The sequence below is a fragment of the Syngnathoides biaculeatus genome, chromosome 18, assembly GCF_019802595.1.
Source record: "Syngnathoides biaculeatus isolate LvHL_M chromosome 18, ASM1980259v1, whole genome shotgun sequence".
Classification (NCBI taxonomy): Eukaryota; Metazoa; Chordata; class Actinopteri; order Syngnathiformes; family Syngnathidae; genus Syngnathoides; species Syngnathoides biaculeatus.
The window spans coordinates 6140841-6212929 of NC_084657.1; the positions used below are offsets into that span (position 1 = coordinate 6140841).

Sequence of the window (72089 nt, forward strand, 5' to 3'; positions counted from 1 at the left end):
GTCAAAAACACCAAAGAGCAGTCACTACACACGACATGGGAAAAATGAAAACACAATAATAAAATTACAAAAGTGTTTCGCACTTGTAGACATTATATATATATATATATATATATATATATATATTATATATATATATATATATATATATAGTGCACAGTTTTAGTTGTAATCCTTGTTTAAAAAAATGGAAATACATTTAAAAACATGGCGTTCTTGGTTTAGTCATAGTGTAAACATTTATTGTACATAAAAATAAATAAATTACCTGTTCACATCTCTAAATCTCCACAGTGAATGTAATAACACAGGTTGGCCTGCATTCCTTCTTCCCTCATTGTCATAGCGTGTAAAAGAACATAGTCTCTGCAAGTTCCCCTGCTTCCACTGAAATATGTAATTGTTCCTTGTCTTATACTCTACCTCCTCGGTTTCTTCCTCCTCTACCACCTCTTCCTCTTATTCTGCCTCTCTCTCTCAAAATGTCTCTATCACTGGTGACATTTTGAAACTATGAATGAGCCTGACATGGCAGCCTTATCTGTAACATGACCGTCACCAAAAAAAAAAAAAAAAAAAAAGCTGTGGCATATTCTAACTGTTGATGCCCATTTAAAGTATGGAATAGTCATATGTTGCCCTACCTACACCCCCCCCCCAAAAAAAAAAAAAAAAAAGATCACACATCTTCAGAACCATCTGACTCATCTATATTTGCATGACAAGAACATGTCCAGACGTTTCTGCCGAGGGGCATGGTCCTCAGGAATGTATGATTCCTTTTTCACTTTCAAAATTAAATATGCAACCCCTCCAGAGGTAGTTATTATTCTTATTCTTTGTTTTTTTTTTTTTTTGTTTTTTTTTGGGGGGGGGACAGGCTACACCCTAAAGACAACTTCGAGAACATCCTTTGGAACGTCTACTGTAAACACCTACGCTCCTAACTTGCAGGAATGTAAACTGATTCATCCTTATTGAGAGATAGGAACAGGCTGTGTAAGCATCCGACAGGTACGGTGAGACATGCACAACATCCATCCATTTTCTTAACCGCTTATCCTCACGAGGTTCGCGGGGAGTGCTGGAGCCTATCCCAGCTGTCAATGGGTAGAAGGCAGGGTACACCCTGAACTGGTTGCCAGCCCATTGCAGGGCACATCGAGACAAACAGTCACACTCACAATTAACATTGCGTGTTTTGGGGATGTGTGAGGAAACCGGAGCACCCGGAGAAAACCCATGCAGGCACGAGGAGAACATGCAAACTCCACACAGGCGGGTCCGGGATTGAACCCGGGACCTCAGAACTGTGAGGCCAACACTTTACCAGCTGATGCACCGTGCCGCCACACGAACACCAATGTGAGGGTATAAAGAAGATCCAAAGAGGAGAGTAAGGAATCCGTCTATCCATTTTCCATGCCGCTTATCCTCACAAAGGTCGCAAGAGTGCTGGAGCCTATCCCAGGTAACACTCGGAAATGCTTGCCAGCCAGTCGCAAGGCACGTGGAAAGAAACAACCATTCTCACCCACGGGAAATTTAGAGTCTTCGATTAACCTACCATACATATTTTTTGTGATGTGGGAGGAAACCAGAGTACCCAGAGAAAACCCACACAGACCTGGGGAGAACATGCAAACTCCGCACACACACACACACACAGGCGGGGTCAGAATTTTAATGCTGGTCCTCAGAACTGTGATCCAGATGTGATAACCAGTTGTCCACCACGCCGCCAGAGTAAGGAATAAACACAAACAAGTGCCTCAAAGCAATTTTTTTGTTGGTAAAGTTTGAGAGAGGACGAGGAAGATAGTCAGCAAATCCTTACATGCCATTTGACCGCCACAGAGCAATTGAGAAAACAAGGTTTACATGATGATTTCAGCCTTTTTCTATCTCACTGCAGTTTGAATGTGTGAAGTGTCACTCGAAAAGATATCACGTGAGGTAAACAACTTCCGAACAAAAACGGGCAGAAAATCACATTTCACCAGGTTAAGCTGATTCAAGAATACACGTGGTGGTAATTCAGACATAGACTTCACGTGATGATCAGACACATTGCCAGACCTCAGCCTTAAGGGAGCACGTCTTATGTGTATTATTATTACAATATAGACATGTCTGTAATAATCCTATAGCCTACTTTATTGCCCCAAAACTGACACGGGTTAATCATCTCGTTAAACCTGACCAACTGGAGCTATGATCAGCAGCAAGGCACCAGTCCTCCTAATTTAAAGCAATGCTATCAATAGAGACAGTACTGTTTGAGTGTAACACAGAAGCATCTCCATAAACTGAAAAAAAGTACTACTGTGGGTGCAGTTGAAGAGCTCAACAAAATGCATGCCCCTCCCCTCCACTTTTGAACCTCCTTTGAGAAGTATTTCAATATAGTGTGAGGCGCTGAAACTCCTCATCAACGCATCAGATTGAAATTTGCGTTGGGGTGACATCCTTTTGAAAAGCAAGCTGAGTCACATGCATGGGTCTTGCGTGTCGGCTGGATACTGCCACCATTGTGATCTGAGGAAAAAGCTGTTTTCACACATTGCCAAGGAATCTTCTGAAGTTAGGACAAGGGTGCAGGCTGTGGCAACATTTGAATGTGCTGAGTATGTTAGCTATTGTACATGTTCCAACATTGGGGAGCTCTCGGGAGCAGCCGTTTTCCTCACCATGAACTTACTTGGTAATATATACTGTACGATATTGTATGCATACAACCGGTTGAAACTTTTTTTTCTTCAGTACAGAGTAGTGTTTTTACTTTTTATGTACAATTCTCAAGTACAGTTTTTAAAGAGAAGTTGAGTTGTATTTAACTTTTAAGTATAGCACGCTTGCATTTAATGTTTTGTTCCTTCATTTATTTTTGGTTTAAAGAAACTATTCAATGCCAATTTATCTTTAACTTTTATGTGTAATACATTTTAAGTGAATCATTATTTCAATCATTTTATTTTCCTGTATTTTACAGTTCATATTCAAACTGTGATACTGTTAGTTCCTTCCAACTAGAAACACTTTGTATATTTTTAAGTATAAAACCGCTCTTATTTTCATAAAAAAAAAAACGTATGCCTACTATGTTACTGTATTTTGATGATTATCATTATGGTGTTGCTTGGGGAACCAAGTATCTTACAAATGATTTCAGAACCACCGGTCCATAGAAAAAATGGCTGGATTGATACTGTTGTTTTTAGTTGAGTTCAGTCTGATTTTAAAAGGTCCCATGTCACTGATTTTTCTTTTATAATCTCGATGCCCATTTTTTTCAAGATGTTCTACCTGGTCCAAAAGGCCTAGCAGTTGAGATGGGTGTTTTCCTTATTAATGTTTGATATCTAACTAAGCTTTCCTCCTAATGGGTCACTGTTCTTCTCAATTTGAATGTGGGAAAATGCTCAACTGTGATTGGGAGTACACTCAAGCTATGTCTATCATCAATGGACATTGATCGAGTCAAGCCAGGCCAATTTCTGCTGTATTTATTTTATTGTTAAACATGCATCTTTTGGGATACATGTACTGTACATTGTTTTCTCTCTCTCTCTCTCTCTCTCTCTCTCTCTCACACACACACACACACACACACACACACAATTAATCAATAGGTGTGGCCAGTAAACAGCTTTTTCATTCAGTCATTTTATTGTCTACGGCAAAAAATGATTTTGTAAGGCCTCGTGCATGCTTTTTTTTTTTTTTTTTACTTAAATTACGGTAATGGGTATTTGTGGACTCCCACTGAACATGAGTTTGAATTATGATCTGTTGCTTCTGAATACAGCCACATGCCATTTATCAAAAGGGAGTACATCCATGCGCAACCAGTTTTTGTTTTGTTTATTTTACTTGAACTTCATTTAACCAGGTAAAAGACCAGTAAAAACAGAACACCTCTTTTGCAATGGTTTCTATGCCAGGAAGGCGGCAAGTTAAAAGTCAAATCCAAATCGAAAGCATTTGACTTGATTTCATTTTCATGACTCCATATTCAAAATTCATCATTTCACCTCTATTGTACTATTGCACACAATAAACAAACCCCAGTAGAGGTGAACCTTAAAACAGGTGACTGGCTCATTCTGACCCAAGTTACGCATAAAAGAGCGGAAAAAAAATACATTTTGATTGCCTTTAAAGTATAAAAGTAAGAAAAGTTAAACACAAGTACACAAATAAAACTAATCAAAAATAGTGACACATTTAGGTGTGGCGTTTGTAGCTTTACTACAGTAGAAAACTGACTGCTGCCAGTTTTCGGAGGGCGTTTCTCTTGGCGCGAATGATGTAGGTCAAAGCAGTGGCGGGTGGCTTGTCCTCCGATGAACCCGTGGCGTGGGGCCACATCAGAGCCCTGCAGGGGGCGCGCAAGTCCACCACCCCACGCTGCCGATATCCCGAACGGAGCTCTCCCGACACATGTCGGAGATGATGATTGTCAGAAAGCTCACCTCTTTTACCTCTCCGGTGGTACAGTACTTGGCAAACTTCTTAAGACCGGTAGCCATTTCCTCCCAACAGCTGGATGTTTGCCTTCGTTACACGAACACTCGCGATGTTTCTTCACGCGCGTAACCTTAGCTGACCTCTTTGTCTTTTTTAAGACGGCCTCCTGTGTATATATATATATCGACGGCACGCTTTTTACACGTGAATAATACACGGTAATTATTGAACACGACCCACCGCGTGCTTCATTATTCTGCTGTGGACTACAGACACGCGTGTGCGCACACACGCACACCTGTCACTGTCTAGACAGCGAGGGAGGGGGGACATTAAGGCGGGGTGTGGGGGTCCGGAGGGTTGGTCCCACATGACCCATTTGCTTCATTCGGTGCCAGCCAAAATCTATCTCAAGGCGTTGCAAGAAGAGAAAAAAAAAATCAACAACAACACGAGGGGGGGAAAAAAAAGCAATCGCTCCACCGAATCTGATTGGTCGGGCGAACCGGCACCGTTTGTTCCCCCCTGCTCCCAAACTCGAGGTCAGCTCGGGACGTTAAAAAATAAATAAATGAGAAAATAGAAATGCGTAGAAAGTGGAAGACACGGCAGACAATCTAGCTTGTTTGGTGCCCGCCGCTCGATTGGCAGGGGCGTCCACCAATCGGGAGGCGAGTCGCAGCTGCTCGCAGTGAGTGGCAGCCGCGACGTCCAATGAGAAGTTCGGATGCTTGATGGACACATGACCGGCTCCTCCGCCGTCCTTGTGATCCAGATGAGGGAGGCGGAGGCGGAAAAGAGAGAGAGAGAGAGAGAGAGAGAGAGAGAGAGAGCGATGTGAGAGTTCATTCACATTTGTGGACGCGGTTGATTCTATCAGTCAGTGTGTTCCCTTTTCCTCCCCCAGCACGAATACACGTGTGACTGTTTCAAAGCGAGCTTTACCTTAGCGTGTCGACAGCTCGCCATATCACCTTCCTGCCTGGTATTTGTAAATAGTGGGGCTCCTCGGCGAGTAGGAGGCACCTTACTACTACTACTACTAATACTATAACAACTCCCACTGCTTGCACATAATGGAGCCTCTCTCGCTCCCTTCCGTGGGGGGCTCAATAAGTGACGAGCAACCCAAGACGGTGCACTGTTCTTCCCCCAATGGTCGATTTAAGTGAAAAGGCGTGCCGCACCCCCCCCCCCCCACCCTCTCCAGCACCAGCACCCCCACCCCTCTCAAAGTAGCCGATGTATAGTTAAAAAATGGGAGGGCACATTTGAAGCGAGCTGCTTCTATGAAGGTAGGCTGCAGCGTGTGTTTATTGATGAGATGAAAAGAAGATGGAAGTGAGAAATGAAACAAAGTAAAAGGGACACGTTAGACATCTTGTAGCTCAGACGTCGTCGTGGGGGGAGATCCATGCCACTTTTGGGAAGGGGCAGCGAGCTTCGAAGTGGAGGTAAGGCATGGATTTTTAGGAAGTAAGTAAGTCTGTAAGGGGGTTGGACGGGGATTTTTCTGTATGTGTGACGGGCTCCTTGTGGAGTTTTTATTTTATTTTATTTGGGGGGGGGGTCGCTTGCTTACAGTCGTTTTTTTTCCGTCATACTGCGAACTTAATTGTGTAGATTCAATAACGGACGGACGGCGAAAACGAAACGTTCTCCGTGCTCGGCGCTCGGTCCACGCTGCCACCGGGCTTCGGTGTCCATTTATATTCGCCGATGAAAAAAAAAATCAAGCTGGACATGACGCAAGTTTCCCTATCTGTCACTATTTCAACCTGCCCACCTACCCTAACGCAACCCTAATTTACTTTTTTTCAACACGCGAGAACAATGGTGCGTTCAAGTGCCCGTCAGCGATGCTCACATTTTACAGTCCGGAACAAGTGTGCGCGTTTTGGCTTTTAGGTCACTTTATATTGGCTTTCTCGATCGTAGCACGCAAGCTCATACTTCTTCTCCGTGCGATATCACTTTGTGGAACTTAGCTTCGATCGCAACAGAGCACATGTCCGGCCCACTTTAAAATTTTTTTTTTTTTTTTACATGAATTATTATCAATATAGCTTGTGGAGGTGGCGATCCACGGAGACGAGCTCATCGGAGTAGAGCAGCAAGGCGGGTTAATACTCCAACAATACAGTTAAGCTTCGAATCGGTTGTGTTTGTCACAAGTTCAATTGTGCACCTTTTGATTATCCGCCAGCGATATGTGAAAACGTTTTTTTGGCCGAGGCTGGCCTAGATTTGGAGCCGTGCATGCTCTGGTGTGATTAAAGTTGCAAGAGGAGCTTTTCAGTGCGCCTTTAGGGCGTTTTGTTGAGGGAGGGAGTCAAACTAAGCCAGTTCCCCCCCACCCCCACCCCCGAGGTTGATGTATATGACGTAAATGTAGTTAGATGTCTTCAAATTATCTGATGGGCATAAGTTGGAGGAACATTTCACTTACTATGGCTTCATACTTTCGTGAACGTTCGAGCGCCTTAATGTTAGTATGCATGTGTGTGTGTGAGGACGAGGCAGAGCGTGCGAGTGTGTGAGTTGCTAACAGATGTTGTCCCCCAGCGCTTGTCTTGGTCACATTCATAAGAGAATGATACAGCATGTTCTTGTGCCTCCAACGCACCACAACATACAGGCTGCAGCACCACTTGGGCACGTTGTAAGTCAATGTCAGAGGTTGATCCTGGTGTTGTTGCCCCAAACCAAGCAAGACCACCAAGGATTAGTTTGTGCTCAAACACTCCTTTTGGGTTTCTCGTTTGGTGCAGTTTTTTATTTGGATTTTCTTGTACAATATATCAACATGGCAGGAATCAGTCAGTCCACTTATGGAATGAATGGGTCATTTGTGTCTTGACATATTTATGTGTGTCTGTGTCTGTGTGTGTGTGTGTGTGTGTGTGGGGGGGGGGGTTAGACTATTGCTGCCTGATGGGGCACATGTGATGTGAGATCATTCCAAATGTTATTGCATTGATCGAATGACTGGTATGTGGGGGAGTGCAGTAAAAAGTGCACGTGGGATTGAGTCCTTTTATCTGCAAAGACTAAACTCAACACCTGTATTTTTGGACATTTTATTGTTTGATGAATTGAAGAGTACTTGTGTTATGTGAATGCGTGTGTGCGTGTGTGTGTGTGTGTGTGCGCGTGTGCGTCTGCATGCATGCGTGCTCTCACCACAGCTTGATGTCCAAAAGTGATTTCATCAGCCCAGAGGAGGCGAGATAAGGCCTCAGTGTGACTTGTTTCATCTCTGTGGAATCACAATTTATTGTATGCATATATTCCACATGTACATTAATATGCAGAGTGTTTTTGCATCACAGCGCGTCTGCTTTTTGTGTCACAGCTTAAAATCCCACCCATGACTAATGAATATTTAAGAGCATGTCTGCAGACCAAGGAAGCTCATTATTATATGAAGGAGAAACTCTAGCGCTAGGTGAGCGTGTGTATGCGCGCGTGTATGTGAAGAGGGTGCTTATCCACACCCAGCAATCAATCCCAATTTTCTTTTGCTGTCACCATTCTTCTCTGGTCCTCTGTTGCTTGTCACCAATTCACATCATCAAATGTATTTTTCACAAACACATGCACAGACACACCAAAAATTATATATACATGCTTAGATGGCCTCAATCATGAAGCGCGTTTAATACTATATATTTAAGATAATAGACTTATCTGATTTAATTTAGTATAGTCCACTGTGAGATTTCACCAAAAAAATTGTTTTTACTGTATGTGCACACACTAGTTGGTCAGTCTACGAACTGATGTTAATTTGCTGTCCCCCAAGAGTAAACCATGCAGTGTTACCTTTCGGTAATATATATATATATATATATATATATATATATATTTATATCCCTTTTTTTTTCAAGTTGAAAAAAATACATAATAAATTTGGCTGCAAATTTTGTTGTGGCTTGAATTTCAATTGCAAAATATTGAGTAATGAACGTTATAATAATATTTGACATTGAAAAATAACGAGCTAGAATTTTTCTTGGCTCTCCTGTAGTCTAATAGCCATCTTGGCAAAGCAGTTTAAATCTCATGTTGGACCAAACAATACACACTAAAAGTCATTTCTTGTCTTTATTAGAATTTTTATCATCACTTTTATCCTTATACTTATATATACTACACTTATATCATAGAATATGCTTTCTCCCAAAGGAAAAGTAATATTTGGTTTATTAATACAAATATACTGTAGTGGTAATAGTCATGCACATAAATCTTGTAAATTAAAATTAATAGATAATTTTTGAAAGAAGAAAAAAAATATATCTATTAATAAACAACTAATTTGGGGTGAATTATGTTCTCTCTCTCACACACACACACACTATATATATATATATATATATATATATATATATATATATATATATATATATATATATATATATATATATATATATATATTTAGCTTTTTTGTAAACAGGTGCCATGTATGGATGCATTTGTGTATGTGCTACATGCATTTATGTTAAGGTTAACACACAGAAGTTGTTTGACTGGAAGGCTATTTTTGTTGCATAAATATAATTATTATTATCTGTGACTTTTCAGATTCCTGTATTGAAATATGGTGAAGCATATTATTTTTTAAGTATTGTCATTATAGATGGCAATCCTGAAGGGAAAAAAAAGTTCTTGTTTTTTTATGGTTGAATGTTAATACCTAATAATAATAATAATAACGCTGGCATGGCAGCTCATATTATTAGGATAAACACATTTGTACATAGATTGAAAAAAGAAGTGACTGCAAAATGGTAATTTTCTTAAATATTGGGCCAAATGCGAATGTTTGCAAACAAGAAATAATTTGGCGGATTGCTGGCGTCGCACAGAACATTATTTTAGCCACTACAAAAACAACTTGTCCCATACTAGTAACACAACAGGAAAATGTGCTGCTGTTGCATGTAATTAATGAGAGTTGTCTCCAGCGCACGCTCTCGCTGCTTTCATGCAACTGAAAAATGCTGTTACATGAATTTTGGTGATTTTCCTCGCAGCAGCAAGACAAGAAAAAAACCTAATCTGCCTGGTTTTGGGTGGGAGAGGGTGAGTGGTGATCTTTTGTAATGTGGTGAATTTTCTTTTTCAATCAAGGTCAGACATGGAATGACTAAATATCGCCAACCACTTTTATGCATTCACGGGCTTTCAATGTAACTTTCATAATCACCTTTTTTAAAAATTTGGCAGCCACAGATGCTTCAATGTTTAAGGGACTATGTTTTAGTCTCTTCAAATTGACTGAATTGGATAACAAAATTCAAAACCCATCTCAATCCTTTGACTTCCAGAGCAAAAATGTCAAGACAGAAAAGTTGAAGGCATATTTTTCAGTTTCGCAGAAGACTTTTTAGCTTTGGAATCTCTGCTCCCTGCCAGTATCACAGGAATGCATAATGAAAGCACACATTGAGGCCCAATTTATGAACGTTGTTGTCAGCAGGCTTTTGTTCCGATGCAATACTGTCTAAATGTCAGTCCTACGAAACACAATGTAATTTCCGTCGTTCGGGGTGATAATAAATACAGCATTTCTTAGATTGCATTGTTTGATATTCTCTACTCTGTACTGTGACTACAAAGCAAACATTCCAGCATAGGACGGGATGTCGACGTGTTGTGTCCTACTGCACATGGATACTGTACAGAGAGTGTACAGTTACACCACCACAATACGCTCAGAATCTATAAGGGTTATCTGTGACCTGATTGTGAATGACAAAGACAGAACAGTAGAGACAGTACAGAGGAAAAAAAACATTTAAAACAATCCTTTTTTTTTTTTAGTCTCTAGTACAGCAATGTCATGTTCAATGAAAAACCTTTTACATTGGCGTCTTTCAATCATTAAAGCTTTCATGTCAAATAGTTTCAGTTGTTCACAAGGTTTGGAGTTCTTTGTAAAATCGTGCACAGCAGATGATTTTAAAATTTACAAGATTGTATTGATGCGTGGGACTATGTGTTTCCATTACCTTGACTCAACCGCCATGATTGTCTTTACATTTGCAACTCTTTCAAAGCCTCTTCTGTTTGCTCTAAAATAAGAACATGTCATGTCATGGTTTAGCATCCACGAGACAAACACATGTGAGAAATCCATTTAACTATTGCAATGTGTCCTGTGAACTTTAAAAAAAACAAAAAAAAAGTTTGTGTGTGAAAGACACAAGCGTTTCAACTTATTTTGCATTCTGTTGCTTTGAACACACAAGCAGGTCCTGGCATTCAAATCATGTGAAAAATGTATCCTGGATTCTAATAGTGACAATGTGAGTGTGCCAAGAGGCATGTGTGTCCTCAGTTCACCCTGTTACCCATATGCTTTGCTACAAGTCATGGTGAGCTGGGCCTCGCTGCATAGGAAAAGAATCTAAGCAGAGGTTGAGCATTTTGGCATGTTGTTGGGAACTTTTCAAACTAATATACTGTCATCACTTTTATATTTTCTGCTTCCATCTTGGCTCAGAAAAGACCTTTTTCAGCTTTGAGCCAGCAAACGGGAGCCGCAGCAGCCAAAGTGTTAAGGTTGCACACAGCCTGTCTCTCCAGGTTTGTCTGGATGCGCTGTGGAACAACTAAACTAAATCCACAATACTGTTTACATTGCGACTTTATCTTAAAATGAAGCCATTTTGGAAGTGTTTACATTGAATTCGTAGCATTTTTCTTCCCATCACCCTCCTACCAATGCAGCCAAAAGAATACACATGGTCTGTTAAAAGAAGCTCTTTGGCAGACACTTTTCTTTTTGAGTTCTCATTTTTATTGGGAATCTAATACAATCTCTCTCCAAATATCACTCTTGGATACTGTCTACCATGTTTATTGCCCGAAAGTCAACCTTGATAAAGACACAGGAATATCTAGATCTCCCCCCCCCCCCCCCTGCTGGAGACTCGTTATTAATTTGGCTGGTTTTAACGGTAAACTGCAAACCGAAACGTTTTCCTCTTCCTCGTGTTGGTTGCCAATGCTTTAGGCTCATGATAAAAGAACAGGTATGCAGTACCTGTTTCTCAACTACCAAATGGTGAAAACTATTTTAGTTTGCAGCAGAGTGAATGAGACGGTTTCGCAATGTTTGACGTTTAGGATAAATATATTTTGAAATTTTTAAAAAACTAATCATAATTGCAGTTTCAGGTTTGTGTGCCACGTGTTTTTTTGTTCTCTAAAAGTACACAATGCAATCTTTTTTTCACTAATTCATCTGGTTAAGGTCTGATTGAAATTGTTCAGAAAAGAGATAAAACTCTCTTTTTATGGAAAGTCCTCACATTCTGTCCAGTGGACATAAAAAGTCTACACACCTATGTATAAATAAAAAAAATTTTTTTGCGTTGTAAAACAGTCATGAATGCGACCTATAACCTCCATGTCACAATTGAAATGTTTTTGAAGGGTAAATGTGAAGACACAGAAGTGAAATAATGTGGTTGCACAAGAGTGCACACCCTTCTATCACTGGGACATGGCATAGCAAAATGAACAATTTGCATTCAAACTCATTTGCTGTCATTTGATCATCATCAACAGGGTTCTGTTTCGACGGCCAAAAGTTCAACTTTGCTTTCATTGGACCACATCACATTTTCCCACAAATGTGTTATACTTTTATCCCTTTTAGCAACAGTTTCGATCAGATTTTTACCAGACGATTTGTGCGGACAACCTCAAAATTGCCTTGTTGCAAGAAAAATAACTAACACATATGTTTTGAGTGCACTTTGAAGAGAAAATAAAGACCTTGTACTTCCTCCACCTTGAAAAATAAATCGAGATTTGGAGGTCACGGGTCACTTTAATGGTGGAAAAAGTTTAGAAAGGATTTCTCGTTCTCTTTTTTTATCACAAAAAACTGGTATTTGAAAAGGGGTACGTAGATTTTGGATATACTTTGCACATGAGTATTTTTGAAAGCACTTTTCTTCTCTGCTCTGGCTTCAATAAGACCGACATCCACACACAGATTTTTACAAAATGTCTCTTACATGAAGATATGTTTGCCAGCTGTCAAATGCTATTAAAAAGCAACGGCAATTGCCGTGTCCATGCATTCTGACGCCTTAAGATAGTAAGACATTTGTTTTCACGTATACATACAGTGTGTATGTATTGTAGGACAATTGTGTAACACTGTGTGTTGATTAATTGTTTCTTGGTTTAATATGAGTGCTGCAAATCAGATTGTAATCTGAAAGCACTTCAAGGGTTTGGACATAGTGGTAGGTTTTCTAGGAATTTACTAAGAGCAATCCTATTTTCTTTATGGCCAAAATAATTACCTCACTTTTGTTGTTGTTTCATAGAAGGGAATTTTGGTTCATTCAGATATTTGTTCATTAACGAAAAATGATAAAGTCAATAGGCGGTCACCCAGGGCATCCAGGTTTATCAAAACACTCAACTGCTCCATGAATCAGTTGGCCAACATTCATGTGATATGCTGTTCATTCACTCATATTAAGTTTGATAGGCATGACGTAGGCTGTAATTGCTTGTCCTGGGAGCACTAATAACAACACAGGTTATACTAACATATCAACTCAAAGGTGTTTAGACATTAAAAAGAATCCCACCCTACCACTCAATGCCTTGCTCATTTCCCAGATCCTGTCCTGTCGTCCCCTCTTCTGTCCTCTCTTGTTCTCTTGGTTAGTTATTGCATGTTCTCAACGGATGCCCCCCCTCCCCTCCCTCCCCTCACACACACACACACACACACACACACACACACAACACACACACACACACCACACACACACACACACACACAAATAACATGATTTGACTATTAGAATGTTACTTGTGCTCAAATAATTACATTGTATGACTATAGTTCTGTGCATGTTCGCACCCCTATTGCGCTTGTCCACTCAGTCCTTATGTCTGTCTCCTCACTGAATTTTCTGTGTTGCTGCATTTTCAATAAACATCAGAATAATGAAATAAAAAAAATGTGCAGAAGGAGTAGTTCAAACTCCCGTGTTGCACAGCAAAACTGTTCCAGCACAAAGGCATACAGATCAACCACTCTACAAGGCCATGCAGGTGAACAGGACAGGATAATAGAAATAAATAAATACATAAAAAAAAAAGATCTAAACCCTCCTCTGCCCTGTTGTTTTTGCCTCACAAAATTAGAGGTCGAATTTGTTCTTATACTCATTTGGTCTGTGCTTTAGAGCTGCAGCAACGATTATAAATTCAACAAGAACAATATGCATGTGTCATTCATGACTGGAGTGCAATTGTTTTTCTTAGCCAAAACTATTAAGAGCTCCAAAATTTCTAACCATTTCAAAAGCAAAACCAAGGAAATTTATTTGTATAGCCAATTTCATCCAGAAGGTAACTCAATTCACTTTTCTTGATTAAAAGCATTCAAATACATGAATAAAAACATTTGAAAAAGTACAATTAAAAACAGTTTTTGGTGCAAGAAATATCAGTGATAGCGGAAGTACTCTAAAATGCATGAGAAAAAAAAGAGTTTTTAATCTGGACTTGAAAACATTCACACTTGGGGCTGACATCACCTCTGTTGGCAACGTATTCCATTTTTTTTGCAGCATAATATAATAGCGAAATCCTAAAATATAATAGCTCAATGCTGCTTCAGCATGTTTGCTTTGGCCTCTGCCCTCAATTATTAGACCTGAGTCAGTCGATCACAGATCCCTACTTGGTTTGTATTACATTAACATTACTTTCATCTAAAATGGACCTATACCATTTAGTGATTTATAGACCAGTAACAGAACTTTAAAATCTATTGTGCTCTTTTGGGGGAGCCCAGTCAGAAGACCATTACAATAGTCAAGTCCATTTGAGATAAAAGCATGGATGGGCTTCTCCTCGTCTGCTTGACGCATACAAGCCTTCACTCTAGATATGTTCTTCAGACGGTAAAAGACAGTTTTTGTGATTGACTTGATAAGACTGTTGAAATTCAGGTCAAACTATCAGAAAACCAAGGTTTCAGACTTGGTCTTTGGTTTTTAAAGATACTGAGTCCAGATATTTACGAACAGCAAAACTTTTTTTCTTTATCGCGACAAACAATTATCTCAATTTTGTTGTATTTTAGTTGACAGAAATGTTGCCTTATTAGTTGTTTATCTGCTTTACACAGTGACACAACACCTCAATTGACCTATAGTCATCTGGAGACACTGCTACATATAACTCTGTCATCTGCATAGCTATGATAGTCAAAACTAAAGTTCTGGAAATTTGACCCATGGCAGCATATACAGGCTGAACCGGAGGGGTCCAAGAGCTAATCCTTGAGGGACCCCATAGACCATTGCAATTTGTTGAGATTGAGCACTTCCAATGGTTACAAAGTAGCTCCATTCTTCCAGGTAGGACCTGAACCTTATAAGAACCATTCCATTTAGTCCTACCCACATTTCCAAACTGTTTAGCAGTATATTGTGATCTATAATATCAAAAGCCACACTGAGAGCCAACAAGACCAAAATTTACACCATTCCTGAGTCATTATTGAATCTTATATAATTTAGCACTTTGAAGAGCAGATTCTGTACTGTGAACCATACAAACCAAGATACAGGATGTTTATATTCAGTGGAACTGGGGGGCTGGGAATCCAGCCCCTATTTTTTCCTTTCATATCCTGAATTTTCCTTCACAACTAGAGACAATATTTTTCCAAGGAGGCGTTCTGTAACCTGAATTTTTCGTTACGAGAGACATTCGTAAGTAGAGGCAACACTGTATTTGGAAAAAGAATTCTTAGAAAATAATTAAGTATTAGTAGATGTTTGTACTTTTTTAATTCACATTTACAATACTGTTTAATGAAAAATATTTAGCTAGATTGGTATTAGTACCTTTATTGTAGACATTTCATTATTACCATTGCCATCAGCTGTTGCTGGGATGTGAGAAATTACATTGTACTCCCTTAGAGAGAGATGTGTGGCATCCATTATGACTTGACTTTATGTTACCAAGTATTGTTTCCCCGTCATGTAACGTGCTTAGCATCTGATCAAGTTGCTCTGATATCAACACTATTTCTTTATTTTTGGATGTGAGGATTGTTAGATGTTCATTTCTTGCCTCTGTTATTGGCATTTTTTTCTCAAAAAACGAATGTCACCATTCACAAACATTTTTATTGGAAAATTTGCCATTTTCTTACCTCTATCAAGGGTTAAGTCTGGTGTATTGTAGCAAGAATTTAAAACAAACCAGGGTAAACAGTCTGGCAGGTCATTTGACTAACATTGTAGGCTCCAAACACTCCCATTGAAGTGGCAGTAACTAGTCATTAAAGAGTTGTTTTTAGTTTTAGTTTTGGACAAATGAAAAATCACATGTAAAAGTTACCCGAAAACCCGCCTCAGTCCCTCTGGGGTATCGGTAACCATTGAGACGGCTTTGCCGCGGCACTGGCATGATCATTGGCGGCATGTTACCAGAACCAGCTGAGATGATTGGCTTGTATTATGGGGGGCGAGAAACTGCCCTTCAAAGAAAAAAATTCAGCCACATCCAAAGCGACCACACTGACCAGCCATTCATGTGCATTAAGCCAGGCTGGTGATTACCATCGGCCGAGCTGAAGGGTGATCATGTGCTATGAGGCGTATCTGTAGTGACTCAGATCGGAGACAACAACCCCGATGCCAGTAAACAGTAAATGACAGTAAATCTGTGAAGTGTAGCGCCGGGGAAGGCGCAGTGTTCTGTGGTGTTGGTAGTATCCTAATCCATTATATCTCTTAGCAACAAACAACGTTAGTCAAGTAAGACGTTGAAAATGCCTGCAAACAAAGTGGGCTTTTATTTTTATTGCATTTGGGTTTGTACAGCTAAACTGGCTTTTCTGGTTAGAAACAGTAAACACCTAAGTATGTACATAGCTTCATCAGATAGATTTTGAGCTTGTTCTTTTGGAAGGCCTTACAGCTGGAGGCTTGTATTACAGTAAACAGACAGTCACACTCCCTTTTTTAAAATTAGTCAAATCTAAGCGATTAAAAAAAAAAAGGTGACACTGAAAAAACTTGAATGTTTTGGCAGCAGAACATCTTGTGTGACAGTATAATGTGTGGTTATGTGCACTGCAATTTATAAGCAATACAACTAGTAAAACCACCTCAACATTCTGTTCCTGGAGTCATTCCTGACTGAGCATTAATAAATATTTGTTTATGACAAAGTTGCACATAGAAAGAAAAGCATCTGTGGAACTTCACCAGCAGTGTATATACCAGTATACTGGTGGAATATGGTCTTATAGACTTTATGTAATGATGTAATTACTGTAAGGGTGTGCATTTGGCAGAGCTCCGGGGCTATAATAAATCTTGCCATAGCAGAGATCAGAATGTAATGCTGTTTTGGTAGTACTGTTTGAAGCCACAACAACTACAATAACATACGTATGGTATGGTCAGATGATTATCACACAGCGTCTGAGATTTTGTCAATCATATCTGCACACGTGTATCTTTTTAAAGATATATTTTTTATATATGTACAGATCAGGCAACTGTGCTTTAAGCTTCACAGTCTATTAAAACATTTTGATGATACACTATTATGGTATATCTACACAAACTCATGAACCAAACTTTAAGGTGCAAAAACGGAATACAATGTGGTCGTCTGCAACCTTTTGTTTTTGTTTTTTTTTTTTTTTTCAAATTTTCAGTACGAATAAGAAGGAACGTGGGTAAATCCATCCATCCATTTTATGAGACCCTTATCCACACAAGGGTCGGGGGGAGTGCTGGAGCCTATCCCAACTAACTTCAGGAAGGAGGCAGGGTACACCCTGAACTAGTTGCCAGCCAATCGCAGGGCACATTGAGACAAACAGCCGCACTCACAATCACACCTAGGGGCAATTGAGAGTGTCCAATTAACGTTGCATGTTTTTGGGATGTGGGAGGAAACCAAAGTGCCCACAGAAACCCATGCAGGCTCGGGCGGGTAGAACATCCAAACTCCACACAACCCCGGTCCTCAGAAATGTGAGGCCAACGCTCTAACCAGTGGCACCACCGTGCCGCCACAAAGGTACCATGAATGTGTTTATTAGATTATAAAACCAGTGTAGATGAAACAGGAGTGGGGCAGATATCGCCAAAGTGTTAAGCAAATATGTCACGCAATTCTTTGAAACACCTCTGATGATTGTGCCTTTTGTACTTATTACCAAATGGTTTTATCTCTAACTTTCTTCCGATCGATTGACCATATTTTCCACGGTTTATCTGCTGATCTCGCTGCTGAATCGTATTTTTTCATTCAGTTCCAGTATTCTTTTCTGATAACTTATTGTTCACTGTTTTCTTACTGATTATATATACAGTTGCGAAATGCTTTTTTCCCCCTTCTTCTTGTGAAATTTGGGACTGAGATTGCTTCACAGGTCTGCCTTGCAACACTATAGTATGGATAATGTTTCCTGATGTGGCAAATTTGGAATGCTGTAGATTTTTGGGTGTCAAAAACTATACCCTTGCAAAAGCAATGCATTGTGGCATGGAGCAGTATATGATTGAAGTCATATTACATAAGCCGAATTGTTCAGTTGGCCCACATAGCACTTGGTGAGAGTATAGAAGTCATCACGTGGTGGTGCCTTTCTGTGTGTCAGCATGACACTTTTAGATGGGTCATATGTCAAGTGGGCTGATGAGCTATGTATTATATGCATATATTTACTACACAAAGACACGCCAAACTATAAATACACTTCCAAGTGCTTGAATTCATGGTTAAGTATCAACGCTTAAGTCTGCAGCCATTTAACTAATCAATGGTGCTCTGTGACATACAATATTCACCGTTGGATTGTCCCCATTTCATTTGTCAGACAAATATTTTTCGTTGTCGGTTTTTCTAAAGAGCGAGTCGAACTGGCCAGCGTCTACAAGAGGGGCTTGATCGCGGCCCCTTGAAGCACAGGCCGACTGACAAAAAGTGCAGGGTCAAGCTGAACAGCTTAAAGCACCCTTGTACGTACTGTATGCCAAATGTGCAAGCCGCTCACCTCGTGCAAAAACACACGGTCGAAATCCAGTTGATATCATCTGATTTAACAGGCTAATAATTTCTGCAGTATACAGTATTTCCACTATCTAACGTTTGTATGATACTCCTCTACGTGCACAATCTTTAAAAAATCCAATGCAAACTTGCTATTAAAAATTTTGCCATCACAAAGCTATAGATATAGACACAAAGATAAATAATATTCATTGCTTCATTAAACAATAAGTTATAGTATGTTTATATGCAGGTTGTGCAGTTTTTGAACTGCACTGCATTATGTGAAGAGGCATATATTGTACATCCCACCAAACTACAACCGCAATAATAAATACAGTTTATAACTTTTTATTTTAAGTATAGATTATTAACATTTTAAAAGCTGAATTTCTGAAACAGGTCCTCCATTTCATGCGGTCGTGCTGGTCTATCTAATTTTGTGGCCAACAAATATTTGGTCATAATGAGCACCAAGGATCCAATGCCAAAAAAAAAAAAAATAATAATAAAACCCAAAGCATTTGATGTCTATGCAAGGATGAAGAATGTTGCTTTTGTGTGCTTGAATGCACAGATGGATGGAACATATAGGTCACGGAGCTGGAGGTGTTTAAACCATTCACGAACACGCACATGCCGCTACATATGTCCATACACGTGCACACACACACGCACACAACACGATAACCTAAGTGCTCAAATACATTCACAACTATAGCTGCAGTTTTGTTTTGTTTTTCCTCCCAGGACCATATTGACAAAAAAAACTTGAACCTAATTATTGTTCTCCACTTGTGGCATCTTCCTTTTAATTGTCACAAATATTGTCTTGTTTAATGTTGCCATAACGGTGCTTTTAACAAATCTGTTCTCCTTTCTATGCATATTTATAGAACAAATTAGTTTAAGAGCCACAGTAAGAAAAAAGATATGTATTACAAGAACAAAGTAGTATTGTTACTAGAATAAAGTCAAATTGCATCTTTTGCTGTTGTTTGATCAAACATTGCCTAAAGTGATTTGTTTACAACAAATAGTGCACATTACACAATTACGATTTATTAGGTGTCGCTTTCTTAATCTTTATATTAAACAACTTTTTTTCTCACAGTTCTGATGTCCTTTTGCTATCACTTTGGCGTTAATTTATAAAAATAATACTTCATTATAACAACCAGTCTTTTTTTTTTTATTTCGTTACTAACAACTCCAGACAGCTGTGGAGCAGCAGCTGCTGCTGATTGCTGCCTCCAAATGATAATAACTCTTGAAATGAACATTACCTGTGTTTTTTTTTTGGGGGGGGGGGGCGTGGTGAAGGGTGAAGGACTTTAGGAGATGATCATGTGAGTTGTCAGATGGTTCTTTTGGGTCAAATGCTCTTTAACAAAAGCGCAGCTCATCGGCAATTTCTGCAACATTTAATGAGGGCATGCAGCGTGAGATGTTGCCATGGAATACAATACACTGGGTACACTCACACATGAATGTCTGTGCTAACTTTACCCGACAGAAAGAGGAAAAAAAAAGAAGGAAAGAAAGAAGGTGATTTGGTGTAGATTTTGCTCCCATCTGTAACTGGACAAAGGATCCGCTATGGTTAACGGGTGGTGGTGGGTGTGTTTTTGACAGAAAGTTGAGCAAGCTGTCCTGTCAAAAAAAATATTTAGACTGTCCTGCACTTGTGTTTATTGTATGTTGTTCTCTGCAGGGATTTATTTCATTTCACCACATTTGAATGTTTTTTTTTTTCTTCCCCCTTATTGTTGGACCGAATGTCCTAACACATTCATCTTATGTGCTATTATTCAGTCCGAACTTGTATTTAGTGTTGTGTGTGTCTTACCTCGTATTAGGTCCATTTAGTTTACCACATTTGATCTGAAAAATGTTGTAGCATTACTTGGTCTCTTTCTTGTTACTTTACAATGTGACTCAGTGACTTAAGTAGGCAAGATTTTGCAACACGAATGCTATTTTGTGTTTTTTTATTTTTTTATTTTTTTTTACACAGTTGCATTTTTTTAAGGGTGGGTTTCAGTTGGAAGAAGCCAGCTCTAGGTTCTGAAAAAGCGCCTCTTGAGCGAGTTGTAAAAGCAACCATGCCTTCCAATGTAATTCAAACATTCCATAATGATCACAAGACATGATGACTCACTTGAAAAACATTGAATCGGTGAGGTTGTGTTACGCCTCGCAAATTCCGACTTCAAGAGACCAAAAATGTTTTTCACAGCAAGCTCACCGATGCTATACAGCACCTCACCTGTTAATTTTGGCGCAACATTATGGACGAATACCTAATGAATTCTTTAATACTTTAATGGGAGTCTCAGCAAGAAAAGAGAAGAAACAAAGCCTCCACTATTGAGGTCATTTTCACCTGTCTGATCAACGCTGTTTTATTGTTCTCGCTGTGTTTAATTAAAGCTGACATATCGACGCACACAAGGCATACAGATTTTAAAATAAATAACTGCAATGTCAAATGGTGTTCATCCGTCAGTTGGGGCTTCAAACAAAACCGTGAATAATTCCTTAAGACTGCATGCTGTAGATATACTGTATTGCCCGCACGTGCACGGGCCACAATTCTCTGTGGCCTTTTGTCTCCAGATGTAAATTTGGCAAATGTAGCAAAGGCCTTGAATGCACGCTGTAAGTACAATTAGCATATTCAAGATCTATATTATTCACATGGCTGATACTGCTCCTTTCATACGCGTGCCTCTTGTGTCTGTTCTCAACCCCCATCCCCCAGTCTCGCCATTTCACCCCCGCCCCCCCTCCACCACTGCCTTATTAACTGATGTCCAATTTGATGCAGCATTTTTCATGAGCCTGTCACGTAATACAGGCAACTGATTAACCTGGAGTCTGGCTGCTTGGTGGAGTTACAGCCCAATTTTTTGGAGCCCCCACCCCTCTGCCCCACTATCATACCCCTCCCCTCTACCCCTGAGCCCTCCTCTGTCTTTGTTGTGGCGGTTGCAGCAGAGCATGCATTGCATTGGCGGTCTGAAGCATTGTGTCTGATTTCCAGCAGACAAACTGACCTCTGGGGATTTATTGACAGCAAACTCTACAGAGGCAGACACAGAGCTCGGAGCATGGAGGCAGGCGGCGAGGGGCGGGGTGGGGCGGTAGTAGAGGAGAGGAGTGGTGGGTGATTGTTTCAGACAGGGAGACAGACAGATGGAGGGGGAAGGCGGTGAGAGGGATGATGAAACAGGAAACAGGTAGCGATCCAGAGAAAGAGATCAGCACGAGGGGTTGGGGAGTGGGTGCACAAATTTGGTCGGATTTTTGGAAATTTTGTTTTTTGGTGGAGCGTGCGAATGTGGGAAGAAAATGGCTGCCACCTACGAGGATCTAATTAATTTTGAAGGATCATCAGGCCCTTTAGTGTGTGGCAGGGTACAGGAGGTAGAGGAGGGGGCGCGAGGCAGACCCCTAGGCTGATTAGAATTCACTGCAGGTAGGCGCTGGCTGCTGCTCACCCACTGTGTCACGGCTAAAATGGAATCACTGTTGTGAGTGGCAGTCTGGGCAAGTGGAGCCTGCCTCCCTTGGCCTGCTCCCCTTTGTTGGCACCATACACTTGAGTCTACCCCTAAGGCAGGTGGATTTCCATGTCTGCATGGACGGAGGCAGCCAGAAAGGGAGATATATGTGCAATATGTTTGCTTTGCCTAACTGTAGCGCCCCTAGCAACAGGCTAACCTGACAGATAATATTTGCCATGGTGATGGCAAATAGAATTCGGCTCATCCATGCGTGTTATTCAGTTCTAAATTTGACTAAGTCAAATCGGAATTGCAGGTTGACTGGTTGTCTAAAAGCACAGGTTTCGCATATCCAAGCTCCACCCCAGAGTTATCGATAACGATATGGTCAAGAAGAAACACTTAGTCCAAGTATGGTTTTTAAATGTACACTTAGCCTTAGCTGGCTCATTTCTTCAATAATTCTATTCCGCTTTCTTACCATGTAAACTTTCTGACACTGACCTCCTCAGTTTGACATTGTTGCTCCTCCGTTCGCAGTCAGGGAATAGACGGCATGCCCTTTGGACACTCTATAATGTAACCTCTCCGACAGGACATGTCTATTTTGGATCGCCTTGTCCGCATCTTTCGGCGTTAGGCTGCGGAGTGAGGCTCCTCAGGGTTTTGTGCTTGGCCCAGTTCTGTTCAACATTTGCATGCAGCCACTGGGAATTCTCTTCAGGGTCATCCGTTTCCATTTAATGCAGATGATACCCAAATTACCCATTTTGGCTGACAAACTGCCCCAAGGACATTCATGTATTGTTGGCCTGAATTCCTTACGATTCAACTTAAAAAAAAAAAAAGACTGATATTTAAGGCTGACTTCCTTTTCTATTATATCATCTGCCATACGAATACTTACCACTTAAAATTCAAAGCCATTTCTTTCAAACGTCACCCCCCCAAAAAAAAATCCCATTTAACATGATGACTATTTTTTCCAAGTCCTTTCCCTCTGCCCTTCACAAAAGCATTGTATTGTCAGTACAATTAACTCAAAACGAAGCAGCCAGGATTGTAATGGGTACTTGAAAACTAGAGCAAATGACACCTTTGCTTCCGCCATGCACCGAATGCTTATTCATTTTACAATTACTTTAAATTTCTATTTATTATTTCAAAATCCATCTAATGTGCTGCCCCAACTTATGTTGCTGGTCTTTTTTTATCCATGTACCATTGGTGTGTGTGTGTCCTAGTGTTGCTCACCCCTTTCTATTTAAAAGGCCCTTATTTGACATCAAACTAAAGAAAACAACAACAAAATCTGAATAACAAAGATTTTTTTACTCTTTCAGGTTTTTATTCGCAGTTTTTGACACAAATCATAAAGATATCTGACATGCTCAAGACCGGCTCAATTGGAGGGGAAGGGAATAAGTTCGCTATACGTTCAATCTGCAGGTTTGAACTGACAAAAGCATTTAAATGCCGCTTTTACAGCCATTTACCAGAAGACTGGAAATATGTGATGCCAGAGTTCAGTGTGAGAAATTTGATTAAGAGACCAAAAGGAAATTTCACACTGCTCAAATGATTTTCCCCTGGTGTTGAGTGACCTCAAATGACACCATATCCCTTCAGTTTTTTTTTTTTTAAACATGGCTACTTTAGTTTCAGTTTTTGCAGGCTTCCCTCTATATAGGGTGTAAAAGTGGCTGTTTTAAAGCTTGCCTTACTATCACCAAAAGCAGCTCGTCACATGCCTAATGAAGTTGAATGGTGGGTTTGTGTTTTGCAATGAATGTCTTGTGTGTTTAATATTGGGATTTATTTTTTTTATTATAACAACTTCTAAGAACTGCGGGACGTCTTTGTCTTGTTTGAGCTGTTGGAGACGAGGAAATAGCGCGCACGCACACACTCTCTCTCTCTCTCTCTCACACACATACACACACACACACATAGTGAGTGCATTAATTAATGTGGAATCAAGATCGTTTTTTTTTAAGGGTGTGGTTTTGTTGCCCAGTGACTCAGATAACTGCTGAGAGACGAGCTTTCTCCAATATAATTTTCACCCTTGTTGCGGTATTGCACACAGGACCGTCCATTTTTGTTTTTTGTTTTAATCTGGCAGTGAGAACTCTTCACACATCTGTTGCAGCATGTTGGAGGTAGACATTCGTGTTGCTTCGGGTCCATCAAGGGAGTGGCAATATCGATGTGATCTAAAGATTTGTCTTTGTCTTTTGTCCTTCTTCTCTCCCCTGCAACCACTTTGGCAGAGCAACACATGATTTGGGAAGAGAGGACTGACAGCCTTGCCTAGTGCCCGGCCTCTGTTCAGCCATCTCCACCAGCAAACTGAAGCTTGACCCGGACTTCATCACCAGCCGCACGTCATCTAACTGTGAGTTCCTTTTCTACTTTTTATATTCAACCGTAAAATTGTTGGTATTATGAACATTTCCATCTTGAATTCTAATTAGTTCTAGATTTTAGAATACCTGTATTAGGGTTATTCTATTATGATTGCATGCGTCACACTTACTGTTAATTTAACGTCTCTCATTCCCCGATGCGCAAGTGCATGTTTTAGGCATTGCTCTAAAGCTATTTTCCTTGGCTCGCTGCGCTTATGCTTTGTTTTTCAGTCGAATGTTTCACAAGAAAAACGTTTAATAATTATTTTACCCTTTGTTCGCACTTAAGCTAACTCGCTTTAAATAAATATTTGCAGTCTTATAAGTGCCGGCAATGTTCATGTCTTAGATGATGAATATCTTGCAAAAAAAAAAAAAGAGACAAGGTTTTTTTTAAATATCCTCCATACTCACTCATCTTAACGAATTAACTATATATTCCATATGAAGTAGTCTAAATGAATACATTTTGACTTAATTCAGTCATTTCTTTTTTTTATTTTATCACAAAATGTAAAAAAAAAAAAAAAAAACGCATAAAGATAGGCGCATAATCTAGAGCGGCACATCCAGGGTGTTCTTGTCTTGAGTTTGGCAGCACCGTGAAAGTGAGCACATGACCAACAATGGAGTCCTCTTGTCCTCCTATCCCTGTGCGCCACCCACTGGCGGTTAAAGGAAGTTCTCAAAACACAATCTTCATTCCACTGTGGAATGGAGATTAAATTCAGATTAAGACAGATTTATTATTATTGCTATTATTAAAATTAGTATTTTGATCATTATAAACGTGCTCTGTTTAATATGAGTTTAACTATATTCAAAATGTGTATCTCTTATTAATCAGCACTGACAGAGGGGCATTAGTCCAAACTTGTGGTTATAGTTTTCAGTAGGACAGTATATATGTATTTGTGTCTAGCAAACAGTCAATAAATCTACCCTATTTATATGATGGAGCAAATAGAAACAACCATGCCTCACAATGTATTGGTCATATTTTGACAAGTAAGTTTCTTTCGGCTTGTCCCATTATGGGTCGCCACAGCGTTTCGTCTCAGATGAACGCTGAAATTTGTTTGGCACAGTTTTTACGCCGGATCCCCTTTCTGACTGAATATACACAATTGCCGTGGAATTTAATTATACTATTTTAAAAACTCGAAAGCAATGTACTGTACGCAGATTTTTGCTTGATTTGACAAAAATCTTGATATCGTCTTTGCGTGATTGTAAAATATTTTATGTAATTTAGGGCATGCAATGCATGAACACTTGAAATGTTTTCATATTTTGAAGTCATACAAATAGCAGGTTGAAAAAATGTTTGAATGGTTCTCGCCTGTGTGTTACAACAAAAATTAAATTTCATTCTTTTTCTTTTTGGTCATTTTTTCAAACATATACTTGAGAATGGCATTGAACAGCGTTTCTTATATGTTTACAGTGCAAGTGCAGTGAAATTAACATGGCTAAATAATGCATCTAAATCTCTCTAAATGAGGTGTGTTGCTGGCTCGTTTTTAGGTCACATCAGTTGCAAGGGGATGACCGAGCGCATTCATAACATCAATCTCCACAACTTCAGCAATTCTGTACTTGAGACCCTCAATGAGCAGCGCAACCGTGGGCACTTTTGTGATGTGACTGTTCGGATCCATGGAAGTATGCTGCGAGCTCACCGCTGCGTGCTGGCCGCTGGAAGCCCCTTCTTTCAGGACAAGCTGCTTCTGGGCTACAGCGACATTGAGATCCCCTCTGTGGTCTCAGTGCAATCCATCCAAAAGTTGATTGACTTTATGTACAGTGGGATTCTGCGGGTGTCTCAGTCGGAGGCCCTGCAGATCCTAACTGCTGCCAGCATCTTGCAGATCAAGACCGTCATCGATGAGTGCACTCGCATCGTGTCCCAGAATGTGGGCCTGGCAGGTCCGGGAGGCTTCCCCGTTATACCAGGAGACTCCGGTCAGGACACCCCCCGCGGCACGCCGGAGTCTGGCACATCCGGGCCGAGCAGCGACGCCGAGTCCGGGTGTATGCAAACGTCGACCCAGCAGAACGTGGATCGTGCGTACACATCGCTGTACCCCTACTCTGGCCTCTCCAATGGCACCCGGGAGCGCTCCCTTTACATCAACCCCATGGCGACCAACTACGATCCAAGTGCCGGTGCTCAGAAAGACCAGCAGTCTCAGAATCCCCCCTGGATGAACCGTATCCAGGAAAGATCCCAGCAGGTAGACCGCTTCATCTCCACAGCCGAGTCCACGCACTGCCGCAAGCAGCCCCGACCGGTACGACTCCAAACGGGTGGGATGCACATCAAGCAGGAGGCCGAAGACGAGTTCAGCTGCTTTGACAATGTCGGGGACTGCCACGTGGAGAATGACCACACTGAGGCTGTGGTGAATGAGTCCAAGGTGGAAAGTTTTGACTCGGGTGTCAGCTCCTCCATCAGTACTGAGCCAGACGCCATGGAGCAGCAGGCTTTCCTGAGCTTTAACCGGGACGGCGCCGGCGAGGGCCAGCAAGGGGAAGGTGGTCCGGTGCGGATCGAAGTAAACGACTCGTCCCCGGAGCAAGGGCAGGAGCCTGACGAGGGTGACCAGAGCCACGGCACTAGTGACAGTGCCATGATGCAACACCTACCCAACCCCATCATGTCCCAATCCCTGGCCAGCACACCGCACTACCTACGGCAGGTCGAGTCACACACCAGCAATCTCCGAATGCCGCACACCGTGACCAGCAGTTCCCAAGTTATGGGCGGCGCCGCCGGCACTTTCTTGCCCACGCTCTTCCCTCCGCAGCCGGCCAGAGACAACAAGTCTTTCATTTACCTTCCCGGGCAGCAGCAGACCCAGTTTGTGACGGTGCCGCCGCCCGCCATGTCATCGTTCCCCAACGCCATGGCCGTGCCGCCGGCGCCATCCCAGCAGCAGCAGGCAATGGGTCAGGGGGAGAAGAAACCCTATGCATGCACTCTCTGCTGTAAAACCTTTACTGCAAAACAGAACTACGTCAAACACATGTTTGTGCACACTGGTGAGTCACATTGTCTCACTCATTCTGCAAATTGAATGACAAAAGTTTGCATTTTGCTAAGCACAATTAGTATAAAAACCAGAAACACTCTTCTCAACATCTTATATACAGCTCAGAATCCAGCACTTGGCCAAAACTGTTTTCCAGAGGATGTATAACAAAACTGAATAAAGTGACAGCACATTACCTGAAGGTCTAACCAGTCCTTAGGATCACAATCCGGTGACACTCAGTGACAAAGTATTTCCTCTGAATCTTGTGGAAAAAAAAAAAAAAAAACTAGACCTAAAAAGTTTTAATTAAGGGGATGATTTTCCGTAAATATTACAACTGTTTTGCAATAGCCTTACAGTATGTTAACGTAAAAATTAGCAGACAAATTCATGAACCATGTAGATTGATATGGTTACTTGTTAAAGTGATAAATGCATGCAAACGTGAGCACTATTTCATCATTTACAGTTCGAGTTTAGCAGAGATAAAGACTACAATCAAATATTGCATGGCTGCTGCAACTTTTATGAGTCACTGATGTCAAGGAGCTCCAACAACTATGATGATAACAAAATTGATAATATCAATCCTATTTTTTTTTTTTTTTGGAATTTGTCTCTTGTTTTCCTTTTTAGTTACTTTTGCTTTTTAACAGCATAGTATTGGAGCACATGTCACTTTACAACTCCTGGAAATTAAACCGTAGACAATGACTTGAGCACATTACAATGTTTACTCTTTTTAAAATTATAATCGTTTCTATAGCATTTAGTGATAGTGTGTTAGTCTGTATGTATATGTATATATATATATATATATATAATTGTGATTTGTGGAAAAATAAAATGTTTGGCCCTATGCCTCTAAAAGGCAATTTGATGTCAAACTCCAAACTGATAACATTTAGTGTTAATACTAATACTCTTAGCAGGAATAGGGTGCTTTTTCTGTTGAGGCCATCCTCTACGACTGTAAATTGAAAATGACTGTTTTAAAAATTAGGCAAAAGGTAGGTGTGTATTTAAATTGCAAACTATACCAAATATGTCTCCTTGTGTAAAATGGGAATCCAATAATGTGGAATTTAGAATGCTCTTAATTTCAATTTAGGTAAAGTAAGTGTAGACATAAATGTCTCTCTAGCCAGACACAAAGTGAGTTTTAATGCTTCCCCATGTGCGGCCTTGAGGCGTCCACTAGATGAAGTCAGCAGGAGCATTTAACTTTGAATTGTCAGCTGCTGACGAGCTCATATTCTTTAATGGAATTGGGGACCGGACACCTTCTGTTTGGCTTCTCATGCCGACTACATGCACAGTGTTGCAGATTTGTGTAAATGACCGCTGTTGGCTTCTACATGTGTTTGTTGATGCTATTAACAGATGGAGCAGCTTCAGCCCCAGCTAAGGAGAGGGAAAACATTTTTACATTCATGAGTTTTTTTTTCTTCTCTCGCTCTCTCTCTCGCCCGATGAGTGTATAGTTAATTATGTCAAAGCTGCATTTTCAGAGTTTTTTGTGACTGTTCGCTGTTGGGCATTTTTTTTTTTTTTTGCATTTAAGTCAAAAAAAAGAAAATGCTTTAATAATGTTTTTTTCTTCTCTCTCTTTTTTTTTTTTGTTTGTCTGGCATGCCCCACACAGGAGAGAAACCTCACCAGTGCAGCATCTGCTGGCGCTCGTTCTCCCTGAAGGATTACTTAATCAAACACATGGTGACCCACACAGGGGTGCGGGCCTACCAGTGCAGCATTTGCAACAAGCGCTTCACCCAGAAGAGCTCTCTCAACGTCCACATGCGGCTGCACCGTGGCGAGAAGTCCTACGAGTGTGTCATCTGCAAGAAGAAATTCTCCCACAAAACCCTGCTGGAGCGCCACATGGCCTTGCACAGCACAGGCAGCGCCATCGTAGGGCTGACCGGCGCCACCGGCACACCGGGCCCCGTCTCCATCCCCATCCCCCTCCCCATGGCCGTCCCCGAGCCCGGAGCCGGGGTGGTGGCCCTCGCCATGCCCGTGAGCGGAGGTGCGGGAGAAGGGCCCGGGGTCGGAACGGGAGTGGGCGTGGCCGCGGAGGCGAGCTGCCAAGAAGGGACCACCTACATGTGTTCTGTCTGCCCCGTCAAGTTCGACCAAATGGAGCACTTCAACGACCACATGCGAATGCATGTCTCCGACGGATAAGTACAACTAGATAAACTTCTCCAAAAGAATGACAAACAAAATGGCACTAGATTTTCCTTTTCTTCTTTTGAGGTATGGAGAGTAATGAGTATAGACACTGGCACATTAAGTTTCCCAAAAAAAAAAAAAAAAGCAGATTTTCTTTTTTGTTATTCTAAATAAACAAAAAGATGGTGGCCTTAAGGCTTAGTAGTTGGATATTGATCTACTGGATGGATCCTAACTACAGGCCTCTAAATGTATGATTTCCTAAAATATGGATTTATGTGTTGAACACTACCGAAAGGCCTACGAAAGAAACACGTACACACAAACACACCTTTAGTGTAGATCAATTTGAGTGAGTAGAAGTGGTCATTCTGTGTTGATCTGCATGTGTCCCAGTGTGTGTATGTGTGTGTGTCTGTGTGTGTGTGTGTGGGTGTGTTTGTGATGCCATTTAAAATGGCAGTTGTGAACCCATACTGACCAGTTTGGAAACGATAGATGTCCAAACTTACTGTGGTATAATTTACAACAACAATAACAAAAAATCGTCTGGGTGGGGCACCATATTCCCTCTAAAATACTGACAGTCACAAGATTGCCTTCTAAAAGTCAATTTAAAAAAAAAAGAGAGAGAGAGAGAGAGAGTAGTGAATTTGACACTGGGTTTTATTTATTCCTCTACTATTAAAACATTTACAATGAAGCTGTTGTCAAGGTACAAATTTCAATCACTTCCTGTCAAAGATGGCAGAAATAATAGTTTTGTAATTGTCCAAGCGTTTTTTTTTTTTTTTTTATCGTTTAGTTTGCTAAATTAGACTGTGTTGATGAGACAGTAAAAAAAAATCAACAACAATGAAAGAAAAACTTTTCTGAAGTCATTTGCACACACTGCCACTACTCTATTTAAAAGACTGTTAGTCAAGGCTGCGCCAATCATAAAATGAGTGATTTTTTTTCCCTTCTTTGACAATACTATTTTCTTTCCCAGCCTTTTCCCATTCACAGTTAGAGCAGCCTGGAATAAAAGACTAAACTCTCTCCTTCATATTTGCTGCTCCTCCACTTACATCAGACTGTTATAGCCTGTAGATTTTCAAACAAGATTTGTCTCTCAAGCTATTGTTGTTATCGATTATTCCACGTGTTTTTTCCCCCCTTCTTCTTCTCATTTTCTATTCACGTTCTATTTGGCGTTTTAGGCTGGCTGTAAATGTGAACAGTCTTAAAGAGATAGACATTCAATTTGAATCCCACTTTGTTTTTGCAATAATCGCCATTTGATTGTGGAATAGGACCAGTTCATGACTTTTGCAAAGCTCTCCTAGCTACGGGAGCTAAATGCAACACTCAGTCAGTCACTCCTCAACAACATCGCCTGCAACATTTTGAAAAGGAAAAAAATCGGAGAAAATCAAGTCGCTCTCCCACATAATTATTAAACATATATATACACACACGCACACACATACACACCATACGAAAACACGCACACACATGCATACACCCCAAACTGTGGATGGGCTTTCTACATGACAAGTATACATTCCAGTTTTTCTAAAAGGCTTGGACATACATGTACAGATTAGATTTGTTAGTTTGTGTGCTAAGATGTCATTCATGCATCAGGACACCACTTGAGGCTGATATTTGGAGTTCAAAGTTTTCACCAGAAATAGGACTCTCACACACACACACCTACATATGTATACAAGTGTAGTGTGTGTGTGTGTGTGTGTGTGTGTGTGTGTGTGTGTGTGTGTGTGTGCGCGCGCTTGTGTTTGTGTCTATATATCTATGTATATAGACATACACGCAGCTGTGTGCAACTACAATCTGAAGAATTTGCTCTTTTGTGTGAGCAAACAACTTTTGTAGTTATGTTGTTCACAGTGCTGCAGATATAAAAATAAATACACAAAAGTGTGCTATTTTGCACATTTTCTTAAAAAATGCCTGTGCTTAATATTTAATCATTTGTTAATTTAAATGGACTATGATTTAATTTTTTTTCAATTTTAAAGCAGGACAATTTTTTTTTCAAAAAAATCTTGATAAGTGGACTGCGTTATTTTCTTGCATATATGTTGCACTGCTTAAACCGATAAGTGCACTACTGTTAACAGAGATATAGTTTTAGAAAAGAGGATTTTTAGAAAAAAAAATCTAACATTTGGTTATAAAGTTCACGTTAGCATAGCTTTGTTTCAATTTTTAAAGTAATTCAGCGGTTCTTGGCTTTCGTTATTGCTTGCAGTTACCTACAGTATATCAATATATATACTGTTTGTACAGTACTTGTGCCGTCTCCATGCAAGCATTTATTTAAATGTGGAACACGACGTGCTCATCTGTTTTAGTGTTTTTTTTTTTTTTTGTTGTTTTTTTTTTTTTTTAATTTCATGTTTTCTGGAGTCCCTTCCTTGTAACTCAATAATTCATTTGGATTTCTTTAAAGAGACAGAATTTTCCTTAAAGCCAAAAGGTGAAACGGCGAAAGTAATAATAACAGCAACTTCTGTCTGACTTGGTGGTAGTGGTGATAACAGCTGTTATCACGCTTTTAATAATAATAATAATACAATTATTATCGTGTGCGTGTGTGTGTGTGTGCGCGCCTGTGTGTTTGTGTAATATAGATGACATATGCGTCCTAGTACAACTTTTTGGGTGGGTGTGGAAACGTGATGGAATGCAGCTTCTTTGATAATACTGTATGTGTCTGTGGGTTGTGCACCGTTGTGTCCTTTCCTTCCTTTAGTGAGTGTCGTCGTGTCAGTGTGCTCTTTTAGCCGAATCCAACTGTTGATACGTGAAATATTTTGACCTTGTAGGGCTTCCTTTGCAATATGCAGCGCAGGTACAACACGAGGAGTGGCTCCTCACCACACCTTTTGGGCTCATAGGACACCTCCAAAACTGAGAGTTGGAAGTCCAAATTGTTTTCAAAATTTCATCCAACTGCAAGTGAGATTTCCCCTCATTTGTTTCACATTTACCCGTCTCATTTACGGTGTGCGTATCAGCCTAAAACAAAAATGGTGCAGCCCCCCCCACTTTTTTTTTTTTTTCTTTTTTGTAGCTGTCGCTGCCAGGATGGCAAATGTGCTGCATGCTAGTGCTCTATTTGTCTTGACACAGCACGTGGAGGGTCATCTCTTGCCTTAACAGACAATGCACTAAATAGTCTATGTAAGCAAACTGCCGAGTTCTCTTTTCCAACAGTATTGCCACATTTCTGGGCACACAGCTTACGGCGTCTCGTCGTTCGAGCGCCAACACTGCCAAACAAACGTCAGCTTTCAGCGCAGAGCCAGACATGTTTCAGTGTAATAATGTACGTATTCAGTGATTTAGCATTCCTTCATGGCACCCGCTTTTTGCATAGTTTGTGTAAACACATATATCTAATGCACTATAGACTGTAGCTAGATGAGTACAACCAGCTTTGTGGTATCAATGGTCTAACTAGTAGGTTAAGTAGCTTGTCGTTGGCTTTGGACAATATTTTCATTTCAGAATTACTCTATAAGAGTGTCTTGCTATCATTTTTATGTTGTTCTTGTTGTTGTTGTGGTGGTGGATTTCTGGAATAACAAGTAGCCAATCTCTCCGGATGAGGGCTAATAACCCTTCCCATCACTCGTTGACTTGTATGATAAGATTGAAAGGAAAGGAGCCTTCTTCTTCTTCTTCTCCTCCTCCCCAGTGTGCATTAGCTACGCTTCACTGTCCATAGTTATACAGTACAGTATATGCTTTATTCTACTTCAGATACTCGTGGTGGGGCTTCTCAATCTTTTCTCTGTGTTGCAAAGAAAAATTGTAAAAATGGTTGAAAAAAGTTGCAGCCCCGTTCAGAAAAGATGGTCCTTTGCGCATTTCTAGTAGTTTTATTTAAGGGAGCTTTTCTGTTTGTTTGGGGTTTTTTTTTTTGCAGAAAGTTGGCGAATTTTCCAGAACAAAACCTATTAATTGCTAGATACCAATCTCGCAGATGTTTATATTGTGTTCTCCAATAATATGACATTTTGTTTATCTTAGTGTAGAGATTCGGGGTCTACAGTACTATGTTTGTGCTTCTCGCAGTACAGTTGATTCCTCATTTATTCACGATACTTCTTTAGTTCATCCCGTTTATTTGTTCTGATGATCACAAACCGTATGTTGTTGTTGTTAATACATGCATATAACTTTCACATAGCTGGGTTGAGGGTAGTCAAGTAATTGTGTAATATTTTTCACTGTGTATTATACTGTACATATGCATACAGTACAGTATAGGCTTTGCATTGAGGTGAACACACAGTAATGGTGAGGTTTCATTGTAGTGTCCTTCTTCATAGTTGTCTCCATCAGTTTTTCTTTGTTCAAGCTTGAATTAAGTCACAGTTAAGATTAAAATACCACTCAGATTATACATAACAGCTTTTTATTTCCTTACAGCGCACATCAGTGTGAAACAGATACCTTCTGACAAAGATATTTATATAAATATATACAGTGAATATAAATGTACATAAAAGAATCACCATCTCCACACAGTTGAATGCATTTTTCCTTGTGGGATATCGGGAATATGCCTGTCAAGTGCCTATCAGTACATTCAGCAACTATACAGAATTCTCATAGTTTTTCTCTCCTACAGTGCACAGATACAATATATACACAATGTTCTATTTAGTTAAAAAAAATATATATACGACAGTATTTATACAAGCAAAACCAGATGGTTGTGACTGCATCCAAACCCTTTAAAGTACATGAAATGTTCTATTCATATACAGGAAAAGCAGGTGTTGTTTTACATGCACGCCGCGTGGAGGATTCAAAGATCTCAAAGATGCACAATCACTTGCGAAAGTTCAACGGCGCTTTTCTTCTTGCACGTTGTTCACATTCGTTGCGAGCGAGCTAGTTTCCGCGCTGTGTGACGGAGGGCAAGGTGGCTTTATCACCTGTGGTGGGGGCCGCATGAATGTAAGTTGTTGCTGTGACTGTCGGCTTGTCCCACCAGGGGGCGTTGCCATAGCGAGTCATTGACATGATTTGTTTGGGACAGTTCTTAGATGCCCTTCCTTACACAATGCACTTTTCTTAAAAATGTATTTGATTTGATTTGATTTTTTTTTTTTTTTTACCCAGGCTTGGAAGTAGTTGCAAATGTCAACAAACTCCAGATGTTTGTTTATGCCTGTTCACTTGGTCACGGTCTACCTTCCAAGTATATTATCGGGCCCTTTAGTTGACTTGGTCAAAGTACCCCAGGTGCCCTTCGAACTTAATGATACGGCGCCATTGTCTACAAATCTGATGCCAATTTCCTTCAACTAATGTTGATGAATCCTTTATCTTATCATCCAGCCAGAAAGTGGAGCGACGTGCATAAAGAAACTCGTCGTGACATTTTTTTTTTTTTTTTTAGCGTCCCCTCGTCGGAGGAGACTTCTTAAAATCGAGATTAGAAATTTCCGTTGTTGCAAAATGCTCCATAAAAGCGTTTTGTGTCAGACATGGAAGTTTTAGGATGGCGATGACGGTGTGGCTGTGAGATTAAAGGGTTTGGACGGGCTCATTATTGTGTCCCCTGATGACTAATTACCACACTTTGATTCTCCAGCCCGGTCAGTGTGCCAAATTGAAAATTTTAGGTGGGGGTGGGAACACGTAACATTAAAACTATTATTGTTAATTAGTACAAAGAACTGTTAGGGCCATGGTGAAAAGAAAAAAAAAGAATAGTTGTGCTATGAGAACAAAGTATTTATTTTTCACAAATAAAAGTTGCAGTTATAATGAAAAAGTCTTAAGTTCAACAGCTATACATTAAAGTACCACTCTTTGTTTCCAGAGTGCTGCCATGTACACTAATGAGTTACTCCTGTTAAACATTTGTTAAAAACACTCGATTGTAAATTTAACAGAGCCACACAAACTCTCACATTAAGATGTTTAAAACATCGACCATTTCATGACTACTTTATTCTTGTAAAAACTGCATCCTTATTGTTTTTCACCTAGGAATGCAACTTAATTCTTGAAGTAAATGTATTTTTTTTCTTTTCAAAAGGGCCCTAATACAGTAGTACTGTGTAAATTACTCTTAAAAATCACATTAAACATACAGTAGGTCCTACCAAATGAAGTGATTGCCTTCACTTTGGTTCTTTAAGTCCTCCATCATCCTTATTTTTTACTAGGAGAAAACAGCTATGAGTATAAACAGATCCTTTTTTGAAAGGCTTAATTTCATTGACAATAGAAATAACCATCCATGATATCGGCAACGTGATAGCTCGTCCCTGTCATCCATCCGTCAATCACACACACTACATCCACCCGCATTTTAACATCATGTTCTTTTCAGCCTTTGGTTTTTCTCCATTATGACACAACCCTATCCAGTTATTTATTTATTTTTGTTCTTCTTAAAGCAGCAGCTACCACTGTCGTATCAGTCCAACTCCTGCGTGTAGTCGTCCTGTTCAAAGTCTTTACGGCAGTAGTTCTCTAACTATACAAGCTTGTCGTACTTCCTGCCATCGAATGGAAGAAGATTGAAGTGTTCTGCCGGTCACTATATGTTGTGAGCATAGACAGATAAACAATGATATTTGGAATTGGTAAATGATCATTTTCATACAAATCAAGAGCATTTGAATAATTTTCCACGGCACTTGCGCTGATTTCTCACACCAGACTACATTAGTCGTGTACTTTATGTAGGAATCACTGGTGTCAACCACCATAACGTTGTGCACAGTTTGAACTTTAACACTGCGCTTGAATAGAGTAAAATAGAAAATGTACTTGATTAGAAATTCAATTGAAACATATGGCACAAAAAGGTTGCATATAAGTGGTACCTGAATCAAAATTTGAAAACATAATTTCAAATGATTAAATGTATATATGGCGACCTGGTGGATGACTGGTTAGTGTATCTGCCTCACAGTTCTGAGGGCTGGGGTTCAAATCCCCGCCCAAACTTTGTGGAGTTTGCATGTTCTCCCCATGCCTGTGTGGCTTTTCTCCAGGCACTCCAGTTTCCCTTACATTCCAAAAACATGCAACATTAATTGGACACTCTAAATTGCCCCTAGGTGTGATTGTAGGTCCGATTGGTTGTCTGTCTCCATGTGCCCTGTGATTGGCTGGCAACCAGTTCAGGGTGTACTCCACCTTCTGCCCGATGACAGCTGGGATCGGCCCCGGCACTCCCCGCGACCCTCGTGAGGATAAGTGGCAAAAGAAAATGGATGGATGGATGAACTGTACTAAACAAATGTACTACTGTGGCATTATGTACATTTTGAACATAAAGTAATCTGATTCTTTTGCATACCATGAGAGGGAGCCCATGTACCACTTGCGGTACTGGTACCACAGTTTGAGAATCACTGCTCTATAGCATCAGAATCAGAATCCTCTTTATTTGCCAAGTATGGCAATTGGCTCAGCTCAGCTCTTTGGCAGCACAACCGCATTCCCGTTCAATCCAGAACATTCCAGCTAGTGTTCCCCTTAAACAATATAAAAACAAAAAAAACAAGTTATGAACCTAAATTCATTTGATATGTTATTTATCTTTTTGCCACAAGAGCGCAAAGCAATCTCACTGTGAGCAGAGCACTTCTGTCGACAATCTATATTGTTTTTGTTTTTAAGACTTAAAGGACACATTGGCGCACTGGGCCGTGTTAGTTATTTGAAGCCCAATTGGCGATTTAAAAGCTGCATACGTGACAATTTTGGTTGACAAAAAAAAAAGAAGGGTTGAGATTCCAGTGTATTTTGGAGAAAATAACTTTTCTTTATCTGGTGTTGGGTTTTTTTTCCTTGTTGATTTTTTTTTTCTTTATTTAAAGACAGAGAGCTTAATGTTTGCTTGTAGTTTTGTGCTTGTCTTGACTTGAAGACCAAATTAGATTTGTATGACAAATCTAAAAAAAAAAACATACACCCCAATGATATTTGAAATATGAAACCATAACACTTTGCGTTCAATATGTGTACCACCCCCACCTTTAATTCAATGGAGACCCTTCACCTTCACTTTATATTACATTTTATAGATTCCAGTTTTAAAAAATGATTTACTCTTTATACTTCTTTTTTTTTAATATTGGATCTATACATTTTAAAGGCTATACCTACAGCAACAAATCTAACAACACAACTTTTAAATACATTTAGCCATTTATACTGGAGATGGACCAAGATGTTAAGTTTGCACATATTTGTAGGTTATGAAGCCAAAAATTGAGAAAATATTGACTCGTGAAATATCTTCATGCTCACTGCACCAACAAAGGAAATCGAAATGTGCTCCAAAACAGTGATCATTACGAAACAGTATATTTTTGTAACAACAAAATATCATCCTTCAAAGTTTTTCCTCACAAATTTTTAACGAGACTTCTGTAAAAAAAAAAAAAAAAAAAAAAAAATTCATTCTATGCTCTCAAAATAGAAATTTGAATTGGGGTAATTGGTCTAATGCTGAAGGCACAAATTGCTTCAAATTACAAGACGGGCACCTCCTCATCCTTTTTTGTTCTTCCTTTGGTCATCTTGTTTGGAGATGACGTGCTTTTTTTTTTAATGTAAAATCAGATGTTGCTTGTGTATGTATTTTGTTAGGCTTTGTTTCTGCCTGTATTGGTTTTCTGTCTAATTATAAATCCCACATCCCCCCCCTTGGAAAAAAAAAACTTGGCAGAAGTGGAGCTGTTGTAGTAAATGGTAGTTAAAGATGACATCAGACTAAAGGACCCTGAGATATATGCTGCAGTAATGTGTTTTATTAAGTTTGTATTTGGTAATTTATCCTCCAAGTTTTTGTTTTATTAATATTATTGTTATGAAACGAGCTTGTTTGAAATGTTTTGACTGCTGTTCTGAAATAGGAGAAAGCATTTTTCTAAACGTAGTATGTGCGTGCACAGACATTTTTTTTTCTAATATGATTTGTCAAACACTGGACTGGAGTGAGTTTTCCAACATTTCCAAGTTGAGCAATGTATTTGACAGACATGACTGCACAGGACGTGGGAGGGGGCGGGGCTTAGTTGTTCAACATGAGGCGTCAAGACATTTCCTTTGGTTGCCGTTTGGTGAGGGGTGTATACCCGTGTAGGTGACCCACTCTTCCAAACCGTTGCCTGGTAACTGGGGGATCGGCATGGTAATCGACCCATTCATTGAACGCCACTAATTCCCTCGATTGGTGGGAATTGCTCATTAGTTAATGTCGTCGTGAAGCAATTGCGTTTGAATGGAGTGCACTGTTTGGCTTCCAGGAGTTTAGAACATTTAACGGAGAGATCAATTGCTCGTCAAATGTAGATTTCTTTGAATAATGACTTTGTATTTTGCCAATAGTCCAATGCCCATCCCTACTGGTGGCCGATTGCATTGACAAGACATCAATAAAGGGATTTTTCCACGTGACAGACAGACAGGTAGGACGCCTTCTTGCTATGGTAAAGCCGATAATCACTAAATCTCACATTGTTCCACTTTCTCAAACCAGAAAAGAAATTTGCACTATAGACTCATTTTGGTCTTTTTCTATCAAAAAGCAATATAATTCACTTTACACCTCGTAGAAACCATAGTTGTTTGTTGGCGTCCGTGGAAAGAGTTGATGTTTTTTCCCACATTTGAGGGGCATTAAAGTGACATTTCCTCCTGCGGTTGTTTTTGGATAAAATGAAAAACTAATGTGAGGTAAATGAGATGGGATGTAATGAGGGAAGGGATCCATTCTGAGTCTTCATCAACTATTGTTTTGGAAACAAACAACAAACAAAGAAACATTGCTTATTTGGTCATTTTGAGTGTTTTTGTTTTCATCTAGAATGTTCCAAAAATAAAATGCACCTTTTTGTGATATAAATTTCATTGGCTGCATCCACCAAATCTCCTTTTTTTTTGTCCCAACATTAAGGTCTGACCTTGACACAAATTATTGTTTAGTGTTTTTTTTTAAAAAAAAAACAAAAAAAAAAGACAACAACAACAACAAAAAAAAAAAAGAAAGTCACCATGATATGCGGCAATGTAGCTTTTCTTCCTGTTCCCACCGCTTTGTCTGGTGTTCCGGTTTGTCTCAATATGTTGCGTGTTCGAGGAAGCATAAGTACGTGCCTTCTTGTAATCTCCTTGTTATTATTGAGAAGCTGAAGCCAGCCAATTGCGTTTGCACTAAAAACCAAATTGCTTTTTGTTTCGTGATGTAGACTATTTAAAGCGAGCTTGTTGCGTCACTTTAAACCGTACAGTATGCATGAGGGTAGATTGGCTCATCTGTCGACCTGTAAACAAAACCAGTGCAGCTTCTTGAGGATCTTGTGAATATATCTCGGCTTTCAATGACATCTCCTTTAGTCATCAAGTTTGTCAGAGTCAAAATTGTGTTTAAAAAATGTTTAAAAAGACAAAAAAAGTTGTGATATATCAAAAAAACAAAACAGAACAAGCAACACCATAACTATAGTACAGCTTTTATTTTCACATGCCACGATAAGAATTACGCATTATTGGTTTTCAATTCATGGGAAATCATGAGGTCGCCTCAAGACTATTGGTCAATTTAATTTTCCTTGTATTTATTAAATATTTTGTCAACATGTAAGGAAAAAAAACCGCACATGTTGAGTCTTAAAATGCACCTTATTCATGTCGGTCCACGTGGGGAAAAACAAAAGAATCCTTTTTTTTTTTTTTTTTTCTTAAAGAAAAGGCTGGCTATGTAATAGCTCTAATTTAGCACCTTACTACACAGCATGCTTTCACTTTATGCCAGTTTAGCAATTTTTTCGTTTGGAATCTCATATTTGTGTGACTTGTTCATTCGTGGGATGTGCCAAAGTTTGGAGGCGATCTCCCCAACTGTTGACACTTATCATTTTTCTTTTTTTTCCCTCCTCCTGCTTCAGTTGTCGCAAACTTTCCTATAACAAGTGTGTGGAATCAATTTATCTCAGCAAACCGTATCATAACTTGCCATTTTACAATAAGCCCTGTATTTCACATATATTTACCAGTGATGTGTATTCGTTATTATAAAGAAAAATAGCCGTAAACGCTTCATTATGTTACACAATATTGTGACTTTTTTCGAAAAACTGTGAAGACTTATCTTGCATATACTTTATACAGAAGTATTAAGCCTTAATACAAAAGACTAAAAAAAGTGTGGAAGAATAAACTGATTGTTGCTAAGTAAGGATGATTTTTGTAAATGTTACCAGCACTTTTTTTGTAATTTTCACTCTCTGAGGTATTGTACAAGTTCAAGCTGTTTGTGAAGTTTGATTATGAAGGAATAAAAACGAGTACTTTCCTGTACTTCACACAATGTCTTGTTGGGCTTTCATTAAACAGCATTCCTCACAAACTACAAATGCGATGGAACCCGCAAGGTCAAACACATTCCATTATGACTTCTTTTCCCATAGGATGTAATAGAACTAGAAATGTTCTGAACAAACAAAACACACATTAATGACAAATAAGTGTGTAATAACAGTGATGGCAAACTTTTTTTTTTCAACCATCGCACAGGTGTAAAGTTAGTTCAGCTCTAATGTAATGTCAATAAAGCGCTGTATTGTAATTGTACCTTGGAGGTTGAATTCTGAGGTTTATTCATTTTTTATTCAAAGTCTCATGACCGCTCAAATAGCTACAAAACAGTGAGCCTGTAACTCAATATGCTAAACAAAGGAATGGCCGTAAATATGCTTCATATCCCAGAATGCATTGGGCAGCAAACGCACTTGTACAGGCTTCCAATGTTTGATCACACGCTTATCATTAGTCCTTCTGTGGCTCACACATGACGAGTTTGGTCATTCACTGCAGTTAAATTTACTTCTCTGGACATGAATGAAAACTGCTGTGGCAGCAACAAAATACCTCAGGAACTCAGTGTGTCAGAAAAGTTCCAGCCCGCCCTCCGCAAAGGGATCCACCTGGAGACCAACACACCTCCGCGGCCTCACCTTCTCATCGCCCACATCTTCAAAACAAGTCCACTTGATGAACCCCAATGAGCTTTGGAAAAAGGCAAAAAATTAAATGAATAAAAACACACGGAGCCAGGTCGGATGGTTCCTCAAGAGATGCTCACAGCAGGGTCAGCAGGGCCGTTGTCATGGTGAAACATCCACAACTCACTTCTTTTCATGCGTTGAACAAAACAATTAATGAAACCAAAGATAAACACCTGTTTAAGGCCAAAATATTTATTTGACAAATAAATACATAAATGTTCCTCCATCCAATTTCTTTGCTTTATCCAGCACCAGATAAAAGCATTTTCCTATAAAAAGAAAAATAGTCTTTAGAAGCGGGTGGCACAGTGGATCAGCTGGTAAGGCATTGGCCTCACAGTTCTGAGGACCCAGGTTCGATCCCGGCCCCAACTGTGTGGAGTTTGCATGTTCTCCCCATGCCCGCGTGGGTATTCTCCGGGCACTCCGGTTTCCTCCCACATCCCAAAAACATGCAACATTAATTGGACACTCTAAATTGCCCCTAGGTGTGATTGTCACTCCAGCTCTTTGTCTCTATGTGCCCTGCGATTGGTTGGCAACCAGTTCAGGGTGTACCCTGCCCCCTGCCCATTGACAGCTGGGATAGGCTCCAGCACTCCCCGCAACCCTTGTGAGGACAAGCGGCTAAGAAAATGGATGGATGGAGTCTTTAGAACCAACAAATTTTATTTTAATGATTAATCTCGGCAGCACGGTGGATCAGCTGGAAAGCATTGTCACAGTTCTGAAGTCCCGGGTTCAATCCCGGACCCCCCTGTGTTGAGTCTGCATGTTCTCCCCGTGCCTGTATGGGTTTTCTCAAGGTAAACCGATTTCCTCCCAGATCCCAAAAACAAGCGACGTTACATTCTAAATTGCCCCTAGGTGTGATTCTGAGTGTGGATGTTTGTCTCCATGTGCCTTGCAAATGGCTTGCAACCAGTTCAGTGTGCACCCCGCCTCCTGCCCGTTGACAGCTGGGATGGGCTTCAGCACTCCTGCGACGCTTGTGAGGATAAACGGCTAAGAAAATCGATGGATGGATGGATAGATGATCAATCTATGAGTATGGACACAAGAAATTATTAATAGCGACACAGGCGCTTTTTACAGTTCCTCCTATGGGTCTTTTTTCTTTTGGGCGAGAATATTCTTATCATAAACAAACATGCCACCTTCAATTATATTTGAGAACTGAAGCCGTGACGCTTTGTGGGGGTGTTCCGAAACGCCACGGTACTTAGGGTGCGGGATCGCCACGGAAGAAGAGGAAGAAATGGACACAAGTATTGAGAAAGAGGAGGGCAATGCACTAACACTTGATCACTTGACAACCATGACCAGGAAACTTCAGTGAACTGCAATGAGCGCAGGTGCGATTGCCCATGCGGCAGGGTTCGGGATCCGTTACGGGAAAGGTGGGCTGCCGCCGTGATCATTTGCCCTAAGTACTTGTACCGCAGCCAAAGCACAACGCGTCACGGCTTTTTAGAAAGCTTTCCACACTTGCCAGCCGCCCTGCAACAGCAGTCCCGGTACTTAGGGCAGTTGACAATGTTCTACAGTCCCTTAGCCTATCAGGACGCAAACCCATTCATCCATCCATTTTCTTAGCCAGTTATCCTCACAAGGGGTCACGGGAGTGCTGGAGCCTATCCCAGCTGTCAATGGGCAGGAGGCAGAGTAGACCCTGAACTGGTTGCCAGCCAATTGCAGGGCACATAGAGACAAACAGCCACACTCACAATCACACCTTGGGTCAATTTGTAGTGTCCAATTAATGTCGCATGTTTTTGGGATGTTGGAGGAAACCCACGTAGGCATGGGGAGAACATGCAAACTCCACACGGACAGGTCCTGGACTGAGCCCGTGACCTCAGAACTGTGAGACCAACGCTTTCCAGCTGATCCACCATGCCGCACAAGACGCAAACACGGAGCGAAATTTCCTTTTGCGAATCAGCATACGGAACACAATGCGGATTCATACGCTGTGAAAAAAAACCTCTTCCACAGTAAAAAAAAAAAAAAAAATACACACACACACAAATCCAGGTAATAACAAGGCCGCGTAAAATGAACCGCATTGTAGCAAGGGAACACTCTACTGTATATCCTTTGTGTTGTCCTGTTACGCCAAAAACACAAACACAGCAGTCCTTTGTCATGGGCCTTTATTGCTTGAACATATTAACCAGTAGTGCAATATAATGTGCGATATAAATGGGACACACTCCCACAAACAATTAATTGTCAATGTAAATACTGTCCAGTTACGACAAATTCCTCGTTGGCCACTTACCGTGAAAACAGTTTGAAAGTCAGTAACTTTCTTTAAAGTCAATGTATTTATATTTTTCTTCGGATGTCAGCGTAACTTTTAGTGCACCAGAAAGCATCCTCATTAAAAAGCGACACTCGTACCAGGGAACTACATGTTGACGTCCCTCTAACTCTGACGTAGTAGCAACACAAGGAAATATTTGTTCCGGATCTAAAGGTAACTATACTAAGATGTATTTCACTTAAAATTCCAACGCCTGACATATAATTAGTAATTTACCATAAGATATTACCACTTAAGTTATGAAAATGTAAGTAGCCAGTCTATTTTAAAGGTCTTAACTCGCGTTAGTTTTACATTGCTCAATACAATACCAGGATGAATCGATTTCCAAGATATACGAGTAGTTTAAAAACATATTGACATTAACATCAAGAAAAATTGCCACGATCTTTTTTTTTTTTAAACGAAACGAAGTGGGCACGGAATGAGAGGGGATATTTCTTACCCTTTGGCGCCATCTACCGTCAGACGCTAAGAATACAGCCACACTTTGAAAACATTTAAACTTCCGCGTTCTCCACTTGACCAGTTGCACCAATGCTGTCCAATTGCTTCATTTTTGCATCAAAAGTACCCATAAAAACACCATGATTCTGTATATGAAGTGTCATCCGTCAAGATTTGAGTGTATGTAAACTACTTTTGTCATCAAGAAGAAAATACACAAATTTGTATGAGAAAGATGACTTTAATGTTCCAATAAACCACTGAAATGTCAAACAAGGTCAATCATTTACCGTTGGTACCAAAGTTTAACCAAAATAGTATCGCTGAACATATATCTAAAGTTTCTGCCAAAACAAAAAGCAAGCATAGATACAGCCTGCTAAGCACAAAAGTGTGTTTTGTTGAACCGTTTACAAATGGAGAAAAATAGTTTCAAGATTCTAATGTAAATGTACCAAGCAGTAAGCCTAGCAGTGACCACCAACAGGGAGGCTCAGGATAAGCGCGAGTAAATATAGCGGTTGGGTGTAATCCACTTTTTCATGATCCAGTGTACTCATGCCATGACAGTGGAGGAAAAGAGTGGACATCCATATTTGTAGTTGGTTCCCCAGAACGGATTTATTTGAGTTGGGACAATAGTGAAGAACAGGAGGTATTATACTTGTTGAAGGAATGACATTGGTAAAGATGGCGTGCGGAACGTTTAAAATCAAAATGCACAACGTACAGCCATTACCCACAGCTAGGTGGAGAGGACACTATAACTTTTGTTCCCATAAATAAGGCAGAATGCAGAGTCCATAAGAAATGGAAAGTTATTACATTTAGCCGAATTGGACAGTGAGGTGACAAGGTGACTTTTTTTTTTTTTAAATGATCTTCTTCAGCTCATCGTACAACACCAGCACGAAAGCACCCCCCATGCCTCGCAGCACATTGGACCACGCACCCTTGAAGAAGGCCTTGCCGCCCTCGTCACGGGCGATCTTACGCCAGCAGTCGATGGTGCCGCTGTACATGATGTCAGCTGAGCGGGGCGAGAGGGAACGAAGCATTAAGTCGGGGCTGGTGTCGATCGACTTTAAACCCATTGAATGTTAACTAACTCACCTCCTTTGCGTCCAGACTGCATCATCATACGTCTACGGACAGTGTCAAAGGGGTAGGAGGTCAGGCCGGCGACGGCTGTCACAGTCTGGGCAATCATCCAGCTTACAAGAATGTGAGTGTTCTTGGGGTCAGGCAGCATACCTGGAGAGCAACAGAACACACATATGTTAATGAGCCTATGATCAAACGGGGGGTCTCAAAAGCACTTGACCTACCCTTGGCGGTGTCGTAGATGCCAAAGTAAGCAGCCCTGTAGATGATGATCCCCTGCACGGACACATTGAAGCCCTGATACAAGCCCCGCAGACCGTCAGACTTGAAGATCTTGACCAGGCAGTCACCGAGACCGGTGAACTCCCTCCCGGCTCCAGGCTTTCCGACGTCGGCGGCCAGACGGGTACGGGCAAAGTCGAGGGGGTACACGAAGCACAGGGAGGTGGCTCCGGCGGCTCCGCCCGATGCCAAGTTGCCAGCGAAGTACCTCCAGAATTGAGTGCGCTTGTCGACACCGTCCAGGAAGATCTTCTTGTACTTGTCCTTGAAAGCGAAGTTGAGGGCCTGGGTGGGGAAATACCTGATGACATTGGCAAGGTTACCTCTCCAGAAGGAGAGGAAACCCTGCTCCTTGGGGATACGGACGACACAGTCCACAATTCCCTTATACTGCTTATCTGCTGTGATCTGCTTGCTGGCATGTTGGACCTGGGATGAGGGGCAAAGAGAAAGACAGAAACCAGTTATATAACACTAAAGCCAATTAGGCCACAACCATGTGACACATTACAAGGTTATGACCTTGCTGCCAATTAAATCTCAACTTTTAAGACTCTTCGAATAATTATTCACTATGACCATCTCAATAGCAAACCAAGGCTACATGCTGCTGGAATATGAACGGCATTGACGATAAGGTGCATGACTAAGTTTAATAAACATTTGTGGGCCAAAATGACTAGGAGCGACTTGTAAAAATAAATAAATAAATGGGTAAAAAAAAAAAAAAAAAAAAAGGATCACGGAAAACTTGTCGACCAGGTCGCCAGAGCAACACAGAACTAGCAGCCATTTCACAAGCCTCCTTCCACATTAGCATACGGTTGAATTACAACAGAATATAAATGACAACGAGTAACTGCAACAGACGTATAAACGAAATATTACGAGATTAATATGTAATTTGGTTCGATGGACATTTGTACAGTGCGTCACGACAGCATTTGAAAATGTTTGTCCTTTGTTAGCAACGCCGGCTAAGGTTAAGGCGGAGGGGTGCTAGCTTTAGCAAGCCGGCTCGTGTAGGTCATTTCCCAATCCCGTGATGACCTTACATCCTTTCCTCATCCACACACTTAAAACACGCCGCGCAAGACGTAGACTGGTTTACTCGAGTGAAAGTCTGTGTTGTCAACAGTCTATCGGTGGGAAACGCTCTCTACCGTATTTAGTTAGTAAGTGGCACAAGCTAGAAAGCTAACGAGCTAGCGTCAAAAGCAGTTTTTTTTTTTTTTTCCGGAAGACGCTTTTCACCTGAAGGAGAAGCTTGACTCTCTCGATGGGTGCGACGGCTGTTTTGGAGATGGCTGCGGAGATGCCACCGGCCAAGAAGTCCTTGGCAAAAGAGATAGCTGTCTCACTCATGGTGCGATGTTCTCGAGTTGCCTTTCAGATAACCAGTATAATGCGGATTCCCCCCGTTGCCCTTTACGGCTATGGCCTGCACCGACGAAATGGCCGATTGGAAAGCCGCGTTGCGGATTTATCTGAACGACTACTCGCGATACCAAGCGAGAAGTAAGCGTGACGTCAAACACGAGCGTTGATGCGTCCGACCTCCTCCGACGGTGATGTGTCCCAGACGTATGTGGATGAGACGCCTCATTGAGTGGGCTGCCCTGCCTGGTTAACGTGATACGTCAGCGCGTCCGCCGCATTGAATGAGGCCGTTTGGTCCGTAACCTAATGATAGTACCGTACTGCATGCAAGCAAATGCTTCGTAAAGTTACGTAACTTCATAACGTATAAGTTTAACATAATGTCGGGGAGTTGACGCACTCTTAACTGCTCTAGATGCTAGAAGACTCTGCATCTTTGCACAACTGTGACTCTTATAAGCAATTGTTTCCGATTGATTAAATGCTTATTGTTCTTCGTTCTTGTTAGTTAGTTTGTTGTTCTTCGTCGCACTCAACATGAATGTCGTACCAGGCACCGAATGCAGGAGACAAATGCTCCCTCTTATCGTTTCCGCCCATCTTTCAAAGATCTTGCCACATTTGGATTCATTCTACTAAACAATATTTCTCTCTATGAATTTAATCTTATTAACGGGACGGTTTATAAAATCTTCCCCCAAATTACATCATTTACCAAATTAATTTTACTTTAAAACATTACAACTACTAAAAAGATTAAGAGAACAGCCACACCATGATATTCTGAAGGAATTCCTCACTACATTAAACATTTGCCAACTTTATTTGTCTTTTTTATTACTTTCTGATTTACTTACTGATGTAAATATTACATTTTTGTTCATCAATCCATCCATTTTCTTTTGCCACCTATCCTCACAAGTGACGCGGGGAGTGCTGGAGCCTTTCCCAGCTGTCAACGGGCAGGAGGTGGCGTACAGCCTGAATTGGTTGCCAGCTAATCGCAGGGCTCATGGAGACAAACAGCCGCACTCACAATTACACCTAGGGGCAATTTGGAGTGTCCAATTAATGCATATTTTTGGGATGTGGAAGGAAACCAGAGTACCCGGAGAAAACCCACGCAGGACGGGAAAACATGCAAACTCCACACAGGGGGGTCTGGGACCTCAGAACTGCGAGGGCAACGCTTTCCAGCTGACCCACTGTGCCGCCTTATTTACTTACTTACTTATTTATTTAGTCTTCAAGCTAAGTCATGTGGTGACCGCTATGCATGGTGGGGAAGTGCTCGAGCACCCTTGTTTGAACAGTCATCAACCATCAGGCTTGAGGTTTGTGTGTGTGTGTGTGTGCATGTAGGCTCTGTTGCCCATAATTGACACCCACCCACCCAAACTAATATAGTTGGGCAAACAGAAAACCATACAAAAAACAATTTACAGGAAATAAACTTGAATCTAATCTCCCTCACAGTTCTGAGGACTCGGGTCACATTTGAGCCTCACCTTTGTGGAGTTTGCTTGTTCTCCATGTGCCTGAGTGATTTTTCTCCGGTACTCCGGTTTCTTTCCATATCTCCAAAATATATGTGGAAGGTTAATTGAAGACTCTAAATTGTTCATAATTGGGAATTTGAGTGGGGACAATTGCTTGGGGTAGTACGATGGATCAGCTGGTAAAGCGTTTGCCTCACAGTGCCGGGTTCAATCCCGGACCCGCCTGTGCGGAGTTTGCATGTTCTCCCCGTGCCTGCGTGAGTTTTCTCCGGGCACTCCGGTTTCCTCCCAGATTCCAAAGAAAATGCAACATTAATTGGATACTTCAAATTGCCCGTAGGTGTGATTGTGAGTGCGGCTGTTTGTCTCTATGTGCCCTGCAATTGGCTGGCAACCAGTTCAGGGAGTATCCTGCCTCCTGCCCATTGACAGCTCGGATAGGCTCCAGCACTCCCCGCGAAGCTCGTGAGGATAAGCATCTAAGAAAATGGATGGATGGTTGTTTATTTCTATTTGTCCTGCTATTGGCTGGCGACCACTTCGGAGCTGGGATAGGCTCCACCACACCCATGACGCGAGTGAGGATAAAGTGCAGAGAAAATAAATGTATGGAACATTTATATTTAAGGAGGTTTTTTTTTTATATCTGCTTATTTATATAAGTTTAACAACAAACAAATATGCGTTCATCTAAGATGACACGCTGTGGCATCCCCTAACAGGACAAGCCGAAAGGAAAAGAAGAAGTGAGGGTCACAAGATAAAGTCTTATTCCTCATTCAATCATATGACAAAGCATCAACTCTGAACTCAAAATTACATTATCTTTTGATAACATAATCTAAAGTGAAGTAATTGTTCTGTATTAATCTCACCAGATCTGGTTTCATAGTAAGTGTAAAACGGTTTCTATATTTCTGGGGGGGGGGGGGGGGGGGATTAGACGCCCACTTTCCCCATTAAATATGGTGGCAACGTTGACGTACGGTCCAGCGCCAATACATTGTCTATATTTGGCTCTCTGTTTGTACTGTTAATGTTGGATCGGACACTATATTCTTTATTGCTTTAAAATCTCAGTCATTACCACAGACCTACTTATAGGGCATGGTTCATTTTTTCTATACAGTTGTTTGTATCTAGTCTTATTTTTATTTTAGAGCCAATGAGGCTGCACATTTCAATGAACCAGTAATCAGAAAACTTGTTATTGGTGGATGTAAACGTCATTATGCGTTTCCACGTGACTCTTTGACAGCATGACGTTACTGAATGTCAGACAAGTGTCACCTTCAGTGTTCTTGAGTACCACTCCTCTGTTATGCCTGCACGCATGCAGGAAGGTGGTCGGGGACGTTCTATGTTCATGCATAAGCTCCTTGAAGAAAGAAAAAAAAAATGTAGTAAAAGTATCAGAAATACCAATGCTCACCACTACTGTGGTACTCTAATTTTAGTTTGAAATCCACAATATTTGATGATATCTAGTATGTGTACAGTATACATATTTCATCTCTCCCGGTTGAAATTCAGTTGTGGTGGAACCATAAGTTACGGTCTAAGGGTGATTGAATCATTAACTGTTTATTTATGTATGCAAATGGGAAAAATCTAAAAACATTTTCACACCACAAAGTAGATATCTGCACACAAAAAAGACAATAATATTAATATAATTCTAGAACAATTAGGTAAATAAATTGAGCACATCTTCTCTACTTATAAATGACGGACTTTTTTTATTTTTAAATTGCGTCATCAGTTTTAAAATAGAATTACGATTGCAAAGGCTTTTATATCGAAGGATTAGACAGGTTGCAGTTAATCGGAAGCAACTGTCGCAAATTATACAGCAGTACGACATCTAGTGTGTTCAGAAAAGTGCTACTCGTCCAAAAACGGAAGTTGTTATTCTTTTTTCGACTCTTTTGGTTATTTATCCTCTGGTTGATGAGGGAAACAGGTTAGCATCGTACAGTATTTTTGGCATGTAAATGTAGACTTTTCCTGGGTTTACGAGATTTATAACGTGCTGCAATAATTTTGCATTTGAGCGTTTTTTTTTTTTACCCACTTGAGGGCGATGGCGCGCTTTATAAAAGTCATAGTTTTGAAGGCTCAACGGTTTTACTGTACAGTATAAGGTTAAAGACAAGGAAGGGCATCCGGCGTAAAAATTGTGCCAAACATATATGTGCGTTCATCTGAGATGTCACACTGTGGCGACCCCGAAAGGGACAAGCCGAAAGAAACTTACAATATGTGGATTTCGTTTCATGATTCTTATATCAAGGTAAAAGGCAATGTTAAAAGGTGTAATAAAGATACTGAGTAAATGCATAGTACGCGGGTCATTCAATAAATAAGGTGAATTTTAGAAATAACATGCCATATTATTCTAGTCCCACCGACAATCACAAATTTACTGCATATTATCAGCGAAAATTTGTTGAACAGTAGACGAGCTAATAAATGTGTGACACAATACAGTGTACGATGTCCATTCTTCTTTTTAACCTGGTTGTGTTTGTATCATTTTGAAAAACTTTCCCATTTGAAGGAAAAGGCTGTTTTGAAACTGCTAGCAATTATCTGAATGTACAGTAGTTAAATTCCATTTCATTTTGCGCACTATAAGAATGATTAGGGCAGACTAGTGCAAGAACTGCATGTTACTAATGAGGCAAAACTACGTGTCGGCCTTTTGGTACTAGTAGTAGGGTCCAGGATCCTGTTTGCGGTAGTAATGGATAGGCTGGCAGATGAGGTTAAATTGGAATCCCCTTGGACCATGATGTTTGCAGATGATATTATGATGTGGAGGGGGCTGGTTGAGGAACAATTAGAAAGATGGAGGCATGCACTGGAAAGGAGAGGAATGAAGATTAGCTGAAGCAAAGCAGAATATATGTGCGTGAATGAGAGGGGCGGGGGAGCAAGAGTGAAGCTCCAGGGAGAAGAGATAGTGAGATAGGGTGGACGACTTCAAATACTTGGTCAACAATACAGAGCAATGGAGAGTGTGGTAAGGAAGTGAAGAAACTGGTCCAAGCTGGGTGGAACAGTTGGCGGAAGGTGTCTGGTGTTCTATGTGACAGAAGAGTATCCGGCAGGATGAAAGGCAAAATTTATAAAACGCTGGTGAGGCCGGCTATGATGTACGGATAAGAGACGGTGACCCTGGAGAAACAACAAGAAGCAGAACTTGAGGTAGGAGAAATGAAGATGTTGAGGTTCTCGCTCGGAGTGAGCAGGTTGGATAGGATTAGAAATGGGCTCATTAGAGGGACAGCCAAAGTTGGATGTTTTGGAGACAAGGTTAGAGAGAGCAGACTGCAATGGTTTGGGCATGTTCAGAGAGGAGAGAGTGACTATATTGGTAGAAGGGTGCTGAGGATGGAGCTGCCAGACAAAAGAGAGAGAGGAAGACCAAAGAAAAGGTTGATGGATGTTGTGAGGGAAGACATGAGGACATGAGGTGCTAGAGAGGAAGATGCACGAGATAGGCTTAGATGGAAAAAGATGACACGTTGTGGCGACTCCTAACGGGACAAGCCGAAAGGAAAAGAAGTAGGGTCAAGGAACTTACAAAGCTACCTTACACTGCATATCAAGTTGAATAAATCCTCAAAACAGGTTAAATGAAGCACACTCTCAAAAGTCCTGTGTGGCCTCCATAACCACAATATAATACACAATATCGGCCACCTGAGGACAGTGTTGCGATTTATTATAGAATCGCACAATTTTAAAGGAGACAACTCTTCTTCATGTAAAGGGCATCTTTGAATGCAGTGTAAATCATCTGTGTGGTTTTGTGCCGACATAAATGGACGTGAGGTGTCATAATGGTGTGCTGTTAACTTTCATTTGGGTCGGTGTGCCATTTTAAGGCCATCTTTTTCTTCATTTCCTGCTGCCCCCTGGGCATCCAGTTCAGCAAGATGCACAAATGGTAATCTGTTTTTCCATTCTTACTAATGTATTCTCAGTGAGATCATACACTGCTTTAAAATTACTTTTGGTGGCAAGTAATTCCATACCAGAGAAATCCTTAAAACACATTGAAGAACCATGGAGGCTTTTAGTTGTTTATTTATTTACTTACTTATTTATTTGTTAACCACACATGGCGTGACACACGTTAAACTGCGTTTTCTGCTGCAATGGAAACAACCAACCAAATCTGTTAGTGGTGTTTATTTCCTTCCCTCAATATTTGATGAACTATTTCATCTGATCCAATTCCAACCGGCTACACAATTATTGTCTTCTAAGGTGAGCAAAATGAAAAATACGTCAATATTTACAGGACAGCGCAATGCTCTTTGCGTGTCATCCCTCATGACAAAAAGCTCACCATCCCACAGGCTGACTGCAGCAGTGGAGAAAAGAGAAGATTTCACAGTCCCAGTCCTGCTACAAGCTGATATGAAAGCGCCCCGTCTGCAGGGAGCACACTGGTCTCCCAGTGAGGCAAGCTGGACCCGAAACCGGTTTCATTAACAATTCAGCCATTAACGTCACCTGACAGCCATGTGAAATGCAGCCCATGACAAGTCAATATTTACGACTATTTATGTACTTAGCAGCAAATAATGAAGTTGCTTGGAATTCAATGGTGTTTTTACATATGCTTGTTGCTCTTTAAAATGTGCACAAAAAAATGAAAATTGGAGAATGGGGCAACGCCCCCCCCACCCCTCAGCACTCTCTAATGCATAAATAAAGTATTCACAGAGCGCCACATTTTACGTCAGTGCCTCATTCCAAAATGGAATCAATTCCCTTTTATTCCTCCAAACTCTACACGATTATTATTAATTAAAATCACACATAAATATGTATTCACAACCTTTGCAGTGAAGCACAAAACTGAGCTCTGGTGCCTCCTGTTTCCACTGATCATGCTTGAGATGTTTCTACAGATTAATTGCAGGCTGCCTGTGGTGAATTCAGCCGATTGGAGATCATTTGGAAAAGCTCACACCTGCCTGTGTAAGGTCCGATAGTTTACACAGCAGGTTAGAGGACAAACCGAGCATGAAGTCCAAGTAATTGCCCAGGCCTCTGAGACAGGATTATATTTTTATTATGATCAATAAATTAGCCAAAATCTAAAACACGCCAAAAAATTCCCTTTATTCTTTTTGTCATTGTGGGCTGTTTGGTGCATAATTCGCCATGGTACATATTTGCCACTTGGCATGTGAAAATTCATCTATATTTGTAGATTTTTTTCATTCTCTATTATTTGCGGAAATCTTAGCATTTCACCGTGTTTGTTTTTGTGCTTGTACCAAACAATAAATGCATTATTTAGGCCTGGTGCACACATAGGGACTTTTCAAATCTGAAGTCACTATTTATCTGTGACAGACTCCAAATATGAAGATTTAAAAAAAAATCTGTTGGTTGACAATTTTGCTCGTTAACCCCCCCCCCCCCCCCCCCGTTGCTTTTCCTCACAATTGGTCGAGGGCGTGGTGGAGCCTATCGCAGCTATCCCAGGGTATACCCTCAACTGGCAGGAGTGAAGTGTAAAAAAAAAATATTCAAAGCAATGAAGATTGTGCCGTGCCCCTGCATAGATGTCTGCATCTGACAAAATGAAATATAACATATTTATGCTTTGATATGATACCCTTCCATTAAATTATCCTGAATTTCCAGTGAAATTCCATGGGAAAGTTTTCAACAAAAAAAAAGGGGGGGGGGGTTCTCCCTATTCATGAGGGACAGGGACCATACCTTGCCGTGCATAGCAAAAATCCGGGAGTAAATATCCCCCCCCCCAAAAAAAAATAAATCAATAAAGGTTTAGAATTACCTGTACAGCTACAAGATGGCGCTAAAGCATCCACCGTTAGGCTCTTCATCCCAACACAGTTCCTTATCACCGAGATGGTACAAACGAAATATTGTATATGAGGCAGGCCTTTTGGCCAGAGGACAAAATCAGCGACTAGGTGAGTTCTTCAGTGAATACTTGCGAGTATGTAAGTCGCAAATACATATGTCAGTGACCACCCCAATTCCCCAGGATAAATTTCCATTACCATAAACTGAGCAACATTTTCCACCCCTTTGTAATGCTGTCTCCAACCTTGCATTTGTAATTGAAATAACTCTAGAAGTATCATCCCAATGACAAGAACACTAGGCTGTATAAATAGGGTGCGTGTTTGAGATCTACTCCCCCCCCGACCCAACCCCACCCTTCCCTGTCATGGAGCACGCAATGCTGTTGCTCATGTCCTGTCCGCGCACACAGCTGTTCCCCCCGCAGGAAACATTTGCAGGAGCTCTTGGGGTGATTCCTCCTTTTCCAGAAGCCAATCACGTGACCCCCTCTAATAACAGGAGACGCGAGGTTTGCGTTTTCTCACTTCTCAGTGCTGACAACTGTGGAGGCACACACATGAGCACTTGTGAGCGGAGCAGAGGGACCTCGTTTGGACATTTCAACTGGACGTAAGAGACGGAGATGGAGCTGCAAAGCTCGCGAGAACTCGCGCGCCGCCTCCAGTAGCGCGCACCGTCGCAACTCGCTGAGTCGCGTCCGCGGTGTTGTTGTTGGCCAACTTTTGCGCATCTCTTACCTGGTCCTCCGGTCGGGGCGAGTGCGTGTGGGCGCATCCTCATCGTCACCTTCCTCGCAGGACGGGAGGCTTGTATGTGGAAGCAGCAGACGGCTCCGTGAGCTGCAGCCACCCGGGTGCCACTTTGTCAGTCCCCCCCTCTTTAAAAGTGTCCGATGTTCGCCCACAGGATGATGTTCATCGGACTCCTGCTTCAAGTCTTCTCCCACGGTAAGCATCTTTTTTGACCTAATGCTTTTTTCCTCCCTGATACAGTTGAAATAACCACAGCAAGGTTTCACGTAAATGTTTGCCTTACAAGTGTGCTGTTGTTCCACTTTAATTAGTGAAACCGATGCATGTAATTGCCATGAGTTTAGTGATGGATGTAGTCTAAGTCATTTTAAAAATAATCATAATGTCCCTGTTGATTCTTTAAAGCGATTAATAAAGTTTATGATTATGAAAGTGATCTATCTATCTATCTATCTATCTATCTATCTATCTATCTATCTATCTATCTATCTATCTATCTATCTATCTATCTATCTATCTATCTATCTATCTATCTATCTATCTATCTATCTATCTATCTATATCTATCTATCTATCTATCTATCTATCTATCTATCTATCTATCTATCTATCTATCCTGTTTATTGGTGTAGTATCACCTCTGTTTGCATAAAACGTCGCATGTGTTCCGAAAGGCACATTATGTACTGTAAAACCTGTTTTGGACTTAGGAACATGTTGGAAATTATTTGACAAAAATTGGAAGATTTGGCATGACCCACCTAGGTACTTAAGATTACTAAACTTGCATCACTGACTGTAAGTGCTATTTTATGACGAGGGTCATTTAGAATTGCTGCTATCTGCATTCTTGCAAATGCATCATGTGAATGCGGTTGGTGAAAGGTGCTTTTAAGGGGGGGGGGGGGTGCAAAGGGGAAAGGGAAGCATTTTTCAACAGTACTCTCTTGTACACAAACACAATTGGTAAAGAAAAATCCCATCATCCCATCAATCCATGTACCTATTTGTCTGTATTACAGCTAATGTATGAACGTCCCCAGTAGCCCAGGTTGGAGTGGAACCTTACAGCTGAGAAAATGATCCCATTGACTCCATTTGCGATTAATTTCCGAGGCAGCGTAATTTACATGTGGATGACATCATGGGTTCACTCTTTCTTCTTCCTTTGGCCACGATCCAAAAGGGGCGGGGGTGGGGGGTGGGGTCATCCAGCACATACTGAATGGACTGTCCCACACCATGGCGACATTTCATTTACAGTATCTGGTGTTCCGCTTAAACAGGAGGCTTTTCCTCCCATTAGCACGTGTGTAAATCAGTGCCACTGTACAAAACATGTACATTAGATGGTGATTGGGGGAAGATTTCATATGATGTCAGAAATTGTAGGATTCTCCACTTAATGGCAGTAAAATAGGAGACCACTTTATGACATATCATCATTTGGGGCACTTGGCTTGATTAAATTGGACAAATACTGTGAGATAAAAGGTACTTTAAAAAGGGGCTGCCATATCAATGTTATTTTTTGAGCTGTGAAATAAAGTGAATCTGGATGAATCCACTTCTATTCCCACCTTTGCTGAAAAATATGAGCTCAAATCATCAGGTCGATAAAATAGTTGTGACTGAAAAGCAGTTCTCCAGTGGAGCATAAATGAGTGTTGATCTGCAATATAAGACCCAAAAAAAAAGGTGTTATTTTGCTTTATGGGTATTCTTCATCGCTCAAGGCGAGCAGACTCATTAATTTCATGAGCCTGTGTCTGTGTGTGTGTGTTTGTTGTCCCCAGGCTGTGCATCCACATACACTCTTATAAAAGACACATATTTCTCATAACGGTTCTTTGTTGACCAGGTGATCTGCACAGAAATCAGTTCGTCTTGATAGTTTCATCTCTTTTTGGACAATGTTATGTCAGGCTGCTTATCGTTTTATTCAAAAAGTGTGCATATGCTTTACATGCCAATTTTCCTATCACCTTCATCCTGTGTGTGGGACACCTCCCTTTAAGGCCTCTAAGGTCTTATTTTCAACGTGTCAAAATGATAAGATAATGGGAAATTGAATAGTTATGGTATGGTCCAGTTAAAATAGAAAATTACTGTAGCGTTGTTGCAATCAAAACACACTGAGTAAACTTGGTAGACATGCCGCACTTTTGGGTCTCAACTTTTCCAAAATTACAAAGGAGTTTGAATCAGAGCGTTATTAGTTAATGCGTCTTTCTGATTCTGATTAAAAAACAAAACAGCATTTATTTAAGGGCAAGATGCCGCGTAATAATTTTCCAGGGGCTCTTTCTTGCGCTATTTAATGGTGATCTCTGTCATCGTAAATGCAAATTGTCAGCGATAGACTTTCATGCCTACTTTAAAAAGAAATCATCTGATTTGAAATTTCCTTCAGAGGTATTAGAGAAAACAGTAGAAGAGATGGAGTGGTGAAATCACATTTCATGCAATGTTATTTTTAGATTTGAATACATTTGGCCATGTACAACTCTGTCACCTTAACAATGGCGGCGTGGCGCTTGAGAGGGAGCCTTCCCCAAAATGTCTGTCATTGGTGACGAGCTACAGAGCTGTGGGCGAAAGCTCGCCAAAGTCATCATTAAAGTGTCTGTTCAAGATTGAAGGAGGAGGAGGAGGAGGAGGAGGATGGCACCTGGTTGTCGACAGCAGATGCAGCCTTTGCGCTCTCCCCTATGGAAACAACATTCAAATTTCACAATAGCAGCAGGCCTGCCTGTATTCTATTCAGCAAGGAAAACACAATTGACCACATTTTAAAAACTGCCCCCTCCCTGTATCATTCGCATAAATTAAATGTTCTTTTATTTGCAATGGAAAGATGCGTTTAAAAGGATGCATGGGCATGCATTGCTAGGCAAATCAATTGGAGGCCAGTCATTGTTAAATGATATTAAAGCTGACTTTGACCCCTGTGCTGCAAAGCCCTCGTGGATTATTCACATAACCTGAGGTGTGAGATGGAGTGTGGCTATTTTGGTTCTTCATTTAGTGGGCGCTGATTGTGGTGTAACACCACTGTCATGAATTTCCCAGAGCTTTTTTGTAAAGTTATGTACGGTTTACTGTCTCTCTCTCTCTCACTCTCTCTCTATATATGTATATAAAAATCTGCTTGTAGTTTTTATTTGTGACTGTTTAAAACTCGACTTCTGTACCTTTCCAACAATGCATCACATTGTCCTCACTCGACTCTTCCTGTCTTTCTAAACTGTGTACCCACAATTCTCGTATGTTTTGGCCGACTGCACACAAAGATTGAACTGGCAACACGCCCACTGGACAGCACCAAGATGAGAGAAAATAAAAAAAGAGCCTCATCATTTCAAGCGTCTGATGTCGTAAAAAGATCATTTGGATTATAATGCTTGTATCGTGAAAACAAAATTGCCACACAGAATTTTGTAGATGACAGTGGTATTTAATTGACTTGTCATTGCTACAGTGGGGAATACACATAGTGACAATCGTGTTATATTTGACCATTTCCTTCACTATGATCAAACACAGTGAAGAGTTGTTGTTTTTTTGGAAAAAAAAAAATGCTGGATGTCACAAAAAGACAATCCTAAAAGATTATCCTGTGGTCTACGATGTGTTAGGAATATTTTTCTCCCCAATCTGGACAGAAATCAGACAGTGCTAACAATTGTTTTCATCATGTTCAATATGTTGGTTATGTTAAGTATTTGTTTGAAAGTAATGTCTCACAGGTCGTGACTCGCAATAAAAATGAAAAGGTGAGGTGTTTGCAACGCCAATGTAATTACCAGATAAGCGAACGGTTGACTGAGCTTCCTATAATTTTTCTTCTAGTAATTCTCTTCTTCTCTGAAATGTCCATCTGAAAAACAAAGTAAATTGTCAGAAGTAAAATTACATTTGACCAGCAGTCAACCTATTGCACTAAACGTAGAGGTGGTCGCAGCAGGTGCATGTAGGTTTAGACCGACTTTCTCCCGCCAAGTTGTCCCCCACAGGACGTATGTCAAAGGACACATCGCAGCGAGTCTTCTCGAAAATCAATACCTGGGAGTTTTAGTCTCCCGCAATCAATGAAAACAGGGCACTTGGGCGGGCTGCATGTTATTCCAAAAGTGCATGCATTGTGTAACACAAGAACATACCACACTTTGTACTGAAATGCCCAGATTAAAGAGAACTATAGCAGCAGCAACAGTTCTTTTTTTTTTCCCTACCCCCAGCAAACCCCCTTGACACTTGTTTTTCCAACTCCACCCCCAGGGCTGACATCCGCTTTCTAGCAGGTGCAAACCAAGCACTCTGAGGCAGGCAACTCAGTAGGAAGCATCGGTCTCTGGCTGGTTCTCGTTCTTCCCCCTGCTTCCCTGGCCCCTGCCCCGAGACTTCCTCGCAACACCTCATAAAAGTGACACTAAACACTCAAAGTACTCATCAAATGAAACTTCCAGCAATGCTTTCAGATTTCAGGAAGTAATAATACTGTAATAACATATTTCAAGGAACGTGTTCCCTGTATATTTTTTAAAATTTTTTTTGAATGTTCAAACAGGTTTTATTTTACGACTTCCATACCTTTACGGTGAGGATCTTATATGAACTAAACATTTAGTTTGACCTGAAACGTATAGATTTAGCATTTACCAGGTATACATATATAGACACACATATATTAAACATTTAAGATTTAGATTTAACTAACATTTTAATTTTTGAATTGGACTTTATAGTTGACATTTTTCTAATAGTGCAGAAAAGTGGCTATTGAAAACTGACTAACTTTTAAACATGTTTTGAAGGTAAATGTAACAAATTATTGCTGTTGTCACGTCCCATCGGATCGGGGGTAGGACCCAAATGCAGGACTCGGAAGATGCAATGTAGTTCAAGGAGAAACGTTTATTATATGCAGAGGTCGGGGATCGAGCAGGCAGTCCGGTGCAGCAGCGGTAGTTGGGACGTCGGGCGAAGAGAGCAGGTGAGCGGGCAGGCAGGAGTCGGTACACAGGAGAACAATCAAAGCAGGCAGAAGTAACGAACCAGTCAGGCTTACAAGGTTGTCGGAGAACGGACGAAGGTCGGTACACACAGGTTCAATTAGGGATACCGGAGCACACGAACGGGACATGAAGATCAACAAACTGGCCCGGCCAGTTGTCATCGCGGTCATATAAATCCACAGCATAATCAGGCTGCATGAGGCGCGGGTGTGCACCTCCCAATCAGCGCACCCGCGCGGGCACCTGCACAGCTCGTGCTGGAGCTGCAGGATCATGACAATAATATTAACTGTTTGAGCCTAGAAGAGGTTACAGTGATCCCCTGTCCTGCTACAGGGACCTAACATTGCTGCAAGTGGGGGGAAAAAAAGGAAAAAAGTAATTGACGCTCCTTTAGTTAAGTATTTACTCTTGTGTAAAAAGTACCAGCTACCAAGAACTGATAGTGCAACCACGTTCATGAATTAAATTTCAATTAACACAATGACCGAGAATTGTGAACAACACTCACTTTCTTAGTGACACATATTTTTGATTGTAAACATAGTGTAAAACCGCTGCATTGTACTGCCAACTACCACTTACCAAATCCCAGGTCAATGAAATTGTTAAAACTGCAAATATACCACATGCTGTGATCCCATTTCAAACTCATTTTAAATAACCTCCTTGAAAGCAAATAACTTACGGATATTTTGATTTCAAGAAAAAAGATTTCCATGAACAACCCAGGCTAAAGTTAACTCCTCCCTGACATACATTACACGGACAGAACACAAATTGGTAAATTCGTGACGAGCTCGCCATGTTTCAGCATAGTTTCAGATTAAGCAACTCACAGGTCGCCCCAAGACGTTCCACTTTATTTGACACAAAGAGAAGATTTTTATCTCCTGAAGTGCTTTGCCTTTTGATTGAAAATTACATACGGGGCTGCAACTACGGCCAAACAGACAATTTGCCAAGAAAACATACGGCACATCAGAGTTTGGCATTGCGCAGTGGAGGAGCCTGAAGTATTGACAAAGCTGCAGGAGAAAACCCCGAGTGCTTGATGGGACACCTGAGGCAGGCTGCTGTAGGTCAGAAGGTGATGATGTGGGACTGCAGTTCAGGGTTACACTTTATCAAAACAAGACATTGGTCCATGTAATGGTCTTGTCAGGCAAGAGCTGAATCAGAGTGGGGTCCACTGCCGCTTGCGAGGCTGCCCCATTCTGCTCTGGTCTGCTGTCCTTGTGGGCTATGTGCATGAAAACCGATTAGAGTAAGTGCAACTGTGGAGTACCTCTCAAAGACCCACTCACTTAAAAATACAATTTTCTTTGCTCGCACAAATTGACAACGAAATAGCAAATAATTTCTCCATCAGAGATAAGGGCTTAAAAAAATGTGGACGTCTGCAGTCTGCAGACGTCCTCTCGGTGCCATTGTTGCCATCTTTTGAATGTAATTATATGAAGGCGCGCACCATCATTTTATACATTTGTAGTAGAAACTAAAATTTATGATTGGAGCTGTTTTTTTTTTTTAATAGAGCAAAGGTGTGAGGCTAAGAATAAATCTTTTCAATCATAACCCTTTCAGTCCTTCTAGAAATTCTAAGAAAGGACTAATTAACAATAAGTGATGTTTTATCTGGATGTTTGGATAATCACAATGTCAACATAGGCATTGTTTACAATGTAAAGTTGCTAGAAATATTGACAGAAGAAAAAAAATCCATGATCCACATTTTTTTTTTTTTTTTTGGGAGTTGCACCTTATTTTCTGTTCTTAATCACAGGTGTTAAACTCATTGTAGTTTAGGGTCCACATACTGTACAGGTTGTTTGATATCAAAGGGACAGGACCAAGAAAATCATCTATCCATTTTTCGTACCATTTATCCTGTCACACGCAGGCTGGAGCCTATCCCAGCTGACTTTGAGCAAGAAGCAGGGTACACTATGAACTGGTTCCCAGCCAATCGCAGGGCAGGTAGAAACAAATTCACATTCACACCTACGGCCAAGTTAAAGTCTTCAATCAACAGACCGTGGGTGTTTTTAGGATTTGGTAGGAAATCGGAGAACCTGGAGAAAACTCACCCAGACACAGGGAGAACATGCAAACTCAACACAGATAGGCTCAGGATTCGAACTGCGGTCCTCAGAACTGTGAGGCAGATGTGCTAACCAGCTTTCCAACATTCCACCCACTGCAACCCAATGTACTTAATGTAATAATGAATAACAATACATTTGTTCTTTCTTTTAATGCAAAATAAAATAAAATCTTTGGATTTAGTGGCATTTAAAAACAATCATTGTGTAAAACAACCTCAAAGTTCATGAGAACATTTTGTTTCAGTGGATACGCCTGCTCTGTCATTGAAGCTTAAGGCACAAAACTTCAAGTCACATATGTGTGGAATTTAACAATATAGTATTGTACTTTGAAATGAAATTGATTTATGAATACATAGGAATTATTACTGTTCCATTTTCTACATTATCTTAACAATCCCCCAAATTATCCCATGTCACCACCACCATAATTTCGTTTGTATTTACATCGTAGACCATTTAAAATTAATTCTGGGGGCTGTATTGTAGTCCCTAAGCAGGCCGGTTTTGCCCCACGAGCCGTATTTTTGACATCACTGGTCTACACGTCAGACTGCAGCAAAATTTTGTGGAAATCAGTAAGTGTGAATATAATTGTGCCAAGTGTTTTTAGAAATGAAAATTTCTAGAATTCATATTTAAGTACATTATCCCATGTAAAGGAATAACACAACTTTGCTATTTTGGGTATTTGGTTGCACAGCATCCATTTGGAGGATTAAATAGATTTTTTTTTTTAGCAAAAATACTGCTATTGAGTTGAGTTGTTTTTGAGTACTGCACGTCGTAGCCTGTACAAAAATTGTGAACCACAGCACTGTTGTAACATTGTATTTAGAACTTCCCTTCCCTCCAGGAGAGATGTATTAATCATTCAGATTTTATGCCCACACATACGCCAGTGGAAGGGATTCAAAATAGACCTGGACCTGTGACGAGCAAAAAGTTGTTGTTTTTTCTCCAAATGCTGCTCTGGGATGTGTTTTGACAGGTCCACATAAAGAGAGATTTTACATTGTTATTTGTATGTGAGCCTCTCAAAGATGCAATGGAAGTTTGTTCCGGAACCTTTTTTAGATCATTGCTGTGCTAACGTACCCTTAAAACGTCTTGGAAAGGGGTGAAATTGGATCGGGCAGTCGAGAGTACTGTTTGTGTAGGATTGGAGTTCAAAGCAGTGATTGAAATGGTTGAAAGTTTGATCTTTAATTCCATGTTGGATCTTCGTAAAGTAAAAACCTAAAGACGCAGAGGCATTAGTACACTCATGCAAATTAACACGAAGAGAGGACTGAGATGGGTACCTGGATTTATGGGCCATAGTGTCAGTCTAGTTGGGGTGTGGGTGAGGGTCTGGGGGATTGAATTAAGCAATGGTGGCCCACTGTGTGGGGTCAGTGGCTGACAGACAAAAGTGGACACAGCAGCTGACGGGTGGTGATCATATGAAGGGACCACCCCCCGGCCCCCCAAGATGAGATTGCTTGTCCCTGGCAGATGGGTCAATTTCTGTATCTATGGCTTTGACCTAATTGTCTCCAAAATCAATTTTCCACAATGTCCTTCTCTCAGGTGTTATGTTAGAGGGCAGTCAGGCAATTCACAGCTTTAAGAACCTCATTACAGCCTCCTCTGTACACTGTGCCCACGCTGGGCCCTTTGTTCCGTCAAGGCTGACGACTTAAAACATCAAGAGAAAGCAAACAAAGGCAGACTCTCAAGCAGCCTGCTTCATCGCTGTTGGGCTCTGTGAAGTTATTGTTATTATTATTGAAGTAAGGCCAATTATAACAATAATCACACAACTATATATAACGGTAGTGCATTTTTTTTCCAATATGGAGCTTTGCAAAATATTCAAAGACACTTTAGGTTACTTACACACTTTAACCCAAAAACCCACTCACTGAAATACGTCATAAGCATTTTTCTTGAAATGTTGTCTCTGTTATACTGAGGCACAGAATTTTGCACCCAAGTTCGCTTATAATGTGTCATTCTGAAAAAGACGAAGGAAGTACAAGTACCCAGAAAGTACAAGTAACGAGAGAAAAACAGGTTTTTGGGAGAAAAAAATTATACTATTGTATTATGAGAAAAAAATAGTACTGACAGTTCTTGGAAAACACGGTTTTCATTTGGTGGCATTGAAGGCACGGGGAGAGGACGGTAGTCAAGCAATTAACATGTTTTCCTCACAATTCTGGGGTTCAGGTCAAGACTCTGCCTTCCTTTGTTGAGCTTGCATGTTCTCCTTGTGCTTCCAAACAAAATTTCCAGCAGTGTAAATGTGAGTGTGAATTATAGTAATTACGTAATAATATATAATTGTAATTATGTTCATAACAGTTGTATTCAAATGCAATTAAGTATTCATTATATTAAATGATAATTGTAATTATTGCGACTTTGTTCACCAATTGGCAGGGAGAACACCAATGGATATACAAGCCAAAACTGTACTTAACTAATATTATTGTTACTTTAGATTAATATGAGTCAAGTCCAAAGTAAAAGTAGTCCTCCAGATAAGTAAAAAAAACTCAAGTACTGAGTTGTAGTTTCTGATTGTATATTCTTTTACAGTCAAATGTATCATCTTAAAGAGAAATAAACTCAAGATACTGCTAGAAAGCGGACGACTGACTGGGGTTCTACAAAAACTGCATTTTTAATTGGTGTCATTGGAGTCGAAACTGGTATTTTTTTTCCATAGGGTCCCCAAGTCTTTAGCAGGACCCGTGGCAAGAAAAACGTCAATTCCGTTTGTGTCATTCAACCTCAGGAAGGGACTCTTATACACAACCACGTTTTAAACTGTTCATACTCATGATAATGTGTCATGTGAAAGTCCATCCATCCATCCATCCATCCATCATCCATCCATCCATTTTCCATACCGCTTCTCTTCACCAGGGCCGCGAAGGTGCTGGAGCCTATCCCAAATATCTTTGGGCATAATGCAGGGTACCCCCCGAACGGGTTGGACATGAAAGTCAACAGTCTTCTTTTTAAGGCAGATACATATTTCTGCAAATAATAATCTGATTTCATCCTGGTAATGTGACAACTTTCAGTTCACATATTTTCAGCGCAGCCCTAATACTCCGTTATACCGGCTGTTATCATGTACAACCATCCAATCTAACAAGATCCAATTATCCTTTAATAATGCACAGACTGATTGACACGGTCAGTGTCAGAATTAGCAATCTTTTGCATTTGCAGTTTGCAATTGTGTAGAACTGCACCGCATCACAATGAGAGCTGTTTGTAATTCTGAAAATGTAGAGATTGTCTTAGAATTGGCACAATGAGGGGGGATGGGGGAGTAGGGGGGGGGGATAAGCTTTTATGATAAAAACACAACTTCGGATTCAGCTAGTGTGAGGATGCCCACGGCACCGACTGCAGTCTTCTTGGCTAAGCATATGTTTAATTTTAAAAGATGTTGGAGGACAATGAGCTGATTGGTGGAGAAAGTGGGAAGAAAGGGCTGCATCAGCAAGGACTAACACCAGCCTTAATTATGGCCGATTAACCAACTGTGTCCTTCTTAAGGAAACAACTCTGTCCAGGGGCGAGTGCAGCACACAAGCCAAAATACACAATTAATTCATTCATTAATTCACTTGCGGCTCTTAACACAAAGTGAAAAGCCTTCGCACACACCAAAAGCGATGGCGCCACGTTTTAATCTGCAATACCGTGGGGAATAAATGCATTTTAATTGTTGGCATGACATGGGGGTCAGTCATGTGCTGATTGGAGAGAGCTTGGACGTCTACTAGACCTACAGTATCGGTCATTTGCCATCTGCTGTGCTCAATTTATTTTCGGGATAATGTCTTTTCATTTTACTGCGTTGAATAACAGCCAGATGAGACACTTTTGGCAGGAAAATGGTCATAACATATTGTACTCAGGCCTCTTTGCAGCTTTCTAATGTGGCCTCTTTGCTCTGCAGGTCAATTGCTGTCTTTACATTAATATTCCATTAACTGTGTACTACTACGGGTACTTAGTATGTTATTTTAATTTGTGTGATAGTACAGTATATTCATCTCGTATACATAAACTACAGTACATTTAACATGTATTTTGTATGGTCACAGAGTGATATATGTCGTAATATACAATGACCTGTTTGGCTAAGACAAAAAAAAAAATAATCATATAGTATACACTCGCGAGCCACAATTTTAAAGAACACATTCAAAATCAAATTAAACTTCAGTCAAAATCGACTTATCATACTCGACTATTCACCTTATTGCAAGTGCCTTTAGATTATGCAAATACATGTTATTATACATTTGTGATCATTATTTGATTAGAACGTTTCATTATTACATTGTTATTTATATACTATTTAAATATGACGTTTGTTTTATCCGCCAATGAACAGTGACATGAAAGAGGTCTTGGGAACAAATGTGAGCTGTGTGTGTGACCAGTCCATGCGGTAAGAGAACGTTTTTTTGGGGGGATTGGTGAAATGAGGACGTCCCACAAGCGCCTAAAGCAGGTGTACCTAATGTTATGTCCAGTGAGTGTGCATGTGCCTTTCGTCCTTCACCCACCTCATCAATGGTGTGACTTCCACGCAGGAATTTCTTTCCGCCACACTCCCCGTCTCCCAGCAGACTCCGCACTCCTCCGCCACACTCTCCTCTCATCTCCAATTACTGGCCAGCAGCGTGGATGGTCGGCCATCCATCCCACGCCTTTGAATGGCTAGAAGATAAATTGGCCACAGCCAATCACTTTTTCTGTGAGCGTTGGTGTGTGGTCTCCCATGAACGCTGTGAACCTTCATCATCTTTTCCTGCACACATTGTATTAATCACCCCAGTGAGGAATCAATAGCGTGCATTATGGCACAGATATCACAATAATTCATCCCCAATTCATCAAGCGCACACGTCACTGTTGTCTCCACACTTAAGAGATCTTTAGTTAATCAATACGAAGAACTCTGTGATGCCATATTTGCCATATTTCCCCTCTATATTCCATGTTTTCTTAAATTGAACACAGATGCTCAGTGTGTGTTGTAATGATCTGGGAATCCAACCATTTGAATGAGATAAGCGCTGCTTTTTATGAGCCGATGATCGTTTTCCCGTCTTGGCCTGTGGAGTTACGGCGGGAGCTGTGGCAGGTTTCCTGCAGCGGCAATAAAGCGCAGCCTCTGTTTATGATTTATTTCATGCCTGGGTGAGACGTGGACCTCATGAGGGGTCTGACATTACTGAATACGTGGCAGCAGAATGGGACGGCAGCTGCGTTCAGCCCCTGCGTTTAATCAAAATGTCTGACCAATCTTAACACAATGCTGTGAATATGTGTGTGTGTGTATGCTTAATCTATATGTTAATGTATGTGAGCGTACATGTACTTGCAGTCAAACACCACCACCCACAGATCTGTGTTAAAAGTTCATTTTTTTACAGTTTATATAAACATGAGCTTTGGTTTTGTTCACTTTCATTTGTTACATGTGTGAATGCTAATCATGGAAGTTTTGCCACATTTGGTTTCGGTTCCCAAAGTAGCTCAGAGATTGAACGATCATTAGTGTTAAAGTGTTGTTGTGAGTTAATGATCATCAAGCAGACACACATTCTTGGCAATTACTTTTTGATTCATGTTAGTTTTCAAAAGTGCATGACTGGTAATCAGCATTAGTTTTGTGTCAATAAATGATGCACATTAAAGCTGCACTTGACTATGATGTTCACAAAAATATGTAATTAGTATTCAGTAAATCTATAAAACTGAAATAACTTTGTAAGGATTGTTTTTAGAGTTGAAGTATTTACATTTTTATGTGTTTCTCAAATTAAATTATTGAATCCTTTCAGAGAGGTTCAAATTATCTATTGTAATAGTTTTAGTTTGCAGGACATTCACTGCAACATCCTGAGAGCTCTTTTGAAGAATCATTTTTTTAAGGCTAATTCTGTCTATCCATCCACTTTCTTAGCCTCTTATCCTCGCAAGGGTCACGGCAGTGCTGGAGCCTATCCCAGCTATCAATGGGCAGGAGGCAGGGTACACCCTGAAGTCGCCAGCCAATCGCAGGGCACATAGAGACAAAAAGCCTCACTCCCAATCACACCTCGGGCAATTTAGAGTGTTCAATTAATGTTGCATGTTTTTGGGATGTGGGAGGAAAACGGAGTACCCGGAGGAAACCCACGCACCTATGGGAAGAATATGCAAACTCCACACAGGGAAGGCTGGGATTGAACCCGGGTCCTCAGAAGTGTGAGGCCAACGGTTTCCACCTGCGTTACCGTGCCGCCAGGCTAATCCTAATACAGCTAAAGACATCGCTGTCTATCATGTATTTCTGAGCCCTCTGCAAACTGTTTTCCTTGTGACTAATGGCTATGACAACTTTGCATGACTGCAGGTATTTAGAGGATCATGCACTGAGAGGTTTTTGTCATTCCGGAGACATCAGCAGCTTCAAATACCAGTATTTTTTTTTTTTTGTTTGTTTGTTTGTTTTAACAGCTGCTCTCTTAATAAGATGCATTGGATTGACAGAAACTTTCCTAAATACACAAGTCAGTGCAATGATTTTCTTGTGTGGGGATAGGCTCTAGCACGCCCGTGATCCTAGTGAGCATTAGCAGTACGGAAAATGGATGTTTATATAATTTAAATCTTAGATGGATAATAATTTGTCACATAAACAAATCCGACTTTATTTTGGATGGCATTAGATTATTCAGGAAGATCTAATGGCCAGTGAAGCAATTTAAAGTGTGATACAATGTTCCACTAACCTGTTCAGGTATTTACTGATCCTTGTGCATGCGCAGTATGTCACATTTTAATTTTCTATATGCAAATGTTACGGTTATGGAGAATTATGAATGTTGGTGTGTTTTCACTTAATTCTGTAGTAATTATATTGTTATATGTGCATATGTTATTCATAATACACTGTATCTTTGAACTATTTATGAAGGTTATTTAAACTGAAAGATTGAGCATGTGCCATCTAAAAGTTGGGTATGTAACACGATTCTATTTTAATGCAGGGCTATGTTCTACATATGAATGTGACACTATTCAGCAACTGACACATAAATAGGTATCTAATATACTCTCTGGGGAGTGACATAAGGAAGGCTTTAGAAGTGAAAGCGGAGGTGGAAGAGAAAAAGGTTTACATAGGAGGATATTGTGGAGTGTGAGGTGTGCTTCAAGCAACGATAACAATGTTGGATTAGAGTATCACAACACTTTCACATAAAGCTTCGATATTTAAGCAGTGTCTGAATTTTAGCTGACTGGTTGTTTGGATGCGGTCCAGAAGCTTGGAGGGCCCCCTGAATGTCAATCAACCCAACCGGTCCACCCACTGCAGTGTTTTATGGTCATATTGTGAATGAAGAACACTTGTGGCCATTCAATTTAATCTTCCCTGCGGTTATTATAATGAGTAGTTTTCCAGCGTGTCCACCGAGCACAATTAATTTGATCTGTTGTCTTAATTACAACCTATTTAGCCTAAGAGCAAACAGCGGGGCAATTAACCCTGCAGCTAAGCACCTTCCTCAAAGACAACGTATCACTGTGTCTCTATCAGGTAGCGCACCGGTTTTGGCCTCCTTTGACTGTCTGCTGGCAGAGCAGGGCTGCATCCAAGAGCAGTCTTGCATGGTCCCGTACCGCCTGCTGGAGTACTGTGCAGATGAGGAGGCGGTTTCGCCGCTCAGCCCGGAGGCCCGCACCGAGTGCCTGGAGGCTCAGAACTCCTTGCAGCACCATCGCCCCCTTCAAGTGTGCAAATGTCAGCGTGGATCTCGAAGAGAGGAACACTGCCTCCGGGTCTACTGGACTGTGAGGTTTGGAGGTGGGATTTAAGCTCTACTTCTGTGCGTGTGTGTGTGTGTGTGTGTGTGTGTGTGCGCGTTTATTACATACCTACGCCCATAGCAGTATGCACACCTGCATAACGTAATGAGATTCCAGCACAAGACTCAAAGAGTCTGCCTTTACAAACTCGAGTGAAGACTAATTGTACACCTTGCTCGATCCGTGTTTCCAAACCTCTGTAGACCAAAAACACAAATTTACATTGTGAAAAATCTCATAGTCCACTACAAAACAAAATGTGTCACAAAAAGTGATAGAGATATGTCAAATGAAGGCAACCGAACTGGATAGCATGACCTCTGGTGTTCTTATTGCGGTAGAAATGTTTTCAGACTGCATGTATTTGCTGTGCTGTTTTTAAAATGTATTTTTTAATTGAACCAGAAAGAACATGGAGCATCTCTATCGCTATCTTGTTATAATACAAAAAGAGGAAAGATGTGAGAGCTCAAGGTTAGAGTGTGACTATTTGACTATTTGAGAGGTACTTGGCAATGACTGTGCCATTCATTGACTGCTCTTGCGCATTTCGGTGAGAGAGACACTCCACACTTTGCTTTTAGCCACAGCTACATATGAAATCATAAATAGTTCATTATTACAGTAAAACAAAATCCTATATACATTTCAATACGCAGAGTTGTTATGGTTCAGCAGCTTCTGGCTAGTTTTTGTTATGAAAGCTCATTCATTTTTGATTGACCTTTACATCCATCCATCCATTTTCCTCACCGCTTATCCTCACGAGGGTTGTGAGGAATGCTGGAGCCTATCCCAGTTGTTAACGGGCAGGAGGCGGGATACACCCTGAACTGGTTGCCAGCCAATCGTAGGAAACATTGAAACAAACAGCCGCACTCACAATCACACCTAGGGGCAATTTAGAGTCTCCAATTAATGTTGCATGTTTTTGGAATGTGGGAGGAAACCGGAATGCCCGGATGAAACTCACGCAGGCACGGGGAGAACATGCAAACTCCACACAGGTGGGACCGTAGAACAGTGTGGCCAATGCTTTACCAGCTGATCCACCGTGCAGCCTGACCTTTACATCTGTAATTCAAATTTAAATTGTAACAAAAATTGTTGTCCACGGTCACCCACTCATAAAAACTCCCTGCAAAACCCTGAGCATCACACTTCAGTTACGTTCAGCCGTTTTGTTTTCTGTGCAGCGGCCTTAAGATCCGTCAAAGTCCAAATTGTCCTTTGGTGTCAATGTGAGCATAGTTTCTTTTTTTTTGTCGATGTGTCATGTGATTGGCTGGCAACCAGTCAACGATGTACTCCACCTCTCCTGTAGTCCGTTGAGAGAGCATGCAGCTCACCCACGACCCTAACAAGGATTGCTGTGTACAAAATGGATGGATGGATGTTTTTGTAATGCTATTTCATAAATATTCATTTGTTGCTGCAGATGGTGCATGTGGCACAGTTGCTTTTTGCTATACTGTGTTGTTATCTATTTTAGATCGATTCTAAAATTATGTTGTGACAGTCAGTGGTGGTACTAAAAGGGGGCTTGAGTTGAATAAGGAAGGAAGGAAGGCCCAGCTACCAAATGGACGGTCCGCCTCTGTCGTGAGTCATTCACTGAGAAATTGAGGAAGTTATGGAAAGACATTGTTGTGTCATTAGCTCGCAACTTCAAAACTATATATC

General features: G+C 40.7%; 3 protein-coding genes across 4 annotated transcripts in view; 2 read left to right on the top strand and 1 right to left on the bottom strand.

The window, feature by feature from the left end:
* The first annotated feature begins 5757 nt into the window (after positions 1-5757).
* zbtb20 (zinc finger and BTB domain containing 20) lies at positions 5758-40013 on the top strand. 2 transcript variants are annotated; one of them, XM_061803222.1, is made up of 4 exons: positions 5758-5924; positions 24332-24456; positions 25997-27514; positions 29153-40013. In XM_061803222.1, exons 3-4 carry the CDS (start codon positions 26017-26019, stop codon positions 29692-29694), a joined length of 2040 nt encoding a protein of 679 aa, XP_061659206.1. In that variant the 5' UTR covers positions 5758-5924; positions 24332-24456; positions 25997-26016; the 3' UTR covers positions 29695-40013. The 2 variants fall into 2 exon arrangements, with proteins under 2 accessions (XP_061659206.1, XP_061659207.1); XM_061803223.1 differs by lacking the exon at positions 5758-5924 and adding an exon at positions 6557-6612.
* Positions 40014-45115: 5102 nt separating this feature from the next.
* On the bottom strand, positions 45116-47418 carry LOC133492030 (ADP/ATP translocase 3-like). Its single transcript, XM_061803921.1, has 4 exons — positions 47161-47418; positions 45849-46335; positions 45634-45774; positions 45116-45550 (listed from the first exon to the last, which is right to left on the bottom strand). The coding sequence occupies exons 1-4, from the start codon at positions 47269-47271 to the stop codon at positions 45393-45395; spliced, it is 897 nt and encodes a 298-aa protein (XP_061659905.1). The 5' UTR covers positions 47272-47418; the 3' UTR covers positions 45116-45392.
* Positions 47419-55030: 7612 nt separating this feature from the next.
* Positions 55031-72089, top strand: part of LOC133491835 (GDNF family receptor alpha-4-like) — a 25094-nt gene continuing 8035 nt past the window's right edge. The window contains exons 1-2 of the mRNA XM_061803480.1: positions 55031-55597; positions 70138-70404. Of these exons, the coding sequence (XP_061659464.1) occupies positions 55543-55597; positions 70138-70404 (322 nt within the window). The 5' untranslated portion in view covers positions 55031-55542. The remainder of the gene's footprint in view (positions 55598-70137; positions 70405-72089) is intronic.

Excerpts from the sequence above, each read along its gene's own strand:
- zbtb20 (XM_061803222.1), top strand. The coding sequence starts at position 26,017 with ATGACCGAGCGCATTCATAACATCAATCTCCACAACTTCAGCAATTCT. Across the intron at positions 27,515-29,152 it reads ACACATGTTTGTGCACACTG|GAGAGAAACCTCACCAGTGC; the intron begins GTGAGTCACATT and ends TGCCCCACACAG.
- LOC133492030 (XM_061803921.1), bottom strand. The coding sequence starts at position 47,271 with ATGAGTGAGACAGCTATCTCTTTTGCCAAGGACTTCTTGGCCGGTGGC. Across the intron at positions 46,336-47,160 it reads GAGTCAAGCTTCTCCTTCAG|GTCCAACATGCCAGCAAGCA; the intron begins GTGAAAAGCGTC and ends CCCTCATCCCAG. Across the intron at positions 45,775-45,848 it reads CATCTACGACACCGCCAAGG|GTATGCTGCCTGACCCCAAG; the intron begins GTAGGTCAAGTG and ends GTTGCTCTCCAG.